The sequence below is a fragment of the Hibiscus syriacus genome, unplaced genomic scaffold, assembly GCF_006381635.1.
Source record: "Hibiscus syriacus cultivar Baekdansim isolate YM2019G1 unplaced genomic scaffold, ASM638163v2 tig00110597_pilon, whole genome shotgun sequence".
NCBI classification, from domain to species: Eukaryota; Viridiplantae; Streptophyta; class Magnoliopsida; order Malvales; family Malvaceae; genus Hibiscus; species Hibiscus syriacus.
The window spans coordinates 7,581,797-7,653,885 of NW_024062795.1; the positions used below are offsets into that span (position 1 = coordinate 7,581,797).

At 35.3% G+C, this 72,089-nt stretch overlaps 5 protein-coding genes across 6 annotated transcripts; 1 reads left to right on the top strand and 4 right to left on the bottom strand.

Moving 5' to 3' along the window:
* The first annotated feature begins 11,921 nt into the window (after positions 1-11,921).
* LOC120134373 (dynein light chain 1, cytoplasmic-like) lies at positions 11,922-14,502 on the top strand. The gene is made up of 3 exons (XM_039150805.1): positions 11,922-12,381; positions 12,886-13,787; positions 13,934-14,502. Exons 1-2 carry the CDS (start codon positions 12,151-12,153, stop codon positions 13,030-13,032), a joined length of 378 nt encoding a protein of 125 aa, XP_039006736.1. The 5' UTR covers positions 11,922-12,150; the 3' UTR covers positions 13,033-13,787; positions 13,934-14,502.
* Positions 14,503-14,644: 142 nt separating this feature from the next.
* Positions 14,645-17,544, bottom strand: LOC120134545 (glucan endo-1,3-beta-glucosidase 3-like). The gene is made up of 4 exons (XM_039150974.1): positions 17,429-17,544; positions 15,217-16,470; positions 15,110-15,137; positions 14,645-15,028 (listed from the first exon to the last, which is right to left on the bottom strand). The coding sequence occupies exons 1-4, from the start codon at positions 17,484-17,486 to the stop codon at positions 14,866-14,868; spliced, it is 1,503 nt and encodes a 500-aa protein (XP_039006905.1). The 5' UTR covers positions 17,487-17,544; the 3' UTR covers positions 14,645-14,865.
* A 1,582-nt stretch (positions 17,545-19,126) lies between these two features.
* LOC120134546 (protein TIFY 6B-like) lies at positions 19,127-21,699 on the bottom strand. Of its 2 annotated transcripts, none has more exons than XM_039150975.1 (7): positions 21,454-21,699; positions 20,823-20,995; positions 20,463-20,707; positions 20,276-20,366; positions 19,840-20,170; positions 19,657-19,711; positions 19,127-19,487 (listed from the first exon to the last, which is right to left on the bottom strand). In XM_039150975.1, the coding sequence occupies exons 1-7, from the start codon at positions 21,533-21,535 to the stop codon at positions 19,409-19,411; spliced, it is 1,056 nt and encodes a 351-aa protein (XP_039006906.1). In that variant the 5' UTR covers positions 21,536-21,699; the 3' UTR covers positions 19,127-19,408. The 2 variants fall into 2 exon arrangements, with proteins under 2 accessions (XP_039006906.1, XP_039006907.1); XM_039150976.1 differs by having other exon boundaries at positions 20,490-20,707; positions 21,454-21,698.
* Positions 21,700-42,734: 21,035 nt separating this feature from the next.
* Positions 42,735-44,120, bottom strand: LOC120134311 (plant UBX domain-containing protein 2-like). The gene is made up of 4 exons (XM_039150752.1): positions 43,883-44,120; positions 43,736-43,758; positions 43,310-43,588; positions 42,735-43,042 (listed from the first exon to the last, which is right to left on the bottom strand). The coding sequence occupies exons 1-4, from the start codon at positions 44,118-44,120 to the stop codon at positions 42,803-42,805; spliced, it is 780 nt and encodes a 259-aa protein (XP_039006683.1). The 3' UTR covers positions 42,735-42,802.
* Positions 44,121-45,884: 1,764 nt separating this feature from the next.
* Positions 45,885-46,520, bottom strand: LOC120134331. The gene has a single exon (XM_039150765.1). It carries the CDS (start codon positions 46,424-46,426, stop codon positions 46,034-46,036), a length of 393 nt encoding a protein of 130 aa, XP_039006696.1. The 5' UTR covers positions 46,427-46,520; the 3' UTR covers positions 45,885-46,033.
* Between the last annotated feature and the right edge of the window lie 25,569 nt (positions 46,521-72,089).

The following is a 72,089-nucleotide window of genomic DNA, read 5'->3' on the forward strand; positions in this document are numbered from 1 at the left end:
AAGACAGAAAAGAACTCATCGACTCCGACGAATACCAGCGTTTATAACTGTTACGATCAGATATTCAGGTAGATTTTTTGATATTTTGCCATAAATTAGGGTTTGTTTGATTTACAGATTGGTCTCTTTTTTCCTTAATGTGTTTTTGTTCCAATGTAACAGCATCTACACCCAAAATGGCTCCAAAACGTCAGCGTCAGAAGCGAAGTCTTTCTCAAATCTCTTCTCAACCCACCTCTTCCCAACCCAGCTCTTCTCAACCACAATCTCCTTCTCAAACAATTGCCCCTTCTGAGGAAATCAAGTCGTTCGAAACTGACAACTTTAGATCCGATGCGGAGAAAGAAAGATGGCAAAGGAGTTTTAAAGTAAGGAAGATTCGTCCCGAACGTCTCATTGACTTGGGTTTCTTGTTCGATGATAAATATGCTTTTAGTTTTAAATCCATGTTTACATCTTGGGGTTGGCTTGAATTTCTTGGTGTAGAACCAAAATATTACCCCAACCTAGTTATAGTTTTCTACAACAATGCTTCCTTCGAGTATGAGCCTAATAAGAGTAATATAATAGGAATTAATTCCCATGTCATGGGGAAGGATATATATATATCTCCGGAAACTATTGCGATGGGTTTAGGTGTAGCGAATAAAGGGGATTCAGATGAAAATGATGTAGATTGGTCTACAATTAAACGGGTTGCTAGAAATAACCCAATTCACCTAGATCTAGAGTACATAGTGTTTCACAAAATGTTGACTTGGTTTATTTGGCCTAGTGGGGGAAAACATTCAATGCTTCGAGACAACGATTATTGGTGGATAACAAAGTATAAATCCAAAGGCAAAACGGCTCCAAGCATTGCTAAACTGATTTTTAATACAATTGTATATATAGTCACAAAGGGAACATCAATTTTAACTTTACTACCATATGGATTTGTCATCACCCATTTGTTGAATAAGAAAGAAGTTGATTTTTCGTTTGACTCCCCTGTTCGATTAACCCGCAAGATTGACATGTTATTTGTTAAAAAAGTGGGATATGATTTTGTTGAAAAAGTCGGTTGGAAGCGTGTCAAGGATGTCGAATTAGATCTAGAGAGGGAGGAAAATGAAGATGACCAACCAATGGGAGACGCAATGATGGAAGAAGCTGCAGAAGCTCCAGGAACTCAAGTTGGACAGGATGTCACAATTACGACAGTGATGGAATACATGGTCAATTTTCGGGAGCATATTGATTCCCTTGTGAGCGAAATGCAAGCCGATATTTCATCATTGTGCGATGAAGTCTCCATGTTGCGTGACGAATTACGGCAACAACATCAAACGAGTTAGGTAATTAATTATTTATGTTTCTAAACATTTACACGTTCTGAAATGTATTTTATTTTCTTTTAACAGATGTGGACAACCAAACGGTCAATGAAGATGACAATGATGATGATGATGATCTAAACAAGTATATCGTGTCTGCAACGCCGCTTGCAAGAAAACTAGTAATTTTTTATGTCAATGGTGTCATTGACTACATCCCAAGACATCCAGAAGGTTTCAATTATGTTAATTTGTATCCATTATTTTAACATATAAGCGTATAACTTTAATCACATTTTCTTCATGTTGCAGATGTTATCCTCAGAAATGGATTATATGAATTTATGCAATTTTGTTTACAGAATTTTGTTGTTGCCATTTGGTAATCCAAGATGATGTTAGAACTATTGAGCAATTCAAATTACTATAGCCAAAATCGTTAATATACAATTAAATGTTAACATTCAAGCTTGATTACAATCTCAGGCATAACATGGACCGTGTACTTGATAAACTACGTTTGTTCTCTGACCACTTTCTATTCGTTTGGGTAAAATGATTGTCATTACGCTTTGCTAACTTTAATTTCTCTAAGATTCCAACATATTTATGTTCGATTGTTTGTAAGCAGGATCAAAGTAAGTGCAAAACAGAAGATAAGTTTACTTACTGTAAAGATCTCAATGATGTTTGGAACGGGTTTACTGATTTTAACGCCCTAAATACACTGTTGGTCGATGATTCACCGCGAAAAATGATTCATAATCCGGTAAGTTACATTCATGGCATATTTTCATAGTTAAACAGTTGTTCATAGATTGATTGATTAACAATTTATGTTTTTTATTAGATAAACAATTACATATGTCCACATTCTTTCGACGTTGCTTCCCATTCGGACAACGATGCTCTAAGTATGACACAAATTTATTCCTGGTTTAAATATACTGGTTTAAATTGAAAACATGTTACCATAATGTATCGACACATTATTAACTTGTGTCGATACCTTTTTAAATTACTCGTTTTTTCATTTATTATAAATATGATACAAACTCCAAATCGAAAAACCCTAAACCTAAAGACAAAAAAGAACTCATCGACTCCGACGAATACCAGCGTTTATAACTGTTACGATCCGATATTCAGGTAGATTTTTTGATATTTTGCCATAAATTAGGGTTTGTTTGATTTACAGATTGGTCTCTTTTTTCCTTAAAGTGTTTTTGTTCCAATGTAAAAGCATCCACACCCAAAATGGCTCCAAAACGTCAGCGTCAGAAGCGAAGTCTTTCTCAAATCTCTTCTCAACCCACCTCTTCCCAACCCAGCTCTTCTCAACCACAATCTCCTTCTCAAACAATTGCCCCTTCTGAGGAAATCAAGTCGTTCGAAACTGACAACTTTAGATCCGATGCGGAGAAAGAAAGATGGCAAAGGAGTTTTAAAGTAAGGAAGATTCGTCCCGAACGTCTCATTGACTTGGGTTTCTTGTTCGATGATAAATATGCTTTTAGTTTTAAATCCATGTTTACATCTTGGGGTTGGCTTGAATTTCTTGGTGTAGAACCAAAATATTACCCCAACCTAGTTATAGTTTTCTACAACAATGCTTCCTTCGAGTATGAGCCTAATAAGAGTAATATAATAGGAATTAATTCCCATGTCATGGGGAAGGATATATATATATCTCCGGAAACTATTGCGATGGGTTTAGGTGTAGCGAATAAAGGGGATTCAGATGAAAATGATGTAGATTGGTCTACAATTAAACGGGTTGCTAGAAATAACCCAATTCACCTAGATCTAGAGTACATAGTGTTTCACAAAATGTTGACTTGGTTTATTCGGCCTAGTGGGGGAAAACATTCAATGCTTCGAGACAACGATTATTGGTGGATAACAAAGTATAAATCCAAAGCCAAAACGGCTCCAAGCATTGCTAAACTGATTTTTAATACAATTGTATATATAGTCACAAAGGGAACATCAATTTCAACTTTACTACCATATGGATGTGTCATCACCCATTTATTGAATAAGAAAGAAGTTGATTTTTCGTTTGACTCCCCTGTTCGATTAACCCGCAAGATTGACATGTTATTTGTTAAAAAAGTGGGATATGATTTTGTTGAAAAAGTCGGTTGGAAGCGTGTCAAGGATGTCGAATTAGATCTAGAGAGGGAGGAAAATGAAGATGACCAACCAATGGGAGACGCAATGATGGAAGAAGCTGCAGAAGCTCCAGGAACTCAAGTTGGATAGGATGTCACAATTACGACAGTGATGGAATACATGGTCAATTTTCGGGAGCATATTGATTCCCTTGTGAGCGAAATGCAAGCCGATATTTCATCATTGTGCGATGAAGTCTCCATGTTGCGTGACGAATTACGGCAACAACATCAAACGAGTTAGGTAATTAATTATTTATGTTTCTAAACATTTACACGTTCTGAAATGTATTTTATTTTCTTTTAACAGATGTGGACAACCAAACGGTCAATGAAGATGACAATGATGATGATGATGATCCAAACAAATATATCGTGTCTGCAACGCCGCTTGCAAGAAAACTAGTAATTTTTTATGTCAATGGTGTCCTTGCCTACATCCCAAGACATCCAGAAGGTTTCAATTATGCTAATTTGTATCCATTATTTTAACATATAAGCGTATAACTTTAATCACATTTTCTTCATGTTGCAGATGTTATCCTCAGAAATGGATTATATGAATTTATGCAATTTTGTTTACAGAATTTTGTTGTTTCCATTTGGTAATCCAAGATGATGTTAGAACTATTGAGCAATTCAAATTACTATAGCCAAAATCGTTAATATACAATTAATTGTTAACATTCAAGCTTGATTACAATCTCAGGCATAACATGGACCGTGTACTTGATAAACTACGTTTGTTCTCTGACCACTTTCTATTCGTTTGGGTAAAATGATTGTCATTACGCTTTGCTAACTTTAATTTCTCTAAGATTCCAACATATTTATGTTCGATTGTTTGTAAGCAGGATCAAAGTAAGTGCAAAACAGAAGATAAGTTTACTTACTGTAAAGATCTCAATGATGTTTGGAACGGGTTTACTGATTTTAACGCCCTAAATACACTGTTGGTCGATGATTCACCGCGAAAAATGATTCATAATCCGGTAAGTTACATTCATGCCATATTTTCATAGTTAAACAGTTGTTCATAGATTGATTCATTAACAATTTATTTTTTTTATTAGACAAACAATTACATATGTCCACATTCTTTCGACGTTGCTTCCCATTCGGACAACGATGCTCTAAGTATGACACAAATTTATTCCTGGTTTAAATATACTGGTTTAAATTGAAACATGTTACCATAATGTATCGACACATTATTAACTTGTGTCGATACCTTTTTAAATTACTCATTTTTTCATTTATTATAAATATGATACAAACTCCAAATCGAAAAACCCTAAACCTAAAGACAGAAAAGAACTCATCGACTCCGACGAATACCAGCGTTTATAACTGTTACGATCAGATATTCAGGTAGATTTTTTGATATTTTACCATAAATTAGGGTTTGTTTGATTTACAGATTGGTCTCTTTTTTCCTTAATGTGTTTTTGTTCCAATGTAACAGCATCCACACCCAAAATGGCTCCAAAACGTCAGCGTCAGAAGCGAAGTCTTTCTCAAATCTCTTCTCAACCCACCTCTTCCCAACCCAGCTCTTCTCAACCACAATCTCCTTCTCAAACAATTGCCCCTTCTGAGGAAATCAAGTCGTTCGAAACTGACAACTTTAGATCCGATGCGGAGAAAGAAAGATGGCAAAGGAGTTTTAAAGTAAGGAAGATTCGTCCCGAACGTCTCATTGACTTGGGTTTCTTGTTCGATGATAAATATGCTTTTAGTTTTAAATCCATGTTTACATCTTGGGGTTGGCTTGAATTTCTTGGTGTAGAACCAAAATATTACCCCAACCTAGTTATAGTTTTCTACAACAATGCTTCCTTCGAGTATGAGCCTAATAAGAGTAATATAATAGGAATTAATTCCCATGTCATGGGGAAGGATATATATATATCTCCGGAAACTATTGCGATGGGTTTAGGTGTAGCGAATAAAGGGGATTCAGATGAAAATGATGTAGATTGGTCTACAATTAAACGGGTTGCTAGAAATAACCCAATTCACCTAGATCTAGAGTACATAGTGTTTCACAAAATGTTGACTTGGTTTATTCGGCCTAGTGGGGGAAAACATTCAATGCTTCGAGACAACGATTATTGGTGGATAACAAAGTATAAATCCAAAGCCAAAACGGCTCCAAGCATTGCTAAACTGATTTTTAATACAATTGTATATATAGTCACAAAGGGAACATCAATTTCAACTTTACTACCATATGGATGTGTCATCACCCATTTGTTGAATAAGAAAGAAGTTGATTTTTCGTTTGACTCCCCTGTTCGATTAACCCGCAAGATTGACATGTTATTTGTTAAAAAAGTGGGATATGATTTTGTTGAAAAAGTCGGTTGGAAGCGTGTCAGGGATGTCGAATTAGATCTAGAGAGGGAGGAAAATGAAGATGACCAACCAATGGGAGACGCAATGATGGAAGAAGCTGCAGAAGCTCCAGGAACTCAAGTTGGACAGGATGTCACAATTACGACAGTGATATAATACATGGTCAATTTTCGGGAGCATATTGATTCCCTTGTGAGCGAAATGCAAGCCGATATTTCATCATTGTGCGATGAAGTCTCCATGTTGCGTGACGAATTACGGCAACAACATCAAACGAGTTAGGTAATTAATTATTTATGTTTCTAAACATTTACACGTTCTGAAATGTATTTTATTTTCTTTTAACAGATGTGGACAACCAAACGGTCAATGAAGATGACAATGATGATGATGATGATCCAAACAAGTATATCGTGTCTGCAACGCCGCTTGCAAGAAAACTAGTAATTTTTTATGTCAATGGTGTCCTTGCCTACATCCCAAGACATCCAGAAGGTTTCAATTATGTTAATTTGTATCCATTATTTTAACATATAAGCGTATAACTTTAATCACATTTTCTTCATGTTGCAGATGTTATCCTCAGAAATGGATTATATGAATTTATGCAATTTTGTTTACAGAATTTTGTTGTTGCCATTTGGTAATCCAAGATGATGTTAGAACTATTGAGCAATTCAAATTACTATAGCCAAAATCGTTAATATACAATTAAATGTTAACATTCAAGCTTGATTACAATCTCAGGCATAACATGGACCGTGTACTTGATAAACTACGTTTGTTCTCTGACCACTTTCTATTCGTTTGGGTAAAATGATTGTCATTACGCTTTGCTAACTTTAATTTCTCTAAGATTCCAACATATTTATGTTCGATTGTTTGTAAGCAGGATCAAAGTAAGTGCAAAACAGAAGATAAGTTTACTTACTGTAAAGATCTCAATGATGTTTGGAACGGTTTTACTGATTTTAACGCCCTAAATACACTGTTGGTCGATGATTCACCGCGAAAAATGATTCATAATCCGGTAAGTTACATTCATGGCATATTTTCATAGTTAAACAGTTGTTCATAGATTGATTGATTAACAATTTATGTTTTTTATTAGATAAATAATTACATATGTCCACATTCTTTCGACGTTGCTTCCCATTCGGACAACGATGCTCTAAGTATGACACAAATTTATTCCTGATTATGCTCATTTAGTTTCTTGTTCCTTATCAAAAAAAAATTTAGTTTCTTGTTAGTAAAATTGCACATGATTAGTTTGATAATTGAAATTATTTATTTATGTCCTCAGCAAAAGGTGGTAAAATACGCGAGTATTTGGAAATTTTGTTGAAGGCGCCTAATGTTACGGACTTCGTTAGCGATAACCCTTTTCCATCGGATTAATTTCGTTGTAGGTACATTATTTGAACTTTGTTGTCTATAAATTTATTGTGTATGTATGTTTTGGTTTGATTACACAGTATGAATCAATTATGCAATTTCCATGTTCAATTTAACATGGCATTTCATTTTCATTTCATTTATAATTAGAGTTTGAATTTAAATGTAAATTTTAGTCCTAAACCAAAATTCCATCCATCCTAAAAACAACTTACTCAATGGATGCATCGGGAGAAAACATCAAATTCCATTTCTAAGGTAACGACTTACCTTTTTCAAATATCAATATTAGTGATAATGTGCATAATGAATTTGTCCATAATGTATTTCTAAGGTAACACTTACTTACCTTTTTCAAATATACGGGTTTGTGAGAAAATATATGTACAAAATGTATCGACACAAATAAAACAAGTGTCGATACATTTAAAACAAGTGTCGATCCTGAAAACATCGAAAAACATAATTATAATGTAATAGGTAAATTATTCATGTAAAATGTCTAAATATACCGGTTTTTTAGAAAACAGGTGTACAAAAAGTATCGACACAAATCTAACAAGTGTCGATACTTTTTCTCCAGATTGTATTTCAAAACCAAGTGCACTAAAAAGTGTCGATACATATATAACAAGTGTCGATCCCAAAAACATTGAAAACCATAATTATAATGTAATAGGTAAATTAGCAATATAACCGGTCTAAATATACCGATTTTTGATAAAACAGGTGTACAAACAGTATCGACACAAATAGAACAAGTGTCGATACTTTTGGTCTAGAATGGATTTCAGAACCAAGTGCACATAAAAGTGTCGATACATTTAAAACAAGTGTCGATCCCGAAAACATCGAAAAACATAATTATAATGTAATAGGTAAATTATTCATGTAAACAGTCTAAATATATCGGTTTTTGAGAAAACAGGTGTACAAAAAGTATCTACACAAATATAACAAGTGTCGATACTTTTTCTCCAGAATGTATTTCAAAACCAAGTGCACTAAAAAGTGTCGATACATTTATAACAAGTGTCGATCCCAAAAACATCGAAAACTATAATTATAATGTAATAGGTAAATTAACAATGTAATCGGTCTAAATGTATCGGTTTATGAGAAAACATGTATACATGAAGTATCGACACAAATACATCAAGTTTCGATACTTTTTTGTCTAGACTATATTTTAAAAACCAAGTGCACAACAAAGTTTCGATACATTTATAACAATTGTCGATCCCAAAAACATCGAAAAACATAATTATAACCAAATGTCTCTAACATCATGTGCTGGAGGTTCATAACTATTTCATTTCGTCTTCAAAAAAATCAATTGAAGTATATTGCGTGCATGTATTCAAACCCAGCTTGACTTGAGGACATGTTAGTTTGTTATGTCCCTCACCGTTGCAGAACCCACATCACCTAATCTTCTTCTCGACCTTGTTCTTTGTTACTTCTTTTCGCTTGCGTTATTTTCGTTGAGGGTCGCGAACGTTGTTTAATACACTGCTTCGATTGACTGAATCATTCAAACCAAACGAGTTCTCAAATTCTTCTGTTAGTTTTTTCATCTCATCTCTTACGGTTTTGAAAGACGCGTCTGTCTTTGATGCAGCGTAGCATAACATACTTGTTATTACACGTAGAGAAGCAAACCTTGTCATTTGTATTATTTCTTGAGGCACATTCAAATCAACAAAACTGGGTGCAAAAGCCTTCGCATCCTTAGTCCACCTACTTTGAATCAAAGACCCGGGCAAATATGTGTAATCCAAGTGCTTCAAAACGTTAAGTTGATGGCGACATGGAAGTCCAACGGTCTCAAATTTTCTGCATGAGCAATCTAGAGTTTCCGTACGAGAATCAAAACTAATTTCAAATGTCCTATTTTTTTTTCTTTGTACTTTTTCAAATAAAAATATTGACATTCATCTGATAAGGACTGAATCTCTTCCTGAATCCGGTACAATGTCTCCCGTTGAAGTTCTTCTTGGAACGCATGAAAAGATTTGCGCGTAAAAATTTCAGAAGCATGACTTTCAAATTCAACCAGTTTTGTGATCTAGAAGGGCTTCGTCTAGGAACTTAAGTAATCCGCTTTCAACTCGTTCAGACGCATTCTACTAATTCCATCTTCAATTGCACGAACAACATCTAAATAAGTCTTCTTGTGTTTCAGTGCAATTGCGAGTGAATTATTCATAGACTCGTACCTTTGTGTTGAGCGAATATTAGCAAAGAAATGACCAGTTAGATATGCTTGTGCCCATAAGTGCCGAGTATTTCCCTTCTCAATCACCCGTGGATGCTTTTCGACGTTGAATTCTGAAACAACTGAACGCCATTGAATATCAAATTTGTCGGTTGTCCACCAGGAAGCCATGCATTTTGAGAAGGCTGCTGTAAATTTTGGGTCACCAATGTTAGCTTGTGCATTGCGAGAAAGATGCCAAGAACATAATCTGTGCTTAGTATTAGGGATAACAGATTTGATAACCCTATGCATTGCCCTATCCCTATCGGTGACAACTAAAATAGGCGATTTGTTCATCATGGCTTCTAAAAAATTATGTAGCACCCACTCGAAAGATTGGGACGTCTCGTCAGCGATTATGGCAGTAGCAAACACAATTGTGTTATGGTGATGATTGACACCGACAATAGGCATAATTGGTCGACCATACAAATTATCTTTGTATGTTGTGTCGAACGTAATTACATCACCGAATCATATGCAATCTGATCTCGATGTAGAATCCGACCAAATAAGATTATGCAACGCCCCTGATTCGTCTACCGAGTATGTCACAAAAAACCGGGATCATCATGTTTCTTATAATCAAAGTAAGCAATAAGCGCATTCATATCCCCATCGATGATTTCCTTTGCTTTACCTATTTGAAGTGCATTGTAGAGGTCTTTATGTGTAAATCCAACATTATGATAGCCCCATGCCTGCTGCGTTAAATAGTTCATTACTTGTGACGTGCCAACACCGACCTCTTTCAATGCTGTTGCCTCATCAATATCAGCCTTACTTACAGCTCTATTAGAACGTATAAATGGTGTCATAGTAGGTGTGCACAATGCATGATTATGTTTCTGATAAGACTTACTTATAACCCACTGATCGTTTGTATTTGTTATTATAACTATGACTCTAGCCTTGCATCTTGTTCTTGTGATTGGCGTATGAGCACGTTGACGATCAACGATATTGACTTTTGATTCTCGAAACCCTTCTTTCGAACAATAAAATTCTTATGTCTTCACATTCCCTTCCATGTCAAGCCGTGTTGTTCCCCGACGTGCACTAAACCCATGTTCTTATGTGAATTCCTTGTAAAAGTACCAAGATTGATTACGTGAAGAGAAGAGCTTACCAACCAATATGTCAGATTCATCAACATTATGTACTTCATGGCATTCATCGGTTAGCTTAACATTGTCTGCATCAGTATGATCCATGACAAAAATTTTGTTGTGCAATTTCAGTGGTCCCAACAGGAGTTGATGGAGGTGTAAGTAAAGGTTTATTGAACAACATGTTTTCAGTGGTGCTTTCAATAGGATGTGATATTGGTAGTGGTAGTTGGAGGGTGGGTACAACATTAAATTTACAGGACATATTCAGGTATGTACAATAACTACAACATTCAATAACTTTAAAGTAATAGGTAAATTTACAATGTAGGTGGTAAAAATATAATTTTTTAATGACAAAATTAGTAAACACAAAGATTTGTTTCGATACATATGTAAGAATATGTGTCGATACATTTTCAAAAAGTATCGATCCTAAAAACATCGAAACAAATAATTATAATGTAATATTTAAATTAACAATGTAACCAGTATACATATATCGGTTAATTATAAAATATGTCAACATAAAGTATCGATACTTTTTAAGTTTGTATCGATACTTTTTTCCAAAAGAAAGCACAAACAGGTTCACGCATAAAGTGTCGATATATTTAAAATTGTATTGATCACAAAAACATCGAAACCGATAATTATAATGTAATAGGTCAATTTACAATGTAACCGGTTTAAATTTATCGGTTTTATGAGAAAATAGGTCAGAATAAAGTATCGATTGTGTAATTTGTGTCGATACATTTTGTCCATAATGAATGCCCAACGAGGTGTAGATACATTTAAAATTGTATCGATCCCAAAAACATCGAAACGAAAATTACAATGTTATAGGTTAATTTATAATGTACCCGGTATAAATATACCGGTTTTATGAGAAAATATGTCTAAATAATGTATCGACACTTTTATAGCTTGTGTCGATACTTTTTTCTAGAATGAATTAGGAATGTCCAACGAGGTGCAAGCATAAAGTGTCGATACATTTAAAATTGTATCAATTCAATAAACAACGAAACCAATAATTATAATGCAATAGGTAAATTTACAATGCTACCAGTATAAATATACCGGTTAAATGCCTATTTTATTATATAAGCGTTACCTATTACATTATATAAACGCTACCTAATATGTTATTGTGCTTAATAATATTTCCAGTTAAATAATATAACATAACCGATCTAAATTTTAATCAGTCGACTCTTTAATCGGTCACGTCGATATTTAGCCCTCTTTTTAAATGCCGCACAGCATAATCACCCCCAAGCCCAAAGTTTTTTAAAAACCCAAATATATTACATAGCTGTATTTCTATAACGTGTATAGCTTTGTTCTTTTAATACATTTACCTCTCTTTTGTCACCTTTAAGGCTTTTCATCAAACGAGTGGCACGCATAGCTGTGCCTATCGAGAATTTTTTTTTTTGTTTTCTGTTCACCTTCATTGATCTTTTACTTTTTCTGGGTATTTCTTATATTATCGGGAAATTGAAGAAAGAAAAAGAAGAATAGGAAAAATGGATGGAGCGGAGTTGGAGTTACAGAGGAGAAGCAAGTTCTTGAGCAGTTTGATTCAAAAGAAGAAATCTATGGAACAACAGGAGCAAACTGAACGTCTTAATGTTAAAGTCAGAGCTTCTGATATGCCTTTAGCTCTTCTAAACAAGGCTTTTAAATGTGCCCGAGACCAGCTTGACTATATGACTGGAAAGCTTGATAGTAAACGCCTAGCTCTTGCCCTTAAGAAGGTTAAAAATTCAAACTTTCATCTTCCTGTTACAGTGATCCTTTGCTAGATTCTTCTTTTCGGTTACTTTATATTTCTTATTCGATTGTTTTAGTTGACACAGTTTTAACATTTACATGTTGGATAAATTAGCTCTACTTTGGTTCATAGGAGTTATAGATATTAATGATCCTAGTGAGATTTGGATGAGAAGTTTTCTTTTTCTAGTTATCCAAGCCAAAATTTGCCTTTATTAGTTTCAGTTTAACTGAAGACATTTATGATTTATTCCTTTTTGGTTTGCTCTTTACTCTGTCTTTTTGTACCGGATTAAATTTGTTATCCTGCTTGTAAATGCTTATATGAATTCAAGTGTTTTATGTTGATTTAAACCCCATTGCTTAACCACTTATTCCAACTGCAAGAAGATGCAACTTTGATTCTTTATTGTCATGCTTTATGTTTTCATAGAATTTGATCACCTACTGTTTATGTCATGCTAGTTTGCGTGATCTCTGATTCTCAGGAATTCGACTCAACATACGGTCCTGCTTGGCACTGCATCGTGGGGACTAGTTTCGGGTCATACGTCACATATTCACTAGGAGGTTTCTTGTATTTTCGAACGACAAGGTTTACATCATTCTCTTCAAGACCGCCGTCGAGCCCTTAGACGGTCGATGATTCGGACAGATTCGTGTGTTCTACACCTTGTGTTGGTAACAAATTCCATTTTGAAGTTACTAGTACAACTACAGAGTGCAGAACTGATAAACATGTCTGTCCTTGATTCTTAAACATTCATGTTGTATTTGCTAAGTATAAATGAATGATAGGTTCTGTCATTTTCTTGCTCTTACCAGAGAACCCAACAGATGTTAACTAACATGTAAAAGATATCTATGGAGCAAAGCAAATCCTTAGAGGACAAGAAAGCTAAATGGATAACATATGTCGACAAACTTGTGCCGACTTATTACAATTGAATCCCTTCCTGTCAACATCTTCATTTTGATTACTTCTTTGTTAAGGATAACAGTTTCTATATAAATCGAAGCAGATCTTTCACCAAACTGAAATTGAGATTGCAGAAACCATGGAACTTGCACCCCTATCACATGAGGAATCCATTTCTTCAGGGTTACCCCATGATGCGTTTTTTATTGTCTTGGCCTACCTTCCATTATTTGAGCTTCTTTCCATGAGTGGAGTTTGCAGGTCACTGAGAGAAGCAGTGGAAAAGGATGTACTGCCATGGCTAAACATAATCGTCGAAAGCCGTTGAACTTTCGGTTGTCAGATGAGATTCTGATGAAAATTGCTTCCAAGGTAAATGGTAGGCTAAAAACATTGACTTTCATGTGCTGTGCCAAAATTACAGATGATGGGCTTGAAAGGGTCATCGACCAAAATCCTCTTATCAGTAAGGTATGAAATTTGATCCTTTAAATGGATAAGATTTCAATGGCGGGGATTATTTTCCCTTTTATCTTGTACATGTGTGGGTCAAAACGACCTAACTCAACTCTTGATGATTAACATATAATTAGTTGTTTTTCTATTTGTTGCTTCAGCTGCATATACCAGGTTGCACTGGGTTGACCCCTAATGGAGTGATAACAGCAGTGCAGAAGTTATCTGACAGCCAGCAAGGCCTAAAAAGCATTCAGATAAACGGCATCGCCAACATGAAGAAAGAACATCTCGAAAGGATTCAATATTACCTTCAAACAAACCCAAAACTGCAGCAGATTCATCCAACGAGACAGCCTTTGCTATATCATAACTACAGAAGATTTCAAGGATGCGAAGAACATGGCAGGGTGCAATTAAGTACAGGTTGTTTTCGATTGTCCCAGAAAGGATTGCAAAAGGAAACGAGACGCTTCAATGACCGGTTGTCGGATGTGCGTGTTATGCGTTCCGAGGTGTGAAGAATGTGGGAAGTGTGTTGAAAATGAAGACTTCGAAGAGACTGTTTGTGCTGATACTCTTTGTCCGGATTGTTGGATTCAGCTTTCCAAATGTAATTTCTGTAATAAACCGTGTTGTAATCAACATGACAACATGAAGATAATTTCGGACGGTTCAATCGGGTGGGTTTGCAGTGTTTGTCATGATAAATACGATGATCTTGAATAAATCTATCCAAGAGCCGAGTTACCACACAGTCCCTAACCCGAACCCGAAGAAATATACATATTATTTGAGCATGAAATATATGCATTTAGCGACTCACAATGAATAACATCAATGAACACTTTCAAATCAATTATCTGGAAACAATCTCTTGGAATTTTTGTACAATAATCCAATGATAATGAACTAACTCGTCTAAAGAATTACTTGCTATCGATATGTTCAGTTAAATCGGACACCCTTCAACTCAACTCCTATAGGAGATACAAAATCGGATTTGCTGCAAGTATTCCACAGAGATGGAATCCGAATTTTTTTTCGATATATTTGAATGCTGTTAAAACCTAGAATAAAGTACAAACAAGTACTACAAGAAAACAGCAGTGAAAAGGAAAACACAGGCGCCTATAATCACAGAGGTTGTAAGTGAATCACTCACATAGAAATATTGTGGAGTGCAGCCTGAACTCGTGTTATTCGATGAAGGAACCAGTGATGTGTCGTTAGTTATGGTGCCGTTTTTCCTGAAACTACAGACAAAATGGAAGTATTATCAGATTGCATCAAAGCCATCACATATGATGATAATGATTAGGAGAATCAATCCATACCTTCCGAGAAATACGCATGAACCGTGACCTGCACCAATGGACAACATTAGTAAGTTGATAGGTTCCGGTAGACTTATTCTATAAGAACAAATATTATAGCCACATACTTGGATCAGTTGAAGAGATGGTAGCCACCCCCTTGAAATCACAGGTTCCGATAGACTTCCCCATCCGCTGGAAATATGCATTGAAAGCATAAGTCGAATGGGAAACCACATTATTGGGTTCATAACACGGTTGCCCCTGCAACAAAGGTGAACAATTAACTTTCCCTGGTCCACAAGCCCAATCAAGAGCTGCTTGCAACATATTCGGATCGGCACCCACTTTCGCGACACAAAAGGTTTGGTTCGTAGTGTCATTTGCAAAAACAGTACCAGCACCAGTCAAGTGTAAAGTATAAACTGGTACTCCGTTGGCATCAAATAGCCCCCAATTCTGTTCTGAGGCCGGCCCAGGTCTCAAATCCTCATTGTAAAGTTCATAAATGTAAGTACTAACCACAATCCCCGGATGTTTAGGAGTCCCAGTGTTGTTAATTACATGCTTGATCAAGTTACTGTTGTATGTATTAGCATTTTCAACTGTAGCATCGGGCTCTGATGAATCACCCTTAGAAGGCCAACCAGACTCGGTTACTACAATCGGAACGTTGGTGATGTTTAAATAAGACATCGAAAAGTATGCTGCATCAACAATAGCATCAAAGACGTTAGTGTAATGCAGGAGTGTGTTAGCATCCACGGCTTCTTTGTTCGGAGGGAGAGAACGGAAAAGTGCATAGTCTAATGGGATAACGCCATCTGATTGCATGTAATCATAATATGGATATACGTTGAGCATAAGGTACGACCTCGTAGACTGCAAAAACTGTAGCAATGGAACCATGACAGGATCCCATGAACGGTTAAAAAAGGCTTGAGAAGGTGGAAAAGAGTCCAGGATAATCGAAGACGAATGTGGAGTAGAGACTTTGATTTGACTGTCGAGATTAGAAGCAACAAGGGCAGAGTGGATGAACTTCAAGGCAGAAACAAGGACTGGAGCGGCATTCGGGAGTGTAGTTAGGACTTCGGATCCAACAGCTATTGCCGTGATGTTAGTGGCAGGGACATGGGCTATAACATTGCGAGCCACCCAATTGGCTGCACTGGCATTCGATTGACCAATACCAAGGAGCAGCTCATTGGGGACAGAGACAATCACTTGGATGCCTGTGTTAGCAAGTGCGAGAAGCATAGCTCGATCAGCATCATAAAGCCTCACATGCCGGACATTCTGAGATTTGAGAAAGGCCACCACTTGAGTAGGGCTGGGCACGTCGGAAAGGTCTGTACCAATGTTCACACCGACAAAGGCTTCTGCACAGGGAGATCCATAGACTGACGTTAAGACAAGTTATCCACGAAAAAGAAAGGTCTTCCATCTCGATAAGAGAATAACAATGTCAGTGAAAAATATACTGTTCATAATATCATTAACATGATCATATTCATAAATAGATGTTAAATTTCATAGTGATCAACTATCATCCAGTCATTGCAGCTTTTAGAAGGCTAATACTTCATCATATTCGAGCAGTGTCTTAAAGGCTTCTACATAAAGTTCAAAGTAAATTCCAAACTTCAAATAGACATTCGAACGATATAATCTCTCAGACAATCCTATATTATCTTCAGCAATAAGCTTTGATTCGAAGGTTACCTAGTCATTTTCGAGTCGTCCCTTTCTTTCCTCTTAGTAGACAGAAGCAAAAATGTTGAATTTGGAGCAAACTTTTGAATATTAAATCAAAGTAGGTCAAAGGTGGGTAACATATCACACCATACAACTAAAGGAACCAAACATCAGACATGACATAGCATCATCCATCATAATAATACCAAAGCACATGAACTGATAACACATTTTACTATATTATTTCATTACAAGAAAATACTCATGGAGGTGATGGGACCCTACATATTATATACGGGACCAACTAGACAAAGATGTTAACTTTGCACATAAAAGATGACAATACTACCCTCATATACACTACACAATACACATTCCCCTAAGATATCAACACCAACAGGGCAACAGCTTCCAACACTTGGAGTTGGAGGCCTTCCGTGAGGTCATTTGGGTCCTATAGGATAATGCATTACTAGCTGAGATTCCCATGGTGAAAGAACAGAAGAGTTTCCAACAATGAGAAAAGGCTTACCTTCAAGAAAATTAATGGAAACTAAAAAGAGAACAGAGAAAAGTGCCCGCGAAGACAAACATGGTCGCACACAAATATATGAAAACAAATACAACTTCAAATAGACTTACTTTCATCACCAGAAACAGTCGAGACAAGCAAAAGCAAAAGCATCAAGAAAATAGCCATCGGAGGGAAAGCTTCAATCTTTGAACACTAATACAAAGCTCTAAACTTCAACCTCAAAAAGAAACCAGACACCCACCAAAAAACAGAACAACCCCAGGCTTTGGAAGCAGATACATAAAACAAGTGCTGAACTGGAACAGCAAGGCTCTAGTGGGGCTTTTAGCTTTAGTTTAGTTGTAAGGAAGTAGGGGCTTTTAGTTTAGTAGTTTACTAGCCTACAAACCACCATGTATATTGATCAGAGGTTGTATCAGAAATCAAACGGTCAAGGTTCAAAAGTAGTGCATTGTAAGCATCTGAGGCCTATCACAGGAGAGCATATTTATCCTGCAATTTATTTATATTTATTTTTAGATTGTGTGTTCGTGCTGTTATTTTCCGAATGCAAAGTAGAGTCACGGTCTACGAGGAGTAATACTGTTTTGTTGATGACATGGCATGTCAGATTGAATTCAACGGTCATATTCCCACAGATCTTCTCTTTTATTAATTTTGTTATTTTCTTAAATATATTTATTAACGAGTGCATCACTGTTTAAAATTACATATTTCCACACACACAAAATGTACGTAAATAAGGGATAATTGGAGTTTTGATTTTTGTTTTGGGTTTGGGTGATGAAGAGAAAGTAGAGATGAAAGAAATGTTTTGATTGTTTTCTTTTTACATTTTTTATAATTTTAATAAATTAATTTATATTTTTTTAAAATTTATTTTTAGTTATTATAAATTTAAATATACTAAAATATAATTTAAAAATAAATTATGTAGGCTCCAAATCCAAATGGTGGCACCTTTATTTTGGGGGCAAGTACCCTAGCCCAATTCTAATAGTATTCATTAAATACTACAACGGACCATTCCGTGAACAAATTCAAATCAATTCTTAAACGGAAGCCCAACTCATAAAAAAACGTAGACATATGGTTACAAGTGTTGCCCCCTCATGCAGAGCAACAGTTATCATGACATTATGAAATAATTATGTTTGTAGATAAGGGCTAGATTATCAGGATTTACACGAAACGTATTAGAGGAAGATTATCAGAATAAATTATAATTATTAAAAATAAAATAAATTTGTCGCAGTAAATGTCGCTTTACAAGTATAAAAGTAGGTAAAGTAGGTGGTATTAAACTTCCGTAATTTCTTATTACGGTATAGAGATAATCATCTTGATCCAAAGAGGAGCAATAGTTTTTACGTTTTGCGAATTAATCCCTCAAGTGTAAAAGGAGATCAAACATAAGAATTTACATACAAATAATTAAAGCATTGAGGAGGAAAAAAGCAATTCCTAAGATTATGTTCACCACCACCACTTGGTGTGGGCCCAATGGACCGTCAACCAAATAAATTATTAAATAATTGAAAGATACACGTCACATAGATTGTCAAAACGTGACTGGAACGTCATATGTTTCTAGCTTCATCTCAAACCACCAAAATTCTTAATTTCTACAAATATTTAATTTATTTTATAAATTACAAAAAGAGAATACATCTATGTACTGTAGATCTGCATATATTATAATGTGTATATGGCACAGATGCTATTATCGATCGTTTCCATACTAAAAACACAGTTATTCGAATCAAATGTATATAAAGAGAAGTACAAATGAAGCAAGCAAAAGATGGGTCTTAAATGCATTATTTCTACCATGTAACAACAATTGAATGGGGTTACAAAGTAGCTAAAACATCCACATTAACATTATAAAGAAAAACAAAAGGTCTATAATATAACCCTACACCAACTACCGAATAAACTTTAGTTGATGGCAATTAAGCAGTCAATATTACACTTCTTTAATGCCAGACTTGATATAAACTTTGCCTTGTAATTCCGAATCATAAACCTTGCAGTTTACCCTACTTGGTTGCCGAGAGAGAAGTCGTCGTTGCTCGCGGCCAAGCTCATGCGTTCAATTCTAACGTAGTTGCATAATCTATAGACATCTTGCTAAAATTGTATGGCGATGCTGCATTCATTACCCTACGACGACGGCGAATAACGGAGATTTGTTCAAGCGCAATATCAGACATGTATTTAACCATAATTGCATATGCAATTGATATAGCAATCATTTTTGCGGTTTATAACAAAGTAAACTAGCCTATCCACATGCCTTAAACCCCACAAATAACCTTGAATAAAAACTAACCTTTCCTTGCGCTTCTCCAAAAACCGAGCCAAGGAAGCTTTGCGAGCCTGTGGAACTGGAGGCAAAAAACAATTCACAGTCAGTTATAAACGAAATTAATTGATGCCACGTTCCAAACTACAAACAAAATTAATTAAAAATATGCATGCAATAACAGAAAATCTTGTAAGAGCGTGTGTATACCGGAAGGCATCATGCCAGTGGCAGTAGCAGATCCCATGGCATTCACCAATTTCGTAGCCTCCAATTTGCTAATAGGGGTAGATGGAGTTGGAGTTCCTGAGGTCTTGCATATCATCTGATCTTCGGTACTAGTGGACCCAGTCCCAGACTGAGCAGCAACAGCATGAGGGCTCGACATACCAGAATTTAGTTGTGTATTTATGATCTGGTTAGTGGGAACACTTTCAACTCGAACTGGCTTCAAAACAGGTGTCTGGACTTGGTCTTTTGGATAAGCCGAACTAGAAGCCATGGAAGACCCATTCCCAGCCAAGAACATTATAGCCTGAGCCTGTATGAGATACGAAAAAAGGGGGTTAACTTTCTAAGCTTTCTACCGACTTAAAGATCGTTAAAAACAAAGCATTTTTACTAAAATGGAAAGAAAGAGGGATACCTTCTCAGGGGTAATATCATCAAAGACATTCACTTCACCAGCATAAAAGATCGTCAATTGAGCAGAAGATCCAGAGGCCTTGACGCTTTTCCTAATCATAAAAAATGAAATTAGGACCAAGTCAGTATCTTACTGTCAACAATATTGCTGCAGTAACTGAACTAAAGGATAAGATTTTCAACTTTACCATGGTTCAACACTTCCACCAACAGAACCAAGTGTGGGAAGAATCGTATGTGGAGTTGTCACCGGAATCCCTCCAAGCAATTGTGGTCTCATGCTATTAACAGGCAAATTTTGACCGGTGGAAGCATAATGATTCTTCATAAACGGTGCACGGTTTGAGACCAGAAACATCTTACCATCTTGTTGAACATAAGAAGGTGTCAATGGAAAATGACTCCCACCTATCCTACTGTGGTTGAATGATTTCTAGATTGCAAAAAGCCAAAGGGGGAAGCGAAAACAATATCAGTTCGAGACATCGCAAACCGATAAAATAAAAAAGCTTTCTAACACCAATGAAAACAAGGGGATAGTGTCAAACCTGAAGTTCAGTAGAATCCATTGTTGAGGTAGGCATGAACATAGGGGATACTTTCGGATCATATCCGACCTTTTTAGTTTTATCCCCTTGAGCAAAATCAAAGTTCATCAGCTGTGGAACAGCAGAAATCTTGTTTGAAAAAGGCCATTGTATCCCTGAGCTTTTAGTAAAACCTAAAAAATCCAAAACAAAAATGAATAAAACACCAATAAATTAGATAGATGCATAGCTATAACAGGCACAATTCTCATAACTAAATAAACTGATATGATTTTCTAACAATTATCAGTAACCAAATATATCTTCTTGCTCTTCTTTTTTCCATTCAATTGCTTACATGATTCCAATCAAGTAATAGATTTAAAAGAATAAAGGATTTTTATCATAGTAATCCAAACTAAGAAATAAATAATTTGGATTAGACAAACACTTCTACTAACAAACACCATTCATTTAGAAAAGGGGAAAATCAATTCACTTAAACCCTTTAGCTTTTGCACTAAAATATCATAATTCAACTCCAAATTCAACAATAACCCAGATTTTAGAACCTCAAAATAAAATAAAATAAAATAAGCAATCTTTTAAAGGATTTCCAGGAAAACAAAAGAGAAAAGAAGAGCATACGCACCTTTGTACCCATCAGTGTTAACCTCTTCCTTAACCACAACCAATGGTTCCTTTGAATGCAAACCCAGAAAATCTCTCTCCATTGTTCTTTGACTCAGTTATTTCAAAATTCAAGCAAAACTCACCTCAATAATCAACCCAACACCTACGTAAACAAAAATATTTCAATTCCTACGAATCCCCTCTTCACTCTTTTTTTTTTTTCTTTCCTCCACCAAACATGAAAAAATAAAAACTGAAGCCAAAATGCTTTCCTTCTGGTGGGAAAAAAATAATTAAGGCAAAGAAAGACAGTTGTTTTATAGCATAAATCTTCCCATCCATCACGTCCTTTAAAGAGTTATTTATTTATTTATTTATTATCTTTTTAAAAATGCATTTTTTATTTTAAGATATCGTTTTCGTTGAAGTGGAGTGGATATCCAGTATTAGTATTAATTATTTGTAAATATCATTTTAATATCTATTTCGATTTTGTAGATATCGTATATAATTCATTAATTCTATATTTAAATATATTATATTAATAAGGTTTTAAAATTTGATATATATAAGTTCTTTTATAATTGTTTTTATACAATTATTTAATTTCTAATTAATTAATTAATTTAAATTTAAATATTAAAGTTTTTATCACGAGAAAAATTCTTTAATCTTATTCTTTTTCACAATATCTTAATTTAAATTATTATGTTATGCGAATGTTTTAAATCTTACTTATTAAACCAATTTATAATTAATATTTATATATATATATCACATAAATAAAATTTAATTTTAAATTATGTAATCTATATCTGAATATATTTAATTATTAGTCTATTCGTTTGAGTACTATAATTTGAATTCTACTATTTAGACAAGTGTGAAGATTACCGGTAAAAAACGGTAAGGTAACCGGATAAACCCGTAAGTTCAACACGTGCTCTGGGGCTTTAACTTCACAGACACCACTTAGTGGTGATTTTCTCTGGTCTGATAGGTTGACACGTGTGAAAACACGTGACGGAGTTTGCTCCTCACTCGTCAATTTAATTGCAATCGAACTGCTCTATTTTAATTTTTGATCATGTTTTGTGGCCGACTGATCGAGAAATAACTGCGCCGTACTCCCTGATTTTTTTGATAAATAATTTTATATCCCACTAATTAGAAAAAAATGTAAGGATAGATTCAAAAATTGACCGTAATTTTTTTTAAAAAAAATTAGAAGTACAATCATAATTATAAAATAAAATTGATAGACTTTTACATGGAAACAATTGAAATGAAATGGAATTTAGACTAAAAATCTACAAATTTTAATTTTTTACGTTTTAAATAGAGTGGATTAGATTATAGGTTGTTTAAATAATGAATATTTATAATATTTAATTTAAATTAATTAACTAATAAATTAGATATCCGTGATTGTAAAAAAATAATCAACTACTTCAACTTTAGTGTATTTAATCAAAATATCATTAATATTTGACATGATTTTTTTATTAAGTAGAAAAGTATTACATTTAGACAAATGTTGAGATTCGAATAACATAAGGTAAGACAATATAAATATCATTAATCACTCGATTAATTAGTTGATCTCTAACATGATTTTTTTAATGTGTATCTTCGACTTTATTACCTAAATTTATCACTATTTATAAATATAGTACATTTCAAAAATTATTTACTGATATAACACATTTTTTTCATATACCATAAAAGTGTGACCTATCAACGGCGTCTTTCATCCCAGTCAACAATTGTCAAAAATATTATTAGTTGACTTGAGTTATGCACCTTTCAAGGTGTAGAAAAACGACTTTTTTATAAAATATTTTGTGAAAATTACATAGATATTTGAAGTGAAATATACGTAAATCAGAGATAAATCGTCGTGTGTTATGTGAGCAAAAAATTTAGATCGAAATCTTCATCATATGTTATCAATATATTCAGACAATGGCAGTTTTCGGGAACTTTTATTCCATTGTGATTTATTTTTTGCATCACGAATATCATACTAAAAGGAAACTAAAATTATAGGGATCAAAATAAAATTTTATAAATTTCTTATACAAAAATTAAAGCTTTAAATTCGGTATGTTAAAAAAATAAAATAAAAAATTTAAAATTATCACACAAAAATTCAAAATTAAAGGAAAAACGAGATTTTTGGTGACGAAAATGATGAGAATATGTTTTCGATACTTACTAGCATATAGATCTCAAAAAGTTAGGTTGGTTCAAAAAAATTATTAAAGTAATAACCTTTTTAAATTTTCTTCAAGTACTACACGTCTTGTAAATATATCTTTTAGAATTCAATATCTTTAAAAATAATATTTTATTTTATCATTTAAGGTTATTTGAGTTCATAAAATAATTAACTATGTACGAAGAGCCGGTTCATAACAGATCCCGTACTCTTCGAAAAAGAGCCGGTTCATAATTGCAATTTTAAAAGGCATCAATGCACGTATTTCAATAAATAACATAGAATTATTTTCATTTGACGTGAAGTAAAACGTGACTGAAATAATAAATGGATAAATATCAACATTTGGGTGGCCATCCCTTGGACAGCAATTATTGTCCTATCGATTTAATATTGCAATGCCCACCACAAAAGTTCACACGGGAGAAACATGTCTAAAACCTTCCTTTCTCGTTTTATTCAAGTGTTTGATTGAATTTGACGTAACAATTCAATTTTAGTAACTTTAAATAAATTATAGCCTTTTTAATTTAATATTTTTAGAATAACTTTTGGAGATATTAATTAAGGATGAAGTTATGCTTCGTCTTGGGGATAATGTTCTTTTATTGTTTTATTAATTAAGGATGAAGTTATGCTTCGTTTCTTTAAGTTGGTATCCTGATTTCGTCTCTAATATTAATAGTTAAAGCCTGCATACGTTTAGAAGAAATGGTCTAAGAGAAAGATGTGGCTTGAATGGGATTAGGCAAACTTAAAATTATAATAAGCTTGAATCACTCTTTTGATTTTTTTTCCTAATAAATACAATATAAAATTTCAATTTTTTTTAAAAAAATCGAATCACCTACCTGTAATAAAAATATATATTATAAGTTTTTTTATTATTTTCTTTTCTAATTGTGTACTTAAAAAATAATTATATGCACATGGAAGTCCATTGTGCGCTCCCAATAAATCTTAATATATATATATATATAATATAAAATAATTTGTTTAAGTTAATTAGAGTCATTTGCATCTAATATATGTAAATTATGACTTTTATTCTAATTTAGTTTCTAAACTTTTGAATATTCTAATTTTATTTTTCAAATTATGACTTGTTCTAAGTTAATTCTAAAAATTTTGAATATTTCAATTTCATCCACAAACTATGACCATTATTCTAAATTGGTCTCCAAATTTTGGAATATTTTAATTTCATTCCAAAGGCATATGTTAATCACATCTCCTGTAATAAAATCGTTAGTCCAAACTACAATAATACATTTTTGAAAATAAAATTCAGGTTTAACTAAGGTTGGAATTAATTACGAATTTGGATGAATTTTGAGATGAAATTGAAAGATTTAAAAGATTAGAGACTATTTTAGAATGATAGTCATAATTTGAAGATTAAATTGAAATATTTACAAAATTAAAAACTAATTTAGAATAAAAATAATAAGTTGAAAGCATATAACACAATTAACTCAATTAATTAATCTTTCTTGTTACCCAGTTTAAGTTGACAAAAGAAATCAAATATTTTTGTTTTTGAGTTTAGAGGTAAATTCTCAATCATTTTGATGTAAAAAAGTTAAACATAGTTGAACAGTATATTTTTCGATCAGGCATCGTTCAGACTATATTTCCGGATTTAACACCCTTTGCAGAAAGGCGCGATCCCTGCAACGCGCTTTACACTGATTTGGTGCCACGTGTGGTAAGGCGCTCCCCTGAAGCGCGCCTTATGCTGACATGATATACACGTGTATAAAGCGCGGCCCCAGGGACGCGCCTTAGGCCACCTAGGAGTATAGCGCAGGGCAGGGGTCGCGCCTTACTTTTAACACAATTATATTAGGCGTGGAACAGGGGACGCGCCTTAGCTTTATCTAATATAATTATGTAAGGCGCGGTGCAGGTACCGCGTCTTGTAGCTTTTCCTGGCTATAAATACCCTTCCCTCGGGGTAACTCCTCACATCTCCTCTCGATTAGAAAAAAATTAATACAACAATCCGACAATCTTCTCATATTTGATTCAGAAGTTCGTGCGATTTTTCGTTACAAGGTAATTTTGTGATAAATTTTTTTATTATACTTATTGTTTATTATGATTATTTGAAAAAATATTATACTAATTGTTGTCAATTAATTTCTGTGTTTGTAAAATTAGAAAGCGAGAATATACTTCGAAATAGTTTTGCGGTACAGGTAATAATATAAAATTATATTATTTAAATTATTTACGTTTATGTGTAAAAAATTTATTGTGTTATATTTTCGTTCATATATTATTTATTTAATCAACATTGTTTCAGTTTTTTTTTTGCAGATATAATATTGTCACACTTTTAAACTCAAAGAATAGCGCGACTTTCAGGTATTGTTTATTATGATGGTGAAATTCGAGAAGATGAAACCGGCGTTGTTTTCGTATCAAATGAGCGTGTTAAAATATCATTGAAGAGAAACATAACTCTTGAGGAGCTGATAACGAAGATTTCGAGGAAGATTCATGTTGGAAGTAGTAGAAGAATGTCGTCGTTGCAATACAGATTTCCAACATCATTGTTGCAATTAACTTATACAGCGTTCGAACTTTTGAACAATGATGATGTTGAAATGATGGTTGAAGCTCAAAGTAATTATTCAGACGTTGATATTGAGATGTATGCAAATTTTATTCAAGTGCGTGCTGTTCGGGGTCTATCATTAAGCTCTCACTATGGGCTGACTGAACAAGTTGATCAAGTTGACAGCCCAACGACAGTAATGTGTAATGATTTTAATGCCATAATGGGGAGACATTCATCCGCAACTCCTTAAGATATGTACCGAGGTGGGTCGACGAACAATCCGTATGGCAACATCGCGTTCAGTTCAAGGGGAATGCATTCATCTGCAAATCCCTTTGACCTTAATATGGAGATGCCATCGACAAAATAATCTGTGCAGTTTCCATTTGACACGATGGCTTCAAGCTCCAGGGGAAGGCATTCGACTGCGAGCTTTTTCGATCTGAATGTCGATATGCCTTCCAGTTCAAGGGGAAGGCGTGCAAGTAATAGGTTCTTCGACCTAAATGTGGAGAGCATGGAGGAACCATCATCTCTACCAGAAGAAACGCTTCGTGAGCCTGGTGTGGATGGTGCTGAGATTGAACTATTCATTCACCCATAATCACCGCAATTCAACTCCGATGATCATGATGATGTGGATGAAGTTCCAGCAAATGTGACACAAACTGACCCTACAACACACATGTATAAAGCTGATTATGGTGTAATGTATGGTCCAGAATTTACGGATATGCCTCATCTCGGTGATTATGGATATTACTCATCAATAAATAATGGTGAGTTATATTTAGGCATGGAGTTTTCAAGCAAAGAAGAAGTGATGATAGCTATAAAAAATTACAATATCTGTAATTATGTTCAATCGAGAGTCGATCGCTCAACGACAGAAAAATATGTATGTTACTGTGCCCGACGCGAAAACGGATACAATTGGATGGTTCGCGTATCGAAGAGGAAGAGGAAAAACAACATATGAGAACTAATAGTATACAACGGTCCTCACACATGCTGTGCTGGAGGGGTCAACCAAGATCATCCCAACTTGGACTCTGAAGTGATATGCCAGGCCATCATGCCCATGGTAAAAGCAAGCTCTCATATATTTGTTGTTGTGTTGATTTCAGCTATACAATCGCAGTATGGGTACACTGTCTCCTATAAAAAAGCTTGGTTGGCAAAACAAAATGTCATTGTCAAACTTCACAGCGAATGTGATGCATCTTACAACGAACTTCCAGGCTTGTTTAGGCTGGTGCTGAGGTTGAATCCTGGGACAATTGTGGACTTCGAAACCTCCTATGCATACCATAATGATTGAGTTCTTCGCGATCGATGCCAATTCTACCAGGTTTTTTGGACTTACCCACAGTGCGTTAATGCTTTCAAATACTGCAAGCCTGTGGTCCAGATCGACATGACTTTCTTGTATGGAAAATACAAACAAGTTTTATTATTGGTAGTTGTCCAAGATGGCAATTGTAACATTCTTCCAGTTGCTTTTGCTCTTGTCGAAGGAGAAGATACAAATTCTTGGGTTTTTTCCTCCGAAATTTACGTGCACATGTTATCACGAGGGGAAAAATCTGTGTCATTTCATATCGCAGAGCTGGGATCAAAGCATCAATGGAGTTTTTGGGTCCAATGTGTCAACCACCCTTTGTCCAACATAGGTATTGTCTCCTACACATTGCTGCGAACTACCATGGAAGATACAAGAATAATGATGAGCGTCAATTACTTGTGTGCATGGGTAAGTGAAACTGATTTAGTTTGTTTTCTTTCGATCATTTTGATCAGGTTAGTAAGTTATACATTTTTTGATCAGGTTGCGAACTTCTGCCTCGAACGTTTGAATCAATGATTCAAGATTTGCGGGCGAAGAACGAGGAAGGATACGATTACATCAGCCCAATCGATAAAGAAATGTGGATGAACGCATATGATGGTGGATATCGATATGGACACATGACGACCAACTTGGCAGAGGCAATCAATTCAACCTTAAAGGGTGCACATCACTTACCTGTAGCGACTTTGGTAAAGATTACATATTTTTGTTTGGGGGTACTTTTTGCGAAGCTCGGGGGATAAGCTCAAACCTGGATACAAGGCGGTCATGTGTATCACCCTATATTAGTTGTAAATCTACAGAAAAAATTGTTGCATCAAATGAGATATCTGTAACAAGTTTCTCTAGAAGGTATGAAATGTTTCGTATCACAGAGTTGTCGCATCCTCTTCAAGGGATTGAAGATGTGTCGTTAAGAGTAAATCTAAGGGATAGAACGTGCGATTGCAGGTTTTTTCAAGCTCTGAAATATCCATGCTCTCATGTGATAGCAGCTTGCTCGCATACACGTCAAGACTATAACTATTTTATAGATCACGTATACCTACAATTTGAAGTTTTTAAGGTATATGAATTTGAGTTCCCCCCATAGGTAATGACAAAGACCCTGATGAGGTTAAAGATTGACTTCTGATTGTACCAAATCCGAGTTTATTGAGGGAGCGTGGTCGTCAAAAATCCAATCGAATTCATGTGATATGGATATTCGAGAAAGATCTAGACAAGACAGAAGATGTGGACATTGTAGAAATCCATGACACACTAGAAAAACATGTCCACTTCTGTTGTCATCAAGTAACAATTGATGAGGAAATGATGTACTTGTTTATCAATTAATAATTATTGTACTTTAATTTGCATTTAATTCAAGTTAATGTTATTCGATAACCGCTGATGAAGATTAAAAAATGATACAATTATACGAGATTGGATATTGGCGTTATATTAACAAATAACTAATATTAACGATACAATAAGTATTAAATGGTAAATGATAACCAAATTATAATAACTAATATTAAATGGTAATAAACAAAATTAAGCAAAATAAATTAACAAAAAGTGCAACAAATTTATCAAAATAAATTAAAATAAATCCAACCATATTAACGAATTAAAGTAAGCATTAAATGATAAATAATAAAAAAATTACAATAAAAAAGTCCAATAAACAACTACAATAAAAAGTATTAAATACAAATATAATAAAAAAACAAAATCTATCGATGCCTGCGACGCAAATGTGTACCGCAGGGCGGTGGCTGTCGGTCTAGAGGAGGATTTCTTCGTATCACTGGTTGTGACTCATCGCTGTCATCACCATCGTCGTCATCGTCGTCGTCGTCGTCCTGAGCATCTAAATTTTGTTGATGAGGAGCTGATGACGATGAAGCACCTCTATAGAATAATGACCCTGGAGGTGTATGATTGACTATCCATCCGACCTGCGAAAATTGGGAAAACTCATAAAACCCAAATATCGCTGAGTGTGAAAATTGTACATGAGGTGTTTGTGCTGCGACCATGGGTGATTAGGCTGAACCCGCCAAATATCCAGCATATGAACCCCAAGTCAGATCTGTAAACATAGACCCATAATAGTGACAACTGTCATTTTGGATGTCAAAATAATTCCTTATTCTCAATCAATAAATTAAGGAAATGTGTAGTAAAGAGAAGTAAGGGTCGATTCCACAGGGATTTAGAAAATTATAAATTTCTGTCTGAATTATTTATGCCAGGCGTGAAACAGTAAAAATGAGGGGGATTTTAGTAAAAGATAATAAAGTGATTAAATAAAAGTAATTAAAGTAAAAATAAGAAGATGAAGATTGTGAATAAATACGGTAAAAGTAGCCTCAAGCTTTGATTCAATTTCCTTTAGATCATCGAATAAGATTTTCTCTTCGGGATCCACGTCGGTTACTTTGTCTACAAGGGCTATCCTTGTGACTCTATCTTGTATACCGAATACCCAAGGCAATCTTTGATTCCGGCTTCGGTAGTTGATTCTAACAACATCTATTGTCGTAGATCAAATACCGTTTAAGTTCGTGGCGACCGACTCGGATTGTTGTTTCTATAACCGTCAATTTCGATCTCAATTCCCTCTTGGCGAAGCTATCTCGCCAAGTGTGTTCCCAGGAAGTCGAATTGCTTTCTATAAGCCGAATCTTCCTCCCACACGTTTAATCGCAACAACTTCTTGACCAAAGTCAATTTTCGATTTTTGAAAACTGTTTTGATTTTGAAAAAAAATAAGCACAGAGATTGAGAGAGAGATTCCGAAGATATTAAGGGACCGTTTCAATTCTCCCGTTGGAATTGAATCATCGCGACAGCTCTCGGCTTATGAAAAGTTTAGCTAAGCATGACAAAAGTCATACTTAGCATAAAAATAAAACTTGAAAATAAAGAAAAATAAAAAGAACTTGAAAAGGAAAAGAGAAAACTTTTATAAAAACTAGAGAGAAAAGAAGAATGTATTCTGAATGATGAGTTTAGGCTTACCCCAAGTGGGTATTTATAGCCTCTCAAAGCCTAAAGGATAAACAAAGAAAATAATAAAATAATACAAAAGATAATTGTTTTTAAATTTAAATTCAAACTTAAACTAGTCTCCTAATGCAACTCTGCTCGTCAATCTTCCAGAAGGCGTGCAGACGAAGTCTCCTAGAAACCGCCGCTGACTGGACCTTCTAGAAACTGCCATGTCAAACCGCGTCGTGCCCAGAGTCATGCCCATGTCTCCAACCGTGACCAAATAATAAAAAAATGCAGAATTCGCCCGTTTTATCACCAATTCTGGAAAGTAAGGACCTGCACGAAAATAGACATAACACAACCAAATCAGCAGCAATAACTTCACAAAATCGAAGAAATAACGAACATATATTAACGATTCTGAACACTCATGAAATTCCCCCTCACTTATCTCATGCTTGTCCTCAAGTATGATTAACCAAATAAGTCAAAAACTTCATTAAACGTTCTTTGTCAAGTTTCATATTCAAGAAAGCAAGGTAGAGACCACAATAACTATTGAAGTCAAAAAATCAATCAACTGAACATCACCAATTGAAACAAGTCAAGTGCAATTGTAATATCCATTCATTCATAAATCTCAATGCTCATAACTCAATACCTTACCGGGATTCACTCAAATCACTCAATGTGTTTGGGGTAAAGAAACGCTCAATGTCAGAATCGACACGATATTACCATAAGCCTGCAAGTAAATCAAATCTCCACTACTAATAAGAACAAGATGCATAAATCAAATGGTCTTTTATTGGTTGTAACATGGCTTAGGTAAAGGTGGGTAAAAGGCTAAATATATGGCTAAAATTCAAGGCAAGGAACTAACAAATAATAATCTCAACTCCATCAAAACATTAAGCACAACAAGATAAAAAGACGACATATCAAACAATAATTTTCTCGTCGAAATGCATTTTTTCTTTTTCACACTTTTGTTGTTTTGTTTTCCATTTTTTTCTTTCATGTCTTTTTTTTCGAACAGTTTTTTTTTCTTTTTCGAACTGCTATTATTTTTTTTTTCAACATTTTTTTTGTGATGGAGAATACAATGGTAAAATTATTCACTTGCCCTGAAAAAGGTAGAAAAGATGGATAAAATAAAAAAGCTCGGGTTTATGAATATGGTGGAAACAAAGAAATGGAAATAGGCTCAAAAGTGGTTAACTAAGGGAAAATATGCATGGGTAGACTATTTAGTGGGGAAACGGAATGGTTAATCCTAAGGTGCCCAAATCATTTTTAAGCATCATGTTCATGTGTAATCTCGACAGTATTTAACATGCAGGTTCTAGAATGCCAATGTCAAATTCGACACACTCAATCAAACAAAATGAGAGCGAAAATGATATGCTCGTAAAGGCTCAAATCTCACCAAATTGTTTTCATGCATTGAGCTAATCACATTTCAACCAAAAAAATCATGGAATATCACAAAAATACCAACTTATCACAATCCATGCTATCCATTATCAAGAATATCATAACCTAAATAATCATGTGTTCCCAAACAAGCATAGCATTCCAAAAATTTTCACCAAGACAAAGACAATCAATGAAATTTCCGACCAATTCAACTAACACATACTAGATTCAAAGCATAAAAATAAACAAAGGGAAATACAACCGACACTCTACTCCCCCTCACTTAAAGTGTTTTGCCTCAAAACGAAAAAAATTAAAGTGCAAGAGAAAGAACAGAGAACTCCCCAGATTTAATGTCGACCGCGGCCATGGTGGGAGGTACTGGAAACATCATGTTGTCGGTGGAAAACCAGCATCTACATCCCCCGATTGTGCGTACCATTGTGAGTGGAGAGGTTGAAAACACGTTAGCAAGGGCGACGGTGAAGAGAGGAAGAAAGGATGATTGTCTCGTGCTTTTTGGGGAATGAGCGATCGGGTTTGAGAAGATGAAGATGGTTGGAATTTTTGTTGAATTTGGTTTAAAATTGGTTCTTACCGTGGGTTGTAGAGTTGGGAGTAAATGAGGACTTTTGGTTTTTCTGTAATTTAGAAACAGGTATACTTAAAAATTGAAAAGGTGATTGAAAACGATAAGGTGGGGTCTATGGTCAAAGTAAGATAAAAAAGGGAAGGGGATAAGGTGGGCGGCAGTAGATAACAAAAAGGGGGAAAGAAAAAAAATGGGGTTTGCTAACGTGCGCCGGCCCCTCTATGGGTTTTGCTAACGTGCGTCGTTTAGTTAAACGGTGCGCACGACTTGAGGCTCTTTTTTTATGCTCATTTCGATCGTGTACTGCTCAATGGACTCTGAAATTAACACTGTTCGAATCATAATTCCGTAATTTCTCGCCGTTTAAGTTTGAAAAAAAAATATTCGGTTCCTGTAAAATAAAAATAAAAATTAAATTAAACATGCTTGAATGAATAAAAATAAAAAGTAAAAATATAGCGGAATTGAAAACAATGGGTTGCCTCCCATGAAGCGCTTTTGTTTAACGTCATTAGCTCGACGACCTGATTCAGTCTACAGGTTCCGTGACAGACAATTCCACTTCATTCGCTTTTTCCAACTAAGAAATTCCTTATGAGAAATTTGAAAATTCTCACAAAGATTTCTTCGGATATTTCCCAATTTTAAAATATTGTCCAGAAGAATGGCCGTCAAAACATCTTTTTTACCAAAAAATGATTTCTTCAAACGACTCCTTGATGATTTCGACTTAATTTTTGATGCCTGCAAAAAGGAATGTAAATCTTTAGTTTTTAAAGGAGTTGAGATCAAATTTGAATCAACAACCGAAATATTTTTCAACTCCCTTATGTCGTCTTTTTTATCATCCGATTCCTTGCATAAATCATCAACAAAGTTATATTCATCATCAACAAGTTCAAAAATGCCAACAAAATTAATACTCTGAATGTTATCCGGATATCTCATTGCTTTATAAACATCAAATTTTAAGATCTCACCGTCAAACTCCATAGTAAGAATACCGCTTCGAACATCAATTTTTGCATTTGCCGTGCTCAGAAAAGGACGACCGAGGAGGATTACAGAACCAATGTTGCTATGATCATTTTCCATATCAATCACATAAAAATCAGCAGGGAAAATTAAGTTTTCTACCTCCACTAGAACATTTTCTATGAGTCCTTCAGGATAAATAATTGATTTGTCGGCTAGCTGAAGTGTAACTCTCGTCTCTTTCAAAGGCTTGGTGGAAATTAAATTATAGACGGAGAGGGGCATTACATTGATAGAGGCACCTAGATCGCACATAGCTCGCTTGATCTTAACCTCACCAATTTTACAAGGTATTGAAAACATACCTTGGTCTTTATACTTCGGTGGAAGCGGTCGTTGGAAAACTGCTGAGACGTTCGCGCCTAAATCCATTTTCTCGACCCCGGTAAGCTTCCTTTTAGTCATACAGAGATCCTTCAGAAACCGGCAATACCTTGGAACTTTCTGGATAACTTCGAGGAGAGGTATGTTAACTTCCACCTTCCGAAGTACGTCTAATATTTCCTTTTCCTCAACTTTTTTATCCTTTTTAACTAACCTTGATGGAAAAGGCGGTGGCACATCGTAGGGAGATGGCTTTGGATCGTCCGTTTGTTCTTCATCGTTCTCTTTCTGGGATTCTGCGTCAACTGCTTCTTCTTCACTTTGGGAGTTTGAATCTTCTTCTTTCTTCCGGGATCTTGCGCTTACCTCCTTAGGGTCTGGTTGTTCAACAATTGTACCGCTTCGGAGGGTGATGGCGCTAACATTCTCTATTAGATTCGGTTCAGTTTGTGATGGTAGCCTCCTTTGTGACTCTAATCTCCCCACGGTTTGAGCCAGTTGGCTCAATTGCTTGTCCATCTCTTGGAAGTGGGTTTCAGTTCGAGTATGGAATTTCTCCTGGGATAGTGCTAACCTCTTGACAATCAATTCTAATGATGACTTCTGCGGTTGTTGCGGTGGTGGAGGTCTCGCTTGATAGCCTTGATTCGGTCTCGGGTTCTGCGTATAACTGAAGTTTGGATGGTCCTTCCATCCTGGGTTGTATGTATTACCATAAGGATTATAAGCTCTTTGGGGAGGTCCCGGGAAGTTTCCGACTATGTTGACTTGAGCTGTTGCATCGTCTTGAATCAGTGGACAACCGTCTGTTGGATGATAAGGCAATGCACATATTCCACATACTCGGTTTTGTCCTGTCTTTCCTGCAACAAGAGAGTTTACGATTTCAGTTAACTTATCTATTTTACTTTCCAAGGAAGATGAACTTATCTCATGAACCCTTCGAGAAGGTTCATTATTTGCGCGGAACTGTTGGGAATTTGCAGCCATCGTCGATATTAAGTCTCTAGCCTCGGTAGGAGTCATATTCACCAAGGCTCCACCGCTAGCAGCATCGATCATCTTCATTTCCATGGGAGATAATCCTTCATAGAAGTATTGAATGAGTGTTTGTTCGGTTAGCCCATGTTGTGGGCAACTAGAACACAACTTCTTAAACCGCTCCTAGTTGTCGTAGAGCGACTCTCCATCAAGTTGCTTGATTCCAAGTATTCTCCTTCGTAGTTCACTTACTTTTGCCGCAGGGAAAAACCTGTCAAGAAAAAGATGAGTCATATTAGCCCATGTAGTAACAGAATTAGGAGGAAGATAAAATAACCACTCCTTAGCCGAGTCGGCTAAGGAAAAAGGGAAAGCTCTAAGTTTTATTTGGTCATCGGTTACTCCCTGTGGTGTCATACTAGAGCAGACTATGTGAAATTCTTTGAGATATTTATGTGGATCCTCGTTTGGCAATCCGCGGAATATAGGGAGGAGATGAATAAGGCCAGTTTTCAATTGGTATGGAGTTTCGCCTAGGGGAAAATCAATGCACATAGGCCCTTGTTCAGTTGGTGTCGCGGCTAACTCCCGAATAGTAGGTTCGGCCATCGGATTTGTATTACTTGAATTTGATCTTTCTTCTGGATCTAATTGTTGTCTCCTTCTTTCCCGAAGTGTCTGTGCGTGGAGTCTCCTAGCTTCAGCTTCGATCTATGGGTTGTACTCCACTAATGTGCCCGGATTAGTCCTGGTCATAAATCAAAAACAAACAAAAATTAGTAACTTTGGCGAAGTCCCCGGCAACTGCGCCAATTTGACAACTGTCGTTTTGGATGTCAAAATAATTCCTTATTCTCAATCAATAAATCAAGGAAATGCGTAGCAAAGAGAAGTAAGGGTCGATTCCACAGGGACTTAGAAAATTATAAATTTTTGTCTGAATTATTTATGCCAGGCGTGAAACAGTAAAAATGGGGGGATTTTAGTAAAAGATAATAAAGTGATTAAATAAAAGTAATTAAAGTAAAAATAAGAAGATGAAGATTGTGAATAAATACGGTAAAAGTAGCCTCAAGCTTCGCTTTGATTCAATTTCCTTTAGATCATCGAATAAGATTTTCTCTTCGGGATTCACGTCGGTTACTTTGTCTACAAGGGCTATCCTTGTGACTCTATCTTGTATACCGAATACCCAAGGAAATCTTTGGTTCTGACTTCGGTAGTTGATTCTAACAACATCTATTGTCGTAGATCAAATACCGTTTAAGTTCGTGGCGACCGACTCGGATTGTTGTTTCTATAACCGTCAATTCCGATCTCAATTCCCTCTTGGCGAAGCTATCTCGCCAAGTGTGTTCCCAGGAAGTCGAATTGCTTTCTATAAGCCGAATCTTCCTCCCACACGTTTAATCGCAACAACTTCTTGACCAAAGTCAATTTTCGATTTTTGAAAACTGTTTTGATTTTGAAAAAAATAAGCGCAGAGATTGAGAGAGAGATTCCGAAGATATTAAGGGACCGTTTCAATTCTCCCGTTAGAATTGAATCATCGCGACAGCTCTCGGCTTATGAAAAGTTTAGCTAAGCATGACAAAAGTCATACTTAGCATAAAAATAAAACTTGAAAATAAAGAAAAATAAAAAGAACTTGAAAAGGAAAAGAGAAAACTTTTATAAAAACTAGAGAGAAAAGAAGAATGTATTCTGAATGATGAGTTTAGGCTTACCCCAAGTGGGTATTTATAGCCTCTCAAAGCCTAAAGGATAAACAAAGAAAATAATAAAATAATACAAAAGATAATTGTTTTTAAATTTAAATTCAAACTTAAACTAGTCTCCTAATGCAACTCTGCTCGTCAATCTTCCAGAAGGCGTGCAGACGAAGTCTCCTAGAAACCGCCGCTGACTGGACCTTCTAGAAACTGCCATGTCAGACCGCGTCGTGCCCAGAGTCGTGCCCATGTCTCCAGCCGTGACCAAATAATAAAAAAATACAGAATTCGCCCGTTTTATCACCAATTCTGGAAAGTAAGGACCTACACAAAAATAGACATAACACAACCAAATCAGCAGCAATAACTTCACAAAATCGAAGAAATAACGAACAGATATTAACGATTCTGAACACTCATCAAATAGCCTCCAGGAGGGGTCATATAACTCTGTAAAGGTGACGACGATGAGGTCATAAAACCAGGTGATGGTGGCGGTGGCGAAATCAGGTAAGGGAATGGCGTTGGCGGCATAACATATGGTTGCGGTATGTAAGTCGCTACAGAAGGTGATTGCTGTGAAGGTCCTGCTGGTGCAGCTGAGGATGAACCAGAAGCACCTGTTCTCCGACCACGAGTCGCGAGATGATGGTGCTGTGTCGGTGAATGTCTTTGTCGACGTTGTGGAAAGGTCCGCCCTCGTGCACCCTCAGGAAGTAGAAACAGTTTCCCATTTCTGTTGAACCAGTCATAATAACCGTCAACAACCATCAAAAGGTCATCAAAAATGGGCTCTCTACGGGGAAGGCGCCGATATCGATCCTCCCACAACACGACCTACTCATGATGCCTCACCAGCCAATCTGTATCGGTCTTGTCGCGTCTATCTGTGCTATGCAACTCGTCCATATTGCGAGGTACTTCCGGAATCGGTTGAAAACAACCAAATTGTCGGAGCACTCGATTAGTGAAGTGCCACTCGACGGTCGCATAACAGATCAAAGGGACCATCACCATCCAAACATCTGATGGGCCCCTCAACTCATGTGAGATCGCCGTCCTCACATCATCATTAGAATATGACACCTATTCAAACTAAATATATATATATATATATATAATTTTTATCAAAATAATAATCTAATTATATAACTATAATCTAAAATCCATTTTTAAACATTAAAATTCATACATGTGTGCCAGCCTTCTGATCGATGAGCAGCCTAATTTTTTCTAAATCATCAGGTAGCTCCTGATGATTTTTCCTATCAGTCGACCACCTATTCAAGAAAAAAAATATTATTATACGCTATATAAAATGATTAATATACGAAATCAGTTTTATAATTACCTCAAGAGTAACGGAAATACGAATGGATTCTTCACAACGGGACATAAAAAGGGCAATCAATACCATGCCCAAGACTTCAGCAGGAGAAGACATCCGCCGATAGCATTACGCCTGTAGTCAGTGGCTCGACACATCTCCCTGTACAAAAAAACCAAAACTGTCGAGCCCCAACTGAGTGATCCGACCAGAAGAAAGTCGACAAGATGTCACAACCATATACAGTGAATTTGGTTGCGCAATTTGTCTGGCATCAACAACCCTCCTATCAGCTGCAGTATGCATGCTCGTGCATACATTTTAACTTTATCATCTGACGCGTTCTCGCTCAACTCCCGAAAATTGGCATCTAACCAATTTAACGGTATCCTACCACCGTTAAAACTTGCCGGGACACGTCCTAGATTATCCCGACATAAAATAGTCCAAGAACCCTGTGTGATCCCCGATATCACATCTCCATCCACCGAAAGCCCCAGGTGTATAGCAACATCCTCAAGTGTAATCGTGCACTCTCCGCACGGAATATGGAATGTGTGGGTCTCCGGCCTCCACCGCTCTACTAAGGTAGAAATAAGGTCTGGTTCTATCTTACAGTGACCCTAATATCTACCTATGTAACCGAATACAGCCTCTACTAAATATGGCAAGACACAGCTAGGTATCACTAACTTAAGATTCCTAATGAATAGATCTAATACACGGTCATTCTCCTAAAATTAAATAATTACAAAAATTAATTCTTAATCTAATAATCATGCATTAAATAAATCAACAAATAATTACTAATAATTTAAATAAAATTAAAACGTTAAAATGTTACCGTATCAGCAAAGTGTCGAGATATATGATTTCCATCCAAGCTAAGTAGATCGTGTTCCATTTTATATCAGCAAAAAAATTAATTAAATAAAATATTAAATAAATTAAATACAAAATATTAAAAATATAATAAAATATACCTTAGACAGAGATTATAAGAGTATTTGAGAGAAGTTGAGAGAATTTGGTGTGATGAAAGTGATTGAGGATGTGATATTTATAGGGAGGGATAGGGGGTGAAACGTCGGGGTAGGTGGGTAATTATACCCAAGGCGCGCCGCAGGGGGCACGCCTTACTGACACGTGGCAGATTCTGGGGTAAGGCGCGACCCCTGCACCGCACTATACCCCCTGTACACACATGTATACCATGTCAGCATAAGACGCGCTTCAGGGGGCGTCTTACCCCACGTGACACTAAATCAACGTAAAACGCGTTGTAGGGATCGCACCTTTTTGCAAAGGGTGTTAGATCGAAAAATATAGTCTGAACGGTGATTAATCGAGAAATATATTGTTTAACGGTGATATATCGGGAAAATCGCCTATATTTAACGGGTTTATATTTAATATATCGACAAATATAATTATTAATGAATTTTTAAAACATCAGCTATTTAAAAAAAATAAACACAACCTGCAACTACTATTACCTTGTTACTATTTAATTAAATTTCAACAAGAATTTTAATTTGATTAATTTAAAAACCTTGGCTTGCAATTTTTAATTAAGTTGGGGCCAATCTTATTTAAAGTAGATTTTTAATTATATAAATTTGAACTGAATAATAATTATATAAGCATTTTGTTTTTTGGACTCCTATTATTATTATAATAATAATAATATATGGTGGTTTATGATTGTGGAACTTAGCCCCCTTTCCTAGATTATATAATTAGATTTTTGGATAGATTATATATTTAGTTATCTATTTTTTTTGCAATTCCGTTTTAATCACCAAATTATTATTTTTTTCAAACTCGTTCATAATATTATGTTTTGGTTCCATTTTGGTCATCCGTCATTAAAAAATTAATAATGATATTGACGTGTTATCATAAGGTAATGCCACACCATCATTAAAAATTTTTTTTACCACGTCAATAATATTTTTTAATGGCAGATGATCATAATTGAACAAAAATATAACTTTACCAATGATTTTAAAAAATAAATAGTTGAGTGACCAAAACAAAATCACATTAATAGTTGAGTGACTATATATAGTATATCTTAAACTTTTTATGCTGATTATAAGAAGTAAACTGCTTTAAATAAGTTAATGAAAATGACGTGCTCATTTGATTAACGTAAATAATTTTCTTTACTAGATTATATACTAATATTTTGCATTCCATTTGGCATCATCAAAATTACTATACGTTTGAATAAGAAATATTTATTATTATTATTATTGATTTAGTAAAAAAACACTAAATGTTTATGTTAGATTATTGATGTAGTATTCCGAAATAAAAAATACTATATATCAACTTGACATTCATGTAACCCAATAAAATATCATTGTAATATACTCAAGTTTAATATAATAATTTTAACGAATTTTATAAAGATTATTATTTGATGTATATTATAAACAAAATTTATATTATATAAGTTATCTATTGTAATCTTAAGTCCTCAAATTTAAAACTAAAATTCTTACACCCCAAACTTTAAATTTTAAACACTAAAGTCTAAACTTAAATTCTTACCTCCAAATATTAAACTCCCAATAAGACCCGTAAATTTTAAACTACGTGTTTATATAAATTCAACTTCACACAATTTGTGCATCAGATAATTTTACTTTTTATAATAATATTTTAAGTTTTAAATAAAAACATATATAAATTAAAATTTTAAAAATACAAAATGATAGAATTAGTTCCTAATATATGCACAAATGATCACTTTACCTATTTTCTTTTTTTAGCATTTTAGTCTCTAACATTTTATTTTTAATCAAAATATCGTTTATTAGATGAAAATTATTCGTTGACTAACTATCAACACATATTACTGATGTGACATTTTTATATATTTTTAATTAATTACAAGACATAGATCATGTCACTAAAGTGATGATGTGACATGTGTCACGTTACTTAAAATAACGACATTATGTCATCATGTTAGATGATGTAATACATGTTACGTCACTCAACATGATGTCATGATGACATGACTTGCGTCACGTAATCTAAATTGATGACATGATATATGTTATATCATCTAAAGTTGTATGTGGTATATGTTACTTCACTTAAAGTAATGTTATAATACATATCACATTAATAATATGTGTTGAACATTGGTTAACTAACAGTTTTTATCCAACCAGATCTATTTTAACTAAATTTAAAACATTAAAAGCTAAAACATTTTTTAAAAAAATATATAAGATAAAATAATCATTTACACAAACGTTAATTTTATCATTATGTGAACTTTGAAACGAAGAGTATGAAATCTCAGAAGAGGTTATAACTTTTGTTCTAACATTATTTATTCTCTCTTTCGTGATCCACCGGATTTAGGTGACAATGCAAATCATCAATCAACCTACATTGATAAACTTATTAAAGTATAAATCAAGCAAATAATGTAGCGATAAATGGTCAATAATATACCCATTGAACGAGACAAGCCAAAAAGAACATGTTCCCCAACCCTGCATCAGTCTTTTTTTCTTCTTCTTTACGTTCCATCAGTTGGCTTGTTCAGAGAAAGCAAAAGTGGAAATTGTTGTTTATAGACCCCCGATATTTGAAAACGGTTCTCGATGGCCATGTGATTAGATGACCATACACCAGCCTATGATATGATAATATGGTCAGAAAATATTTGGTATCGTCATTGCTCATAATGTGTCAAAATCTTTTAGGACTTTTGGGGGCTTACTATAAATGGACTAGACCAGTCACATATTAGTTTCTTTACCCTTTGATGCACGTGCTAGTTTAAGTTAGCTAACCAATTTTAGACGTGTCTTTTCTGATAGGGTCCCTCGGATCCTGTTGGATAATATTTCCCATGTGATATGCTCCCACATAACCCCATATTTCCATAATATTTGTTTTGGTTTTGTTGCACTACAGCCACCTTGGTTTGTTTGACAGATGGGATTATTCTGAATAGGTGTCAAAGTTATACTTGTCGATGAAAAAAATTGGGTTACAAAGTCGTAGATAGTTTATTTCTTTTGATTTGGATGAAAAGTCGTAGTCAATAGTTCTATGAAGAATGTCGAATTTAAAACGATGAAAAATATAAAACTGAGGAGAAAAAAAAAGGAATTTTGCTTCTCTAAATTTACATGAGAGTTTATATACCAACTCTTAGTGGTGTTAAGTCTAAAATCATAATAACTGTTCATAGGCCAATTGAGTAAATAAATATGGCTGTTAGTTAACATATTTAATTCCAAGCAATCACAGAATCAGAAATTATCAATTATCATGTCAAACGAGGACATCTGATCAGAGAATGTAAAATTCTGAACTTTGTACAATGGAAAAAAATTCTTTTGAAGGTTTCGTTACTCCTAAAACCCTAATTAGCAGAGGAGATACAATAATATTTACAAATAATTATAACCAGTTTAAAATTTTATTTCTCGGCCTCTAACAGGTCACTAAAAGCAAAGAATAATTGAAAGGACCACAAAAATTAAAGAGTTTACCCTTGATGAAAATTAAGCTAATATTTCAAGACATTTCTTAATCATACGATATCTCTTAAGAAATATCTTAGAACATGAATTTATCTATCAAACATAAGAAATATTTAAATATTTTACAACTTAAGTTTATCTATCAAACACGAACTTTTTAGATTTTTTTATGGATTTGTGTGTTCAAACATCTAAGATATTATTGATTTTGTGAAAACTCTAACGGTTGTCAGTAAAGTTAGAGAGACAGTGAAAGAATTTGAAACAATGCTATGTTTTTTCCTCAATCAATGCAGAAATACGGATCAAAAGGTTAATGGTTTGAGTCATATGTTTCAATTGCTCACAAGGGGTTCACTCATTTCCAACAGTTCATTCGAAAGCCCTGTGAAGACGATGGAATCGGTTTCGATAGGCTTGAACTTGATAAGTGCTGATGGGACCAAATCCTCGTCGTCTAGTGTTCGAGGTTTCTGTCCGGCTGCTGGAAAAGATGGTATAACTCGCCGTTTGACCAGAATTGGATCTAACAACTCGAACTCCAAGGCTGGTTCTTTCAGTGATGAGCTGACAAACTGGAGATGATGAAGAACATAATCACTTCACATATTCTAGCAGGAAGAACAAACTAAGCATGCAGGCCTCCAAAGGTTAAACGATTTTAGCTCGATGCAAAACGAACATACGGATGCAATACAGGACATAAACGAAACCGGTACTGCTAATGTCCGGAAACAACAAGCTAGTTTTATGTTTTAAAATGGTCTCAACTTTCATTTTTAGATAACTGAAATGAAGAAAGTGATAGGAAGTAATGCATACAATTAGAAAACAGGACTAACTTTGTAGAGATTGCTAGTTGGTTCCCAAGGAGAGAAAACGGCTTGAAGAACGACTCTGTCGGGAAACTGGATGCGAATCATTGTTCTTCTGTACTTCCTCCGAGTTGCTTTTTCCTGCTTTTGCTTGTAAGATTTAGGGAGTAGTAATTGGGATTCTGCAATCTTTTTCTTTCTCAATTCTGCTTCTCTTTTCAACTCGTCAGCTGATAGGTTATAGAAAGAATCCGGTAGTTCAATTTTCGCTGCTACACTCTCAGGTACAGAGAAGAAGACCCTGATCTATAATCACATATTTTACAAATGAAATAGTGTCAAACTCGTGCATACTTAATGAACATCAACATGCAACAAGATGAACTAGGATGAACAATTGAAATGACAAGCAAGTTTACAGAAAACAAAAACAGAGAAACAAAACAATCGAACCGAAAGCAATATGATCAAGTTTCCTACAATTTACAAAGCATCATTATCGATTATCACAAACGAATGCTGATACTCTAGAAACGTCACAAGGTGAGTTCATACACATGGGACAGCATACAATTCATTGCTTGTATGACAAATCGGAACTTGTCGGTTTTGAAGGCAAAGGATTGGAGTTCGAAGAGTAAGATGACGACGATGATGATTGTGGAGGAATAGGCTTTGGTGAAGCGGTCTGAGCTTGGGAGGGACAGGTAGGGATCTGGTTAACAGGTCCAGATGAAGAAGAACTCAAGACTCGACCTTGGCCTTTGAAATTACCAGATGATGAAAATTGGTTGTTGACTTTCTTCACGAATCCACCCCATTTCTCTTTCATAGGCATCGTCTCCAAAAACTTAATGATAATGAAAACAATATCAATAACAGTGATGATACTGAAATTAACTAATAATATAGATCACGAAACGGAGATTACAAAAAAAGGTAGCAAATTAAATCAATTGGGGAGATTAGAAAATATAAAATTAAAGCAGTTAAAATAAATAGATAAATAAATAATAGTGTTTGTAGCAATGGGGTTTTACCTTTACCTCGGAAGATCAGAATAGAGTTCGGAGAACACATTGGTTTTCTTGTCGATAATCGATCTTAAAATTCTTAACCGTTGAGAATCGAGAGATGTCATTAGCAGTTGCAAGTTTGGAATTGTTAAAAATATTCCAACGACAAACACGCTGTTCAACAGCCTCCATTTTGCTGTTCTTAACCAATATCATTCCACCACGTACTTATACAAGGGCCCTACTTATTTTCCTGCCTCATTTGGTGATTGGTCCAGTCCTTTTTTTTTTATTAAATCTTGTTGTAAGTACAGAAAAATATTTTAATTTATATTAAATATTAGTTATGTACATAGTACATAAAAATAAAAATAAAACACAGCTTAAAATTGAAAAGTTGTCTAATCGAATTCGGTTTAGACTTCAAATCTTGAAGTTAATTGAGTTTCTAATCCCATGAACTAGCTTCTGCTAGTATATTGAAGTTAATTGCATACTTCTCGAACTAAACTTTACTATTCCGAAATTTTAAATTAAATGATTAATAGGTCCGTGTTAACTTTGAAGTTAAACGACGTAATCCTGCCTATTGTCTAATCTTGACTCCGTCCTCTTAGCCATAAATTTATGTAGAATGATCGAATCATATTTAAAAGAATAAAAATCTTAAAAGTTTTTGAATATATAAACGTATAACACTACCCATCTGAGTAAAATTTACAGTGAGGAAACAAATTCATATCAACTAAGCATCTAATCAAACTAGAGTTTGCCTAGCTCTTTTATGGTTACCCATTAGCCATAGACAAAGAAGTCATTGTACCCGAGAAATTCATGCCGAACTTTGCAGCATTATACAGGGTCTCTAGCGCATCTTGTGGGACCGATTGAAGTTCTTTCGACATCCACCCTTTAACGAACTAGTAGCACTAGTGACCGAATAAAGATTGTTTTTGCCCTTGTTTTCCAGCAGATGGGCTAACTAGAAACATCATTTTCGTTCCTTCATCGACGAGTCATTTCGTGGTTTGGGATTCAAACATTTTCTCTGATGGGAGGTAAAGCAAATATCATCCACATATATAAAGCGATTAACTATAGTTTACCAGAATAATGCAAGCATCCGGAAGGGATTTTTCTTCCTTCCTCAAAGTACCAAGTTCAACAAGAACCAGTAGCTTCAAAAGTCATCATGATTCATGACTGGACGATCATAAGGTGTAAGGTGATGTAGCAATTAGCAAAGTAGCTCAGAACTCAGGCAAGCAGAAAAGTTCACCCATAGACTAAAGTCTGAAGACAATGAGCTTACCGTAAAGACTTACATCTAACTCGGTGAAAGCTGAAAGGCACCATCTTCATTCAAAAATGAATAACCACAGGTAAGGCAATTGTCCTACCTGAAGAACATCTAGAATAAAAAGCTAAACAATACTAAATCCCAAATGATAATCAACTTGTTCTAATTGATATTGCAGGCCTAAATTTCAACTCCAGAAGCAGTTTTAAATATTGAAGCAATAGCAGAAACTTGAACCAAGCCTTTACTTTCTTTCTTAATCAAATCATAAATTAAAAAACAGAGATGCAATAATAACATCATATAATTTCTCGTAAGATAAACATTCCAAATCATCCAAGCATATCAGTGAGGAAATTCAAACAAAAGAACATTAAAACAAGGAAAAGAAAAAGAAAGTAGTCCGAATACAACAGAAACATTCGCATCACTATCTCAATCGCGATTCTTAAGCCTCTCGAGTCGCTGGTTCAACTGCTCGATCTTAACTACAAGGCTAGTGACAGAGTAAAGGAGCCAGTAAAAAATAAGAGCGGCGGCGATGAGAAGCGCGTTGCGTTGGCTCTTCATGATGGATTTCTGGTGACGGAGATATTCGGAAGGGGTACATGACTCGTCGTCACAGCTAGGTCGCGTCTCGTATTTCCAGTAAATATCCATGAGGAGGAAGAGGCAGAAAGGAACAACCGACATGAATGGCTTCAGGAGGTTACGTGTGACGGCAATTAAGCCCTTGCGGAGTCCGTCGAGTCCTGGAACTGTGAGGAGCAGCAACATGATGGCTTCGGCGCCGGCGGCGTAGCCTAGCACTACCCATTCTAGAGCCATTTTCGCGGGAAAATTGGAAAAAAAAAATTGTTGGATCTGATTTAGGTATTGATTTTCCTGCGCTGGGGGTGGGAGCTTTCAATGTGCTTTTCTTAGCGAGGAAGATGAAAGAAAATTAAGAACCGATTTATTTGTTTTATTTACTTTTTCTTCGAAGGTAACGAGGCACACATGGTATTGATGGTACACATGGCCGGTTAAGGAGGATTGGGCTTTTATCCATTTGGATTTTGGCCCGGTTTTATCCCAACATTACTTTTGTGGATTAATTATCAAACTTTTTCTATCTAACCCCTATGTTTTAAATTAATCTTTAAAATTTAATTTTTTTGTTGAATCCTCTTATATCACGTTATATATATATTGTAGTTAGAGGTATATATGGTAAATTATTCGACCTTGAAGAATTTAGTTTGATTTTATAGAGTTTTCTTTTTAATTTAAATTCGAAAATGTTGAGATAAATTTTATATAGGAGAATAAAGATTGAATTTAGAGTAGAAATTTCTAATCTAATCTAATTACTATAATGATCATATATATACATGGATGAACTCAAACAGGGCGGCTGAGGCGATCGCCCTTAAAATTTTCAAAGTTTTATATTTTTTTATATATTTTTGATTGATAATATGTATTCATCTTAAAATTTTTACAAATTTAACCCTTAACTATATATATCATTACTATAACTATTAAAAAAATAATCACTATAACGTTCCTCTGTTTAATCAAGTCCGAGTAACTGAAAGTGGGAATGGACTGATGATTGGACCCCCCCAGAGTTGGGCTGAGATTTTTTCCACATCCAATCCATTATATTGTCGGGGGGATGATTCAAAGACAATTTCATAAGAAGAAGAAAAGGCAGTAGAAGCAAATTAAGGTCAAAGTTGTAGTAAATGAGTACTCAAAACTTGTGAGGACTGAATTGGCTTATCAGAAAGTCTAACCAGCCACGTATCTACGCATGCACTTTCTTTTCTTCACGTCGGTGGTCAGCATCCCTATTTCTTTCCTTTTCATTAATAATTACATAAGAATTTGACATCTACTAGAACCTTCTCAGCTGAGTTGTCATAGGTGCCACGTTTACATTACATATAACTAACGCAAAGGAGATTCTTTGCGGCATTTTCACAAACACAACGAGTTCCAACTCACCCCCTTTGTTTAGGTTCAACACCTACTTTAGTTAACCGATTCAAATATTATTTATATGTAATCTCCTTCCTACCCAAAATATAATGAATTAAAAAAAGAGATTCTAGAGACCTGTTAATCATTGTCACTATTACTTTAGGAATGTATATTTTACTAAATTGACATTGTTCTATATTTTTAACAAGTGAAATTCTAATTATTTAAATAAAAATTATTTATATAAAAATTCATCAATAATATATTTAAATAAAAATTATTTATATAAAAAATTCATCGATAATATATTATTTTATTATTTAAATATATAATGTATTATTTTAATTTTAATTAATATTAAATTTTACATAATTTATTTAAAAAATATATTAAATTTTCACTTCAACATAATTTATATAAAAATACATCATGTTCAATTTAGGGATTTTTAACTTTCACTATGATATTGAATCGACTATGACGATGATTTCGTTGGGTAATATTTTCCACACAAAATAGTTTCCAAATTTCCCTTTCATTGGTGCCTTTAAATTTATTTGAAGTGAATGCAATAAATATTATACAAATTGGAATGTTATTTACATGCTAGGTCATGCATGCATAATGGAACGAATTTGTGTATACACTATACAAAGATTTCGAAAAGTATTTTACAAAATACATATTATAAAATATGAAGGTTAAACATACGGGGTGAAAATGTAACACATTGAACAAAATATTATAGAAAAGTTAAGAGAATTGGGAGAAGCACATCATAAGTTAACATTACAGCATGAAACTGCATAATGTGAGTCTGTACAATTATTTGATAACTACAAAGCCAACATATAATGGATTGATTGTCTGTTAGATATCTGCAAGTTCATGTACAAAAGTTACACTACAAACAAGATTATGTATACATAATACATTCATACTATGTTGGCTCTTGAATGATGGATAATTTTTCTGCTAATAATATTAGTTAATGAAGGCTACCAGAGTAAATATTATTGTACCTCCGTCCTCATCTACAGAATGTCTGAATCATTGGTGTTGCTGCCCTATCTACATGCAAATTTTCAGCATCTTCATAGACTCAAAAATTCTGATCCACAACAACAAATTGACTCATTCAAGGAATTGAATACAAATCATGAAAGGCTACAAACTACCAGTAGCGAGACCAAACTCTCCTAAAAACAACATTCCTATCACAATACAACTCATATAAACAAGTACGAAGTTCAAAGATTTGATTGAGTTGGTATACATAAACCCAAGCCCGTATGAAAAAACTTCTCGTTGGGTCTAACTATGTTCTATCCCTTACCTGCCTTCGTCTGTATTAATAATCAATAAGGATACGACATCTAATAAAAATAATACCTTTATTAAGATAAGTGAATGCTATTACTAGAAATAACAGACTAACATATTTCAGTACATCACGTTTATTATCATGGGACTAAACTGAGAAGAACACTAAGGAAATAAATTAATGGGTGCAAGGGGGAAGGTTTACCTGCCAAAATGAACAAATAATCTAATTTATCAGCTACTTTTGAAGTTGAACCGACTTCTTGTAGTCTTCCACTAGTTACTGAAGAAGCAAAGGAACAAGTCTATCCACTAGAGCTTGCATCATTGCAGACTAACAATTGCATTGTATGATATTACATGGATATATTGGCGAGTAAAAAAAATGAAAATCCCTCCTCCTACACTAATTGCAGTTTATCTTAATGAATAAGCAACCCGAGATATGGGATTAAGTTTCTGTGCAACTACGCGATGCAACTTAATCAAGCATACTAATCATTCTTCAATATAAATACATATTAAATGAAGATACTAATTGATAAAATTTATTAAAGTTCCCCTCAAATGTTTACATACCAAAAAATCAATCAATACAAATCTATTACCCCTTCCACAGGAAGCAAGCACACTACGACAGTAAAACATAACTCACAAACAAAGACTACTTATCCAAGAAAACCACAACACCATTTTATTTAAAGATGGTCCTCAAATTAAAAATAATTAAAAAAAGGCTTTAGAAAGCAACAACATTAATATAGGTTAGAAATTCAATTAAGAATTACATAGATTGGCAATGCAAATAATAACATTGCAGGAACCCGATTAAAATTAGTTTCAAATACAATAACCCTAACAAACAAGCACCTAAATCAATTCAGCTACTCATATACAAATAGAATAATTAAAGACCATCAATTTTGATTATACATCCACTATGCTAAACCACTTAAAAAGGAAGACATTTTGATCTAACAAGATGATCACAGATAACAAGTCTATAAACAACAACTCCCTATCTAAAATGCTTTTTCATTTTGTCGACACCCGATTTTTCATCTCGTTCTTATTATTATTATATGTATTATTATTATTATTAATATTATTTTACATATTTGGCAGGCTTAATGTGCAGCCCAAATTACAAAATAAAACACAACAGTCCACTACAAGGTTTCAACCCAAGTTCCAGCCCCGAGACTCCAAGAACCGACCCATAGTAAGCTGGATCAGACCTGACCCAACAGCAATACAAGAAGACCCGAACTGGCCCAGTAACCCGACCCGGTGCTAGATCCATACCCGAGGCCACTGCCAAGCACGCCGCTGAGCACATTGCTGATCACCAAAGTAACCATCGTCATTCCTTACGGCAAATACCACCCAAAAACATAAAAAAAAATCAGACCAAATTAACTCCACTAAATATTAGAATAATACCAAAAATCTGGAAAAATCCTGGATCCAACCTGCTCCCACATGCGTGCAATTATATATCCAGCGTAGAAAACACAGGAAAAGGAGGGCCATTCGAACCACCAGAGGCAAGCAAAACAGAGGGAAAACAGATTGTAAGGTTCAGTTCTTCAATAGAAAGAGGGGATCTTTCGAAAACAATTTGTAAGGGGGGTCATTAGCACAAAAGGGTCTCCTGGGATTTTGATTCGAAATCAATAAAATACCAACTTTCTTCCTTTGATTTTTCGCATAAGCAATACAAGTAACTTATCATTCCCATCTTTATCAACAACCCGACAGCATAAAGCAAAGCATTTTTAAGGTAATAAATCATATTTATTTTTTAGCATAAGTTTTGTAACAAAATAGAATATAAAGAAGAAGTAAAAGGAGGAAGTAAATATTACCATGGGGTAGTCGGAGAGGAGTGTGGTCACCACAACGTAGAGGCCAACCGAGCGATGAACAAGTTGTGGATTTTGGTGTACAATCGCCGTTCGGGTTGAGAGCAACAGAGAAGGGAACCAAGAACAATAAAAATTAAAAGAGGTTTTAATTGGGTATAGTAATATGACAATATTTGTTTAGTATTTAGTGTAAAAATTAGTGGGTTAATCAAACCCACGTGGGAGACATTTCATCTAGGTATGGGGTATAGTAATATGACAATAATTGTTTAGTATTTTAGTGTTAAAATTGGTGGGTTAATCAACCCACGTGGGAGGCCACTCATTAGTGTTTTATGATTTTTTTATTTATGGTTTTAGTCTTAGATATTAAACATGCTTATTTTAGTCACTTGCATATTTTATTTTTGTTTTAATTTAGATATGATGGTTTGATAATTTGTGTTTAGTCTTATTTTTATTTTATGTTTTTTTTTTGTGTATTTTGCATTTTAGTCCATTTAGGGACTGTTACTATAATTTACCGACTTTGTGTATGTGTCCTTTTAGATTCATGCATTTTATTATTCAATAATTGATTAATTTACTCTTAAAATTCGTTTGGTTTGTATGTAAATTAATTTATTATTTCTAGCTTTCATCTATTAGTGCTAATTTAACGTTCTCATTGTTTTCGCCTTAATTTGGAGGATTATGTGTTGGAGTAGCATCTTGAATATTTAATTACTTTGACCATGTAATTGCTTTGATCATTTATAAGGATATATATTATTTTATTTAGCATATGGTATATATATATATATGCACACATTAATTATGGTAGTGAAAGTGGGATTTGAACCCACGCCATTTATAATATATATGTATTATATGTTCCTTATGTATATATTATATTCTATCTATGCATGTATATTTAATGTTTAGTTCCTTTGTATGTTATTATTAGAATGTGTATACATATTTAGCAATATTTAGTTATTATTAGTTTTTGATTGTTTATAAATTACATATAGTTGCATTCATTTTGATATATAAATTAGGTGTAGGGCATCTTTTAATTAATTTTACATGATATCCTCATGAGCATTACTTGACTTGAATTGAAATAAATTGACTAAGAGTAATATTCGATCATTTTATAATTATAGAAAGAAACTTTCTAATACGTGAATATTTAATCTATTTTAATATATAACATTAAGTATTAATACTAGAACTTACATTTTAGATTTGAGCCCCTATGTTCCTTAATTTTCATAATTTGACATTTTAAGTTAGAAAAAGCCCTTGATTTACTTTTAGTTTAATTAGGACAAATAAAATTTTATTTGATTGCGTTGTTTTTACAAATCTAAGGCACTGTTCACTTATTTAGGAATTAATAGTATATCCTCCGCGATCGTGCTCAGGGGGTGACTACTGGTAATTCCCCAAATAAGTCAACATCCTTTTTAAACCACATCATGTTTTCTAAAAATGAGGCAATGTTCGGTTATTAGACAGAATAGCTGATCTCCCGCATTTACGCTCGGGGGCGAATGCTATCGGTCTCAATAAACGAATACCCTTTTCAAACTCTACATCCTTAATGATTTTTAAATTAAATAAAGATCGAACTCAAAATTTCCGATTTTAAATATAGGGTAATCAACTAGGTACCAATTTTTGGGCGCTTGTGGGGGTGCTAATCCTTCCCCACGCGTAACCGACTCCCGAACCTGATTTCTGGATTTTGCAGACCTCAAAAACTCGGTATTTTATTAAAATAAAAATATTTTATTAAAATCACCCGGTTTTTATGGTGTTCCAATCTCACCTTAAATGATTGGTGGCGACTCCTCACCTTTTGAAACGATTTTCAAAGAGAAACCCCCAAGTCGATATCGGTCTTTTCCCTTCGGGCGAAAAACGGTTACGACAGCTTGGCGACTCCGCTGGGGACTTTTGTTTTTTTTAAACAAATTGAGAGTCGAGCCACGAGTTGATTACCCTATATTTATTATTTGGAAATTATGAGTTCAATCTTGTTTAATTTACGATTCATTATGTTATTTAAAAAAAAAAAAAAACAAAAAAAAAGATTTTCTCTCTGATTAATGCTTACATTTCTGTGAAATATTTAGAATTGTTGCATATCATAGCTCTAAACCTGAGCTCAATCCTAGTATACTTAAGTAGAGAGAAACGTCACACCTCATGAGGAGCATTGGGCTTTCTTGTGTGGGTCTGACAAAGTATCTCTGGAAAGCACCCTAAGTTGCCTATCCGGATATCAGTTCCGAGGTACGCTTTTAGTGGTGTGATCCCCTGAGCTGAACCCGATTCGCAAGTCTGTAATGGGCCAGAATCGGGGTCAACCTTAGCAGGTTGTAAAGATGGCTTAGGAACCTTTTGTTAGAACCCAACCTCATATAAAGAATTTAGTAAGCCTACCTCGTTAAAGCCATGCAGATAACTTAGAAGAATTAGATCGCATGATGTTAGGATTTTTTATTTTCTTTGATTATTTTGCATTCGATACTTTAAATTTTTACTAATTATTCGTTGATTTTTTTTAATTATTCTAATATCACTAACTTATTGCTTTGTTTCTTGATTGCATGTATCATTATCATATCACATCATTTCATAAACGGTATTGATTCCCAGATTACCTAGTTATTATAAAAAAGCTTAAGGCAACAATGTCTTCCGATGGGATTGAGAATGCAATCAGTGTTCAGACTTGGTCTGAATACGGACAGACACGGTTCGGAGACAGCCTTGCCACTACTGAAGATTCAGTTTTTCCAGAAAAGGTAATTATTCGAGTCAGGCAGGCACACTGGGCTGAGTTATCAAGAATTTGGTCCACCTGGGATGATAATGAGAAGATATTGTTCAGAGGGATATACGGCGACATTGTAGAGCTGCTAAGAGTACCAATAGATTCAGTGGTGATTCGAGCCCTTGCCGAATGTTGGAATCCAACTTACAGGTGTTTTACTTTCGGTAAAGTAGACATGACCCCTACCTTAGAGGAGTATACGGCTTTGCTGAACATCCCGAATGTTAGAAGACATTCTATTTACACCAAGGCAATTCGACCTAAAGGGTTCATAGCCAAGATGATCACGTTGACGGGAAAGACCAAGGAGTGGGTCGAAGAGTACGTTCGTGATGAGGGGATCTCCTGGGCTCAGCTGAAGAGTTTAATTTACGAGCAAACTCCGTCGAAAAAAAGAAGAGATCACTTCGCACTTGCAGTATATGGTTTGGTAATTTTCCCCATGAACGAGGATCACTTCGACATCGCCTTAATCGATTTTGTCGAAGCTGTCACTAGAAAGAATCCCGCACCAGCCATCCTTGCGGAAACATTTTTGTCACTGAACCAGTGTAGACGATTGGGGGGAGGTCAATTCGTTGGATGTGCCTCACTATTACTAGTTTGGTGGTGGAGCCACTCCTGGATAGTCGAGAAAGGCTGGGCTCGGAGACATCAATCAAATTTTTCGCCTCTAGTGGATTTCCTCGATAAATGCCAAATTCCAGAGCATCGCAAGAGGAAAGACTGGGTTGAAGCTCTCCGTAACATGAAAGATACTGAGATAGTATGGAAGGCTTATTGGTTACCCAAAGAGGACATACTTTTTAGGTGCGGTAATGATAGTTTTATAATGCTACACGGATTATGGGGAGCTATCGGGTATACTCCGCTAATTGTACTCAGACAGTTTGGTACCCGACAGTTCGTACCAGCTACCCATGGCCTGAAAGAGGCAGAGTTTTCTTTCTCTACTCCGGGTTACCGAGAGCGGATTTCAAAGATCTACGCGGCTTGGCAGAAGCCTCAATGCATGAGCTTCAAGATGATAGAGCTTGTATTCACGCCGGCCTATGAGGTTTGGAGGTCGCAGAGAATTAACAACAACACACCTAAGCCAAATTTAGAGGACCAGTTGACTATGGAGGAGCGATTGAGGAGGCTCCCAACAGAAACAGAGTTGTTAAAAGAGGAAATGCGACTGATGAATTTGGAGAGAGAAAAAGAACAGAGAAGCTTTTCGGAGGAGAAAACAATATGGGAACTTGAAATGATTAAAAAGGACGGAGTGATAAAACAATTGGCCAAAGAGAAAGAAAAGGTCCAGGAGAATTTTGATGCGCTAAACCAAGATTTTCGGGCCTTAGAGAGGAATATGAGAGCCCAAGATCTACATCATACTGCCAAGACCCTAAAGATAAAACTCGATAGGGTAGAAAGAAGCGCAAGAAGAGGCCAAGAAGAAAAGAAACGAGCTCTACAACACGCTCGGAAACTGAGAGAGCAAAGAGATGAGGCTAACAAAGAATTAGCACAAAGGCGAACACAGATTGAACAACTCGAAGCACAGCTGCTTAGCATCGATGAGACTTTTCGGAACCCTTACAACAGTCTTCAAAGAAAATGAGATGTTAAATAAGAAGATAGTTGAACTAGAAAGAGCAGGGTTGATCCACTCATCCGCACAAGAGGTAACAATGCAAGAAAACGAGGCCTTAAAAGCTAAGATTACTGAGTTAGAAGTCATAGTGCATAGATGTCATCAGCGAATCCAACAGCTAGAAGAGAGCCGACCATTAACTAATCCTGAGCTTGGAATTGCTCTACGACAGGCTCAGGACACCATTCAAATGCAACATGAAGCAATGGAGAGAGCAGTGGATCAGGCTCGCGATGTAGCTCGCCAAGTTTATGAATTATCTGAAGAAGCGGCAGCTTTAAGAGTTTTCGTGATTCTAGAATCAGAGGAAGAACGCCGCATCATGGGATTAATGATAGAACTTGAGAGATTAGGGAATATGGCAAGATTCTATATTTAGTATTCATTTCGATATAATCTCTTTGCCTAAGTGCTTAGACGTTGTGTGTTGTTGAGTACTTTTTATATAAACTAAGTTATTTTGGAATCAATATCGGGTTGCATTTGCATTATCATTTTCATATGTTTTTTTCCTAAATTTTTAAAATCTTAATGATTACATTATAACAATTCATTCATTAAAATTCACCAAATAATAAAATACAATTTCCAATCATTTGTAGTTATTCTGGCATACACCTCACACCCATACGGTACTCGTCAATCAACCAAGAAAATGGATGACAAGATCGCACAAATTGAAAAAACTCAAGCTGAAATGCAAGAGAATTTAAAGAAAGCGCAAGAGGATATGCGCGAACAGATGATGAAGGCTCAAGACGACATGATGGCAAAGTTGATTAGTTTGCTACAAGGAAATAGTATAATCCGAGAAGAGACTCCAATTATCAGTCATACTGCCGAAGAACCATTATATCCCCCTGGTTTCACACCACCGCATTTCCACGCACAACAAACCACAACCATCCAACCAAAAAAAATACAAGTAAACCTACCTGGCTCTTCTACAAACCCGCAACCAATTGAAGATGTCCCTGATCTGGATGAGGAAGACAAAAAAGAACAGGATAAGGAGATTAAGAAAGAATGGGAACAAATGAAGCATGAATTCCGAGCTATGAAAGAAGATGCTAGCCTATATGGAATTGACGCCAGAGAGCTAAGTCTGGTCCCTGATTTAGTGTTGCCGCCGAAGTTCAAAGTTCCAGATTTCGAGAAATTTGATGGCACCAGTTGTCCTTCTGCACATATTACCATGTTTTGCAGAAAAATGACAGGCTATGTGGGAAACGATCAGTTATTAATTCATTGTTTTCAAGAAAGCCTGGCAGGATCAGCAATTCGTTGGTACAATCAGCTAAGTCGGGCTAATATTAAATCCTGGAAGGATTTGGCTAAGGCTTTTCTAGAGCAATATAAGCATGTAAAAGATGTGAGGCCAAACCGAATTCTGTTACAGAGTATGGAAAAAAGATCCAACGAGAGCTTCAGGCAGTATGCCCAAAGGTGGAGAGATGTGGCTGTGCAAGTTTATCCACCATTAGAGGAGGAAGAAACTAATATGTTCTTTGTAAATACTCTGAGGGCCCCTTTCTTTGGACATCTTATTGGAAATTCGTCCAAGAATTTTGCTGATATAGTTAATGCAGGAGAAATGATTGAGATGGCGATCAAAAGCGGGAAGCTAGACGGGGGAGAATCTAGCCGAAAGCCTCCAGCAAGAAGGAAGGATAATGAGGTCAGTAATGTGAAGAAATATGATTCTAATAACATTACAGTATCTCGACCACAAGCCACTGTATCGTCAGCACTAAATCCTGTCCAGCAAGGGGCGAAAGAACCAAGACAGGAAAGGGAAAGGGTTCAATTTGACCCTATCCCCATGACTTATAAAGAACTATTCCAGATCCTGTATGACAAACATGTGGTGTCACCTTACCACACTTCTCCAATACAGCCTCCTTACCCAAAATGGTTTGACATCAATGCTCAATGTGAGTATCATGCGGGGGCATCGGGGCATTCAATTGAAAACTGTCTGGCCTTTAAAAAGTTGGTGCAGAGATTAAGACAAAGAAATGTCATCAATTTTGGTGACAGCGAGCAGCCCAATGTGGCTCAGAACCCACTGCCAAACCATGCAGGGACAGGAGTTAATGCTGTTATTGAAGAAAAAGGGAACGAAATCATTACCAAAGTCAAAGAAGTGAAGTCACCCATGCATTGGGTATGGGGGCAAATGGTCAAAATAGGCTGGTTGACCTTTAATGCTAACAAAAATAAGCATGCTTGCCCCTACCACCGTTGCGAGGATCATGTCATTCAAAGTTGTGATGAGTTTAAGGCTTTGGTTCAAAGGCTGATGGATAGTAAAGATATGGAATTTTACCATAAAGCTAAGAAAGAGAAAGAGATTGAGATTTGCGCTTCCGAAGACACATCTAAGGGAGTTTACAATACCAACTGCCCTTTAGTCATCACACCGAAAGCCCAGACTATGGAAAGGTTAATCCCTAAAATAGTGATCACGCCTCCATCGTCTTTTCCTTATAAGGACAACAAGCAGGTCCCTTGGAGGTATGGATGCCAATTAAAGAATGTTGAGAGTTCAGAGGCTGCTAAGGAAGAGGTGGACGAGGTAGGTCATTTCACCAGAAGTGGGAGATGTTATTCTTCCAACCAGACCAGTGAACCTGAGAAAAGGATGACCGTTGATAAAGGAAAAAGGGTTGAGATATTATTGAAAAATGATGAGCCGACAATTAATGAGCCTGTAACCGAGAATGAGGCTGTAGAGTTTTTAAAATTCTTGAAACATAGTGAATACAACATTGTTGAACAATTACACAAATTGCCAGCTCGTATCTCAATCCTAGCTTTACTATTAAGCTCCGAGGCACATCAAAACGCCTTGTTGAAAATCTTGAATCAGACTTTCGTACCGAAAGATGTACCAGTGGAAAAAATAGACCGACTGGTTGCAAATATTCAGGCGGATAACTTCATCTCTTTCTCTGATGACGAGATCCCGTCCGGAATGATGGGCAATCCCAAAGCCCTGCACATTACCATCCGATGCAAGGGACATGTGTTATCGCGAGTACTAATTGACAACGGCTCTGCCCTGAATGTGATGCCATTAGTAACCTTGAAGAAATTACCAGTCGATAGTACACACATGAGAAATTGCCAAAGCATCGTTCGAGCTTTCGACGGAACAAAGAAGGAGGTGCTAGGGAAGATTGATATTCCTTTAACCATAGGCCCATCAACATACGAGGTTGAATTCCTTGTAATGGATATAATGCCCTCCTATAACTGCTTGTTAGGAAGGCCTTGGATCCACCAGGCAGGAGTCGTTCCATCTACTCTGCATCAGAAACTCAAATTTGTAATTGAGGGGAGATTGGTATGCCTTAATGCCGAGGAAGATATCATTGCTTCCATATCTACTACCGCTCCATATGTTGAAGTAGATGAAGATGCAGTCGAGTGCTCTTTCAGAGCCCTGGAATTTATTAATGCCACATTTGTTGCTGAAAGAAAGAAAATTCCAAAGCCTAGGCTATCAAATTATACCAAAATGGGACTGAAAATGACCCTGGGAAGAGGAGCCAAGGTTGGAAGAGGGCTAGGGAGTCGCTTACAGGGGAATATTAGTCCAGTTTTTCCCAGTTTTAAGCTAGATCGTTTTGGTCTAGGATATCACCCGACCTTAAAGGAAAAATTGAAAAATGTTCAAAAGAGCCAGGAAAAGAGGAGAGCCAGGTTAGCCAGAGAGGATATTAAGTGGGAGCCTATGATTTTCCCATCGCTGCGTGACACCTTCATATCAGGGGGCCACATGTTTCAGGGGGACCGATCATCTAAAGAGCCTATTATTGAAAATGCCCTGAGGGATTTGGGTATAAATGTGATATCAGAGGAAGGAATCGAAGATGGAGTGGCTATGGACATTTACCCTGCACCACCAGGCTTTGTGCTAAACAATTGGACTGCAGAAGAATTACCTGTAGTTTACAAAACTATTTCAGAGTAATGCACAAAAACTTTCCCTATTGTCTAAACCTTGAGACAATATATGATCTTCTGTAAGGGGTTAATCTATCTGTTTTTAATAAATGATGCATTCCTGTTAATTCACGAAATGGCAAACATCATCTATTGCATTTTTTTATTTATTTCTTTATTATATATTATTTCATTCTATTTTGATATGGGTTAGATCCTCCCGTATTTGTATATGTATATATATCCTCTCGTTCGTTATTCTTTCAGGACCTCCGGTATCAATAGTATGAATGCTGATGACTTTGACCCGAAGATAGATTTCGAGCTGCCCATATGTCAAGGGGAAGTTGAAGGTTATGATAGTGATGAGGGAAGTGACTTACCTTCTGAACTACTAAAAATGGTAGAGAGAGAAGATAAACAAATTCTGCCTCATGAAGAGCCCATTGAGATCTTGAATCTGGGATCAGAGGAAGATAAAAAGGAGATAAAAATTGGCACCATCATATCTACTAAGGGACGAAAAAGTCTGATTATGCTGCTCCAAGACTACAAAGATGTGTTTGCTTGGTCGTATGAGGACATGCCAGGTTTAGACACTGAGTTAGTGGTACATAAATTGCCAATAAAGCCTGAATGTAAACCGGTACAACAAAAGCTCAGAAGGATGCGACCTGAAATGCTGCTTAAAATTAAAGAAGAAGTAAAGAAGCAATTCGATGCTGGGTTCCTAAAAGTAGCCAAGTATCCGGAATGGGTAGCGAATGTTGTTCCAGTACCAAAAAAGATGGAAAAGTTCGTATGTGTGTCGACTACAGAGATCTTAATCGAGCCAGTCCGAAAGATAATTTCCCTTTGCCACACATAGACACCCTGGTGGATAATACGGCCGGAAATTTTCTATTTTCATTTATGGATGGGTTTTCAGGTTACAATCAAATAAAGATGCATCCAGATGATATGGAAAAGACTACATTTATCACCATGTGGGGCACGTTCTGTTACAAGGTGATGCCGTTTGGGCTGAAGAATGCAGGGGCAACCTATCAAAGGGCCATGGTAACACTATTCCATGACATGATGCATAAGGAAATAGAGGTCTACGTTGATGATATGATTGTTAAAGCTAAAACGGAGGAAGAACACATCGAGAATCTGAGGAAACTCTTCCAAAGATTAAGGAAATGCCAGTTAAAACTCAATCCAAGCAAGTGTACCTTCGGGGTAACATCGGGAAAACTCTTGGGGTTTGTAGTAAGCAAAAAGGGATTGAAGTGGATCCTGACAAGGTCAAAGCTATTCAGAATTTACCACCCCCACAAACACAAAAAGAAGTTCGAGGATTCCTGGGAAGATTAAACTATATTGCCCGATTTATTTCGCAATTAACCGAGAAGTGTGACCCTATTTTTCGCCTTCTCTGTAAAAATAACCCAGGAGTATGGAATGATGATTGCCAAGGAGCTTTTGAAGCAATAAAAAGATATTTATCGAATGCTCCAGTCTTAATGCCACCAATATCAGGCAAACCATTAATCCTCTACTTGTCAATCTTTGAGAATTCAATGGGGTGTGTATTAGGGCAACATGATCAAACTGAAAAAAGAGAAAGAGCAATCTATTACCTCAGCAAAAAGTTCACTGATTGTGAGGTAAGGTACTTGTCAATAGAAAAGTTGTGTTGTGCTTTAGTTTGGACTACCGGAAGGCTCAGGCAGTATATGTTGTATCACACTACTTGGCTGATATCTAAACTTGATCCTCTGAAATATCTAATGGGTGTACCTGCTTTATCTGGAAGATTGGCTCGTTGGCAAATCTTATTGTCTGAATTTGATATCCAATATGTAAGTCAAAAAGCAGTTAAAGGAAGTGTTGTGGCCGATTTCATTGCAAGTAGGGCTTCTGAAGAGTATGAACCACTGAACTTTGATTTTCCAGACGAAGATTTAATGGTTATTTCAACTGAGGAGGCATTTTCCTATAATAATGAACAATGGAAGATGAATTTCGATGGTGCCTCGAATGCCTTGGGGCACGGGATTGGGGCAATTCTCGTCTCACCTGGTGGAAAACACTATCCTTTCACCAGCCGATTGAATTTTGATTGCACAAATAACATGGCCGAGTATGAAGCATGTATTCTGGGTCTTAGAGCGGCCATTGAGCGTAAAGTGAAAACACTCAAAGTATACGGGGATTCAGCACTGGTAATTTATCAACTCAGAGGTGAATGGGAAACAAAGGATACGAAGTTGGTGGAATACCGTAAGTTGGTCCTAGAGCTCATTAAAGAATTCGAGAGAGTGACATTCCATTACCTTCCCAGAGAAGAGAATCAAATGGCGGATGCTCTGGCCACTTTGGCAGCAGCCTACAAAGTCAATGAATATTCAAGCATGATGCCTATTACGATGCAAGCTTACGGGTATCCAGCCCATTGCTATAGCATAGAAGATGAAAATGATGTAAATCCTTGGTATTACGACATCATGCAATATATATCAAAGCTACCCTGAGCATGCCACTGAGAATGACAAAAGAACTATTCGAAGAATGGCGGTAGGGTATGTGCTTGATGGTGATATCTTGTACAAGAAGAGTCATAGTCAGGTTTTGTTGCGATGTGTGGATGCCAAAGAAGCCAGAACGATTATTGAAGAAGTGCATGAAGGAGTATGTGGTACTCATGCTAATGGACACGCAATGGCTAAACAAATAATGAGATTTGGATATTATTGGTCAACCCTGGAAACTGATTGTATCAATTTCTCCAGAAAATGTCACAAATGCCAGATTTATGGAGATAAGCTCCACACCCCTTCTCATCCATTGCACGTAATGACTGCTCCATGGCCATTCTCTATGTGGGGCATGGATGTCATTGGGCAAATTTTACCCAAAGCTTCTAATGGCCATCGTTTTATATTCGTGGCAATAGACTACTTCACTAAGTGGGTAGAAGCGGCCTCCTATGCAAATGTCACTCAGTCAACAGTTTGCAAGTTCCTGAAGAGAGAAATTATTTGTCGGTATGGGCTACCAGAAAGGATCATCACCGATAATGCCTTGAATTTAAACAATAAGATGATGGAGTCAGTATGTAAACATTTCCAGATTAAACATCATAATTCCACCACTTATCGCCCAAAGATGAATGGAGCGGTAGAGGCAGCTAATAAGAACATCAAGAGGCTCATACAGAAAATGACTGAGACTTATAGAGACTGGCATGAGAAGCTACCATTCGCTCTGTTTGCTTATCGAACTTCAGTAAGGACGTCCACTGGAGCAACTCCATTTTCTTTAGTTTATGGCATGGAGGCTGTGTTACCCATTGAGGTCGAGATTCCGTCACTACGAGTGCTGTCAGAGGTTAAGTTAGATGAAGCAGAATGGGTGCAATCTAGGTATGATCAGTTGAACCTGATTGAGGAAAAAAGATTAAAAGCTATCTGTTATGGGCAAATGTACCAGAAACGTATGATAAGGGCACATAATAAAAAGGTTCGTCCACGAGAGTTTCAAGAAGGAGACTTGGTGCTAAAAAAGATTTTGTCAATTCAGAAAGACTTTCGAGGAAAATGGATGCCAAATTGGGAAGGACCTTATGTCGTAAAGAGGGCCTTTTCTGGAGGAGCTTTGATCCTCACCGAGATGGATGGACCAGAGTTACCTAACCCTGTGAATGCTGATGTAGTCAAGAAGTATTTCGCTTGAAAAAAAAATGAAAAAGACAAAAAATGAAAAATGAAAGAAAGAAAAAAAAAGAAAAGAAAAAAAATAAAAGGAGGGTTCAAGATGAAAACCCGTAAAGGACGTCTTGTAACCAGAAAAGGTCTCAGGTTGAAAACCCGTAAAGGGCGGCTTGAGAATTGTGTAAATTCAGAATTCGTGCATGGTGGAGCTGAATTAGTTGGGTAACCAGAAAGTAAATGAGATTCAAACACTAGCTTATGGCATTCAACAGTCGGGAATTTGGCAGTATTGGGGGAACTTCACACCCTTACGCATTACCATAATCCTCAAGATCTCCTTGACAGAAGCTACACTCGGGTCCTCTTACGGCGTGCCAGTTCAAAAGCATTCATACTATTGATGTCTGATGACGCCTACTGTATTTTCTTTTGATTATTCCTTTTAAAAGTTTGTCATGTATTCACTCAAAAAAAACTCTTTATTTATAAATAAAAAGATGTTTTTAACCGCATTGTAAGCATCCTGATTAAAAATAAAAACATATAGATTAGCTCGGGAAACATGAGATCATTGTGCATTATTGTACAAAAAGTTTTGGAAAATACAGATATTCTGAAGCCGAAAATGGTTTTAGCATAAAGCTTATGCAATATTAGACCATAAGAAGTTAAAGCCTTGGGATATACGCGAATGCTTAACAATTGAGGATAACCCAAGAGGTTTTGTCACTAATTAAATAGTGGGTCATGAGAAGCACATGGGTTCAAAGAGTAAAGAGAATCAGAGTCAGGCTCAACCAAAGAGTGCCCAATCAGGGTTTTCGATTGAGATAAACTGCTGTTGATTTTTCGTGCCCAAATCAGTCTGAAGTACAAGGCCATTAACAAAAGAAAATTCTCGTTTGAAAAGAAAATACCCTCAAAATAATTGCATCATTGCACACATTTTAGGCATAAACATGATCATGACATAAAATGCATAATAATGAGTGCTTGCAGATTCTCCTAAAAGAAATGGCAAAGATGTAAAGACCCAACAAAGAAATAACCAATTAGAATTTCCATGTTTGGTCGTGGCAATACAAGCTTCCGCAAGAGAAATTTCTTCCAAAACTTATCTTCCCAAGATTTTCAGGTATGATGTTTTCGAATCCTCAAACACATATTAACAAAGGTTAATGTTTAATTTTTAGGTTCGATCCCGATTTAATGGATCAACTCCCCCAGATCTGATATTCCCTTCAGAGTAAGTGGAACAGGTCTCTCTTCTCCAAGATTTGATATTCCCTTTAGAGTAAGTGGAACAAGTCTGCCAGATCTGATATTCCCTTCAGAGTAAGCGGAACAGGTCTCTATTCTCAAAGATTTGATATTCCCTTCAGAGTAAGTGGAACAGGTCTCTCTTCTCCAAGATTTGATATTCCCTTTAGAGTAAGTGGAACAAGTCTGCCAGATCTGATATTCCCTTCAGAGTAAGCGGAACAGGTCTCTCTTCTCAAAGATTTGATATTCCCTTCAGAGTAAGTGGAACAAATCTATCTTCTCAAAGATTTGATATTCCCTTCAGAGTAAGTGGAACAAATCTATCTTCTCCAAGATCTGATATTTCCTTCAGAGTAAGCGGAACAGGTCTCTCTTCTCCAAGATTTGATATTCCCTTCAGAGTAAGTGGAACAAGTCTACCAGATCTGACATTCCCTTCAGAGTAAGTGGAACAGGTCTCTTTTTCCATGATTTGATATTCCCTTCAGAAGAAGCGGAACATATCTCTTTTTTCCAAGGTTTGGTATTCCCTGTGACAGCGGAACAAGTCTACCCTGATTCAATCTTCCCTGAAGAACAGTGGAATGGATCAACATCCCCAGATCTGATGTTCCCTGAGTGACAGCGGAACAGATTCCTCATCATATCTCAAATATTGAAGTTAAATGGATGAAAAATGCATTGTCTCTTCATCTTTGCCCTATTCTTTTTAACATAAGAATTGACAAAGAGGGGCAACTGTCGACACCCGATTTTTCATCTCGTTCTTATTATTATTATATGTATTATTATTATTATTAATATTATTTTACATATTTGGCAGGCTTAATGTGCAGCCCAAATTACAAAATAAAACACAACAGTCCACTACAAGGTTTCAACCCAAGTTCCAGCCCCGAGACTCCAAGAACCGACCCATAGTAAGCTGGATCAGACCTGACCCAACAGCAATACAAGAAGACCCGAACTGGCCCAGTAACCCGACCCGGTGCTAGATCCATACCCGAGGCCACTGCCAAGCACGCCGCTGAGCACATTGCTGATCACCAAAGTAACCATCGTCATTCCTTACGGCAAATACCACCCAAAAACATAAAAAAAAATCAGACCAAATTAACTCCACTAAATATTAGAATAATACCAAAAATCTGGAAAAATCCTGGATCCAACCTGCTCCCACATGCGTGCAATTATATATCCAGCGTAGAAAACACAGGAAAAGGAGGGCCATTCGAACCACCAGAGGCAAGCAAAACAGAGGGAAAACAGATTGTAAGGTTCAGTTCTTCAATAGAAAGAGGGGATCTTTCGAAAACAATTTGTAAGGGGGGTCATTAGCACAAAAGGGTCTCCTGGGATTTTGATTCGAAATCAATAAAATACCAACTTTCTTCCTTTGATTTTTCGCATAAGCAATACAAGTAACTTATCATTCCCATCTTTATCAACAACCCGACAGCATAAAGCAAAGCATTTTTAAGGTAATAAATCATATTTATTTTTTAGCATAAGTTTTGTAACAAAATAGAATATAAAGAAGAAGTAAAAGGAGGAAGTAAATATTACCATGGGGTAGTCGGAGAGGAGTGTGGTCACCACAACGTAGAGGCCAACCGAGCGATGAACAAGTTGTGGATTTTGGTGTACAATCGCCGTTCGGGTTGAGAGCAACAGAGAAGGGAACCAAGAACAATAAAAATTAAAAGAGGTTTTAATTGGGTATAGTAATATGACAATATTTGTTTAGTATTTTAGTGTAAAAATTAGTGGGTTAATCAAACCCACGTGGGAGACATTTCATCTAGGTATGGGGTATAGTAATATGACAATAATTGTTTAGTATTTTAGTGTTAAAATTGGTGGGTTAATCAACCCACGTGGGAGGCCACTCATTAGTGTTTTATGATTTTTTTTATTTATGGTTTTAGTCTTAGATATTAAACATGCTTATTTTAGTCACTTGCATATTTTATTTTTGTTTTAATTTAGATATGATGGTTTGATAATTTGTGTTTTAGTCTTATTTTTATTTTTATGTTTTTTTTTTTGTGTATTTTGCATTTTAGTCCATTTAGGGACTGTTACTATAATTTACCGACTTTGTGTATGTGTCCTTTTAGATTCATGCATTTTATTATTCAATAATTGATTAATTTACTCTTAAAATTCGTTTGGTTTGTATGTAAATTAATTTATTATTTCTAGCTTTCATCTATTAGTGCTAATTTAACGTTCTCATTGTTTTCGCCTTAATTTTGGAGGATTATGTGTTGGAGTAGCATCTTGAATATTTAATTACTTTGACCATGTAATTGCTTTGATCATTTATAAGGATATATATTATTTTATTTAGCATATGGTATATATATATATATATATGCACACATTAATTATGGTAGTGAAAGTGGGATTTGAACCCACGCCATTTATAATATATATATGTATTATATGTTCCTTATGTATATATTATATTCTATCTATGCATGTATATATTTAATGTTTAGTTCCTTTGTATGTTATTATTAGAATGTGTATACATATTTAGCAATATTTAGTTATTATTAGTTTTTGATTGTTTATAAATTACATATATAGTTGCATTCATTTTGATATATAAATTAGGTGTAGGGCATCTTTTAATTAATTTTACATGATATCCTCATGAGCATTACTTGACTTGAATTGAAATAAATTGACTAAGAGTAATATTCGATCATTTTATAATTATAGAAAGAAACTTTCTAATACGTGAATATTTAATCTATTTTAATATATAACATTAAGTATTAATACTAGAACTTACATTTTAGATTTGAGCCCCTATGTTCCTTAATTTTCATAATTTGACATTTTAAGTTAGAAAAAGCCCTTGATTTACTTTTAGTTTAATTAGGACAAATAAAAATTTTATTTGATTGCGTTGTTTTTACAAATCTAAGGCACTGTTCACTTATTTAGGAATTAATAGTATATCCTCCGCGATCGTGCTCAGGGGGTGACTACTGGTAATTCCCCAAATAAGTCAACATCCTTTTTAAACCACATCATGTTTTCTAAAAATGAGGCAATGTTCGGTTATTAGACAGAATAGCTGATCTCCCGCATTTACGCTCGGGGGCGAATGCTATCGGTCTCAATAAACGAATACCCTTTTCAAACTCTACATCCTTAATGATTTTTAAATTAAATAAAGATCGAACTCAAAATTTCCGATTTTAAATATAGGGTAATCAACTAGGTACCAATTTTTGGGCGCTTGTGGGGGTGCTAATCCTTCCCCACGCGTAACCGACTCCCGAACCTGATTTCTGGATTTTGCAGACCTCAAAAACTCGGTATTTTATTAAAATAAAAATATTTTATTAAAATCACCCGGTTTTTATGGTGTTCCAATCTCACCTTAAATGATTGGTGGCGACTCCTCACCTTTTGAAACGATTTTCAAAGAGAAACCCCCAAGTCGATATCGGTCTTTTCCCTTCGGGCGAAAAACGGTTACGACACATTTTTCATTTGAAAGCATAATCAATTTCCTTACTCTTTTCTTTTCATTAATACGAGAATACTTTCGCTAATTCAAACTCACTTACACCATATAAAATACTACCCCTGACAAATTGACCATACAATAAAACCATGCGTCTTTCATAGAGAAAAACCCTAATTCACAACCGCATTCTAACAGCCAAGACCAACGGCTTCAATACACAAAATTCACAACATTTCCCTTCCATAATTAAAAAGAACCAACATTTATCAAAACCAAGAAAACAAACACTCTTTCATGATGAGTTTTAGTTTTTAGGGTGCAATTCCAGTGTCAGGAAAAAAAAACATAGTAGAACATAGCTAGCAATAGCAATTAGAACTATTCTTAAAAGAAGGATTAAAATAGGGGGAAATCCAATAAAACAGTAGCAAACTGAAACAAATACGATTGCAATAATGTGTAATTTCATTCTTTAGACACAATTAAGTGATGAAAACATGCAAAACTCACAACTATAGACGAAGAAAATCAAGCAACGTAGAGGATCAAATTATACGTGAAATTTATATCTAAAAAAAAGATAGAAGTAAAACAAATTACATGTAATGAAGTTTGAAGCATTGACCTGGTTCCGATTCTTAAAAAAATTAGAAAACAATACATCAAGAAACTGAATAATCAAATGAAAATAAAGAGTAATCATACAACCATTACCATACAGCGATGTCGTGCATTTTGTGTTTCCTACTCCAATCTTCCTCGATATCCTCTTTCATGTTTTATTTTTCTTTACCTGTAACACCCCCAACCCGGATATGAATCCGTGGTGTCACATTGACTTTTCAAAATCGATACTTGTACAAACTAGTGAATAATTTTAAAACTTTTATTAAAACAACTGACTAGATTACATAAAAGATGTTCATATGATTTTAGAAAAACTAATTAGAGTATATCAAATTCAAATCTTTATTTACATGCCAACTACCATCTGTATTATAACATACATATTATACAATGCTTTTCTGATCTAATCTTTGGAAAGGAGGAACTGGCATGTCTTGCTTAACTTTTCTCATTCTTCCTCTTATTGGTACTTACGTGTGAAACAATCACATGCTAAGTCGTTGACTTAGTGATGCATATAAAACATATAATAGAAATCATAGTACATTTCATATATCAAAATATATACATATACATATACCATCATTATCGAAATCTCTATTTATCATATGATCTTATATTTATCATTTATGTATATCATATAACACATTTATCATTTCACAACTAAACATACATAATATCATATAATTCCTGGAACATATTTCATGTCACCAAAAGCATATGCATCATATGTATTGAATTTTTTATTGTCTTTTTATTAGCCCATATACACCTGTGAGAACTTAAGGTATGTGAGTACATTGAGGTTATGCACTAATGCTGTCACCACAGCTCGTATAAATTCCCTCATAGGGCACCAAAGATTTGTTCAGTATTCGTCCCGAATGACTATTATGTCCCGAAGGACCACTAGATACGTCCCGAAGGACCACTAGATACGTCCCGAATGACCACTGGATACGTCCCGAAGGACTAATATACCCTCGACTCTTGGCATGCCAACTATACCACTAGTTCTCATATCATATAACATGGGCATTATCATTTATACCTTTCATATCAGTTGTTCTTTCCCTTCTGTCACATACCACATGTATGTGTAACTATATATTTCATATCATATCACATGTATTACAAGTGCATATATTCACGTAGATCATTTCATATGGCTTATATCATTCCTCATTTGTTCATGTAAACTCGCATGTCATAACTTGTTCACATATGTTCATATATACATCACATAGCACATAGTATAACATATAAACTTATACAGGTATCCATATACATATTTTCATATACTTCGAATAACAATGCCCTATAACTTCTCACAGTTTTACCTAATCACTTATTTCACATTAATTATATTCTAGTTTCATATATTACTTAATTCAATTTCACATAGCTTGTTACCTATATAAATATTTTCTCATAACTTATCATCACATAGTTCCCATAACATTTTCCTATAGCTTCATAAATCTTTACCATATGACTCATGTATTATATGTTCATTTCAGCTCATAAATCCTTTCCATATAACTTATTTTACATGTTCATATAATCACTTCTGTCAATGTCTCCTCATTTATATATTATTTTTATATTGTCCTATAAGTCAATGTTATTTAAGTTATCTCACTTTTCATCTAATCTCATAAGTTGGTTATACAAATTCCTATATATATATATATATATATATATCTAACTCATGTAATTTATATCCTTTCTCTTGTTATCATATAAATCATTGCTATTTTACATAGTTCATGGTCCTATAGTTACTTATAATAGCATGTGTCTATCTTATCTCATATCATATAGTTCTTTAACTTATGTCTTAAATCACATATTTATTTTACATAACGTATATAATTACATCCACTACTTAAACCAGTTCACATAACTCATCACACTAACATTTATTCACTCAATTCATGTAACATATGCAATACATATAACAAATGTACCCATTTTCATGTACTCATGCAAACATAAGAATCACAATTCAAATAACATTTTAGAAGTCCCTTCTTACTATAGTAACTCCATCACTGGCTCATCGCAAGCCAATGTCTATTTGATACATAAGTACAATTTAAATTGAACTCACCTTAGCCTTGCTTTGATTCGATTCTAATCCTTCGATTGTTCTGGAATGAGATTACGCTCTAAATCTACATAGTAATACATTGATACTTATCAGCATACGAATTGATATATTTCAAACTATAAATCCTTAGGCTAAAAGAAAGTTATTTCCATCTCTTATTGAAGGTATGCATCGATGCACTACACCATGTATCGATGCATCCCTTGACGGGTGCATCAATGCACTACCCATGCATCGGTGCATAAATCCTATTCGATGTTTGTATTTTAAGCAGGTGCATCGATGCACTCCTTATGCATTGATGCATCCATGGCATTCGATATTCATTTAATTTAAATGAGTGCATCGATGCACTGCTTATGCATCGATGCACTCCTTATGCATCGATGCACCTTCAACAAATTCTGGGATTTAACCTTGATGCATCGATACACATTGAATGTGCATCGATGCACTCTGGCCAGAATCCTCTTTTTAAACCCGAAAATTCATCATTTTTTGCTTAAATCCTTCATGTTTCATCCCCTTTTTCATTCTTAACTCCAGTACACACACTTAAACCAATCTGTACTCATTTATTTCATCTTAAACCTCAAAATCCTATCCTTCATATGAAATTAAAAAATTACGTTAATTTCACAACATGTGTTAATTCCACTTCGTATGTCTTAACTAGATTGATGACAAGTCAAATTTAACTTTCAATTCTTATTATAAACTCTATTTCAAGATTTCACTCAAGAACTCCAAATCTTTAATCTTCTCTAACTCCTTTATCTTTTGATTTTAAGATAACTTAAGCTTTCCTTAAACTTAGTTATCCTCTAATGATCACAACCCATACTTAAAATCAACAAATAATCAACTAATCAGAAAACTTACCTTTGCAATGGAGACACGGGAGGAAAGGAAGAAGAAGAAGAAGAAAAGAGAGTTTCTGGAGAAATCTCTCAAGCTTATCCCATATAAAATCATTATATTATCCTTTCCAATTCAAATGACCACTTTGCCTTCTAATTCATCTAATAATTACTAACAACTTTTAGGATTTATTTCCAAATAAATCATTGAACTAATCCATTGTTCTTCTTTAGTTACCAAATTTTGAAACTTTACAATTTGATCACTAACTAGGTATTGAGGATGTTACATTACCCCAAATCAAAACCCTCGATTTCAAAACCTACCCAATTCCCATTCCTTCGATTATTAAGCTAATCCTATTTTTCTGAACCCAAACTCCGTCTTCTGTTTCCCAAGGTAAAGTTTCTCTCATTGCTGGGAAAATAAATGAAAGGGGGTGGAGAAGAAATCTTACCAGAGTATAGACAAAGAAAACGATGAATTTTTCGCAGAGGCAATCTCACGGGGAGAAGAAGATATCGCAGAGGCAAGCTCACGAGGAAGAGAATGGTATTTTAGCCCTTAAGCACGGGAATAAAAATATACCTAAGACACATGTGGGAATAACATTTCCAAGAATAAACAAAAAAAAAATTACTATTGGTAATGGGATATTACCCTCACTTGGGAATCTTGCCCATCCAAACATGGTTATATTAATCAGGAAAAAAATATTCCTGGTGGGAATGATAAATACCTTGATCCAAACGGGCCCTTAGTGGTAAAAAGAGAGTGTTGTTCTTCTTAGAAGTCTCGGGTTTGAACAGTTGCGTCTGTTGGTATGTGCTCATTGTCAATGATTAAGAAAAATTCTAAATAGA

Excerpts from the sequence above, each read along its gene's own strand:
- LOC120134546 (XM_039150975.1), bottom strand. The coding sequence starts at position 21,535 with ATGGAGAGAGATTTTCTGGGTTTGCATTCAAAGGAACCATTGGTTGTG. Across the intron at positions 20,996-21,453 it reads TAACACTGATGGGTACAAAG|GTTTTACTAAAAGCTCAGGG; the intron begins GTGCGTATGCTC and ends TGGATTTTTTAG. Across the intron at positions 20,171-20,275 it reads ATGATATTACCCCTGAGAAG|GCTCAGGCTATAATGTTCTT; the intron begins GTATCCCTCTTT and ends TATCTCATACAG.
- LOC120134545 (XM_039150974.1), bottom strand. The coding sequence starts at position 17,486 with ATGGCTATTTTCTTGATGCTTTTGCTTTTGCTTGTCTCGACTGTTTCT. Across the intron at positions 16,471-17,428 it reads GACTGTTTCTGGTGATGAAA|AAGCCTTTGTCGGTGTGAAC; the intron begins GTAAGTCTATTT and ends CTCCCTGTGCAG. Across the intron at positions 15,138-15,216 it reads CATCTCTTCAACTGATCCAA|GTCACGGTTCATGCGTATTT; the intron begins GTATGTGGCTAT and ends CCATTGGTGCAG.
- LOC120134331 (XM_039150765.1), bottom strand. The coding sequence starts at position 46,426 with ATGGCTCTAGAATGGGTAGTGCTAGGCTACGCCGCCGGCGCCGAAGCC.
- LOC120134311 (XM_039150752.1), bottom strand. The coding sequence starts at position 44,120 with ATGCCTATGAAAGAGAAATGGGGTGGATTCGTGAAGAAAGTCAACAAC. Across the intron at positions 43,759-43,882 it reads TTTGCCTTCAAAACCGACAA|GAAACTTGATCATATTGCTT; the intron begins GTTCCGATTTGT and ends TGTAAATTGTAG. Across the intron at positions 43,589-43,735 it reads ACTTGATCATATTGCTTTCG|ATCAGGGTCTTCTTCTCTGT; the intron begins GTTCGATTGTTT and ends ATGTGATTATAG.
- LOC120134373 (XM_039150805.1), top strand. The coding sequence starts at position 12,151 with ATGGATGGAGCGGAGTTGGAGTTACAGAGGAGAAGCAAGTTCTTGAGC. Across the intron at positions 12,382-12,885 it reads TAGCTCTTGCCCTTAAGAAG|GAATTCGACTCAACATACGG; the intron begins GTTAAAAATTCA and ends TCTGATTCTCAG.